The following is a 72,089-nucleotide window of genomic DNA, read 5'->3' as shown; positions in this document are numbered from 1 at the left end:
CCTGGTCAAGGGGAGCCTTACTCTGATCTTAAAAGATATCGAAGATTGGTTGGAAAACTCATCTATCTCACCATAACAATACCAGAAATTTCCTTTGCGGTTGGCGCAGTAAGTCAATTCATGCAGTCTCCTCATAATGATCACTGGGATGCAGTGACTCGAATTCTGAGGTACATTAAAAGAGCATCGGGACAAGGACTGCTCTATGAAGACAAAGGAAACACTCCGCTGGTTGGATATTATGATGCAGATTGGGCAGGTTAGCTTATTGATAGGTGTTCCACTTCAGGATATTGTGTTTCTGTTGGTGGAAATCTTATCTCTTGGAAGAGTAAATATCAAAATGTGGTGGCAAGCTCTAGTGCTGATGCTGAATATAGAGCTATGGCTACAACCACTTATGAACTCATTTGGATTAAACAACTTCTTCAGGAATTGAAGTTCGAAGATGCTCAAAAAATGAATTGAAGTTCCACGAGAGAACTAAGCATATTGAAATTGATTGTTATTTTGTCTATGAAAAAGTTCTTTCTGAAGAAGTGATCACTGAATTTGTTACAAGCTTTAAAATCCTTAAGGGGACCGCGAATTCAAAATATTTGTTCCAAGCTTGGAGCATTTGATCTATATACTCCATCTTGAGGGGGAGTGTTGGAATTATAAAACAATATATTAGGAATATGTACAGTAATTCATGTAGCTAGAAGATCAATAGTTAATCACATTTATGTAGGAACCAGAAAGTTGATTAATGTGCTTGTAACTTCCATATTGTATTTCATATCTAGAGTGTATATAAACAGATTAGTTGAATGGAATTTCACTAAAGTATTTCAGAAATACTTTATTGCATGTTACGAACTCGAGGGAATTGCATGTTGCAGTGATGAATCTTCAAACACATTTAAAAACAAAATATAAAGTTAATGAAATGTTAACAAAAAAAAATATATTTAAAAACACTATGATGATTCCAATTCATTATTGCTAGCATAAGCAACAAAATATAAAGTTGGTATCCAACTGGATAGAAACTGTGACAGGCAAACAACATTCGTAAGTCTCATGGAGAAGAATTCACAGTATATGTCTCATGACTTGATCATCCTAACTCTGTTGAGGTTACCGATCATGTCTCTTTTACGTTTCAAGTGTATTTGTAAGTTATGGTTTTCTCTTATCTCTCAAACCTACTTTGCAATTTCACATTTTGAAATTATTGCCTCACATAGTCCTAGAATTTTGTTCATATCAAATCCTGAGCATGAAATTCTATTGATCGATTTTGAAGCATCAATTATAGATTATAATACTTCTACTTTACTGAACCTTAAATTTACGCGTCCACGTCCTGATCCTCGTCGTGATCCCCAATATTGTTATTTTATTGAAACTAAATGTTCATTTAGAGGGTTTATATTTTTGCATCATGCTTTAAACATCTACTTATGAAATCCATCCACTAAAGTTCACAAACAAATACCTTTAACTTCTAATAGTTCCTATTTAGGTGTCAATTATTTATGTTATCTATATGCTTTTGGGTATGAACTGTCAACAAATGATTATTTGGTGGTTGTAATGTCATGTGACACAGACTTCCATAATTTTTCATCACATTTAGAGTTTTTCTTGCTGAGAGATGATAGGTGGAAAGAAATTGAGGGTACTCACTTCCCTTACATGAACTCTTCTGATTATTCTAAGGTCGGGACCCTTTTTAATGGGGTTATTCGTTGGTTGACTTTTCGTCGTGATTTATCGATGAATATTTTCATTGAAAATGGGCAGTTATTAGAGAATTCCTCCTATTAACTTTCCAATTTTTTTATATTGATAATTAAATTGTATTATCTACTCTTGGATGGGTGCATTTTGAGCTGATGTAATATGTCATGAAATGTTTATTGTCTACTATTTGTAGTACGTTTGTTTAAAACATTGTCAACTTTAATTGTTTGTGTGATTCAATGTAATTTATTCCTGTCTAATTGGATTTAGATCATATGTTGTGGTTGCTGCCTACAATTTTTTTATATTGTAATTTATTGGATGAGTTTATGCGTGTTACTAAAGATCAAAATCATAAATAGACGAGTCTGGTTTAAATCATTTCATTAGAAAATTTGTTCATGGCTACATATTTGAAGGAAATAAAAGGTTTTGTTCTCTAATTTTAGTGGACGCCAATAACACTACGACCGTTGTCGTTTATCTGTTTCAAACGAAAAAATATTTTATAACCAGGTAGATGCGGAACATTATTTGTTCATGGATAAGCTATTTCTTATGGCCCCTCAAGAGGATGTGGACGTAGATGCAGAACTTCAAAGGGAAATTCCTAACAAGACAGAGGACGTAGCTACTTTACGAACATTATTTTTTGGGTTAGGAGCATCCAACACAATACCTCCCTCTCACCAAGAGATTATAACCAGATAGCGCTTAAGTTGAGTGACATATCAGGGGATTATGTTGGTTTAATGGACCAATACGAGCATTATGTTCATGTCCTCAATCAGGTTGAAGCATTGCAGTCAGGAAGGTAGTCCTTAGACAAGTGTATTTAGAGCTTGATGAAGAAAGAAGGTAAGATATAAAAAGGAAAAAGGAAATTGAAGAAAATATAGGCTTCTTTAAGGAAAAATTTGAGAAGCTAACATCAAAGATTTCGAAAATTGACAAGAAGTTGAAGTCAGCTATAATTCTAATGGTAAGCCTCTGTACAGATTCAACATGTATTGATAGTCAATCAGGTTTAAAGCTCAAACACCATATTTGGGAACATTTCAAAGTCTATTTGGACGATGCTAGAGCACGACACCCTCTTACTTCAACTGCATCATATCCTTTTCTATAGATGAGGCAGCTGTTATCGATAAGGATTAAGGGATAACTACACCATTTATCCTTTATAACAACAATCGAAAAATGTTGCCAGAACTATGAAAAGCGTTGCCAAAAGGTATAGGGAACGTTTTCCAGGGGTCTCCTATATTAGCGTCGTGGGGACGTTTTTTCATGATCTTTGAGCACACTTTTTCAAAACGTTGCCTAAGCCTTAGGAATAGGGGACGATTTTTTGGGGATTCTGAGGGGACGTTTTTAAATGTTCCCATAGGTTGCTTCAATTAATAAATGTTGCCTTAAATGTGAATCTTTAAGAAAACCTAAAAACGTCCCCATAGCTTACAGGCAACGTTTTTAGATTGTCCTTATAAAATTTTAGAATTTTCCAATTATTTTAGAAATGTAACTATAGCTTAAAGGCAATATTAAAATTGTCAATTATAACTCAAACAAGATCGAATATAGCAATACAACCACAAAAGATGTAATATAATAAAATAGTTCAAATATTAATTCAAGACATAATAGTAATCAAAATATCAAACATTACTTGATAAGTTTAATGCTCCGAAGTATAAGCCTAGCAAAATAACAAAACTATAGTTCGGACAAGTTTAGTGGTTTAACTACAATCGAAAATGTGGTTTAACTACAATCCAAAATAAAACACCATTCAACTCGATCATTCAAGTTTATCTTGTAATTCATCACCCAAACCGTCCACTTCAAATTCATCACCGATGTCATCCTCTTGAATTTCATCATCTAGGTCATCCTCTTGAAATTCATCATCTGGGTCATCATCTTGAAATTCATCATCTATATCATCCTCCTGAAATTCATCACTTAAGTTGTCCTCAAGAAATTCGTCCTCAAGAAATTCATCATCTACGTCTTCCTCTTGAAATTCCTCATCTATGTCATCATGTACAACATCTTCATTCATAACTTGCTGCATAAGAACAACAAAATGCATCAACCATAGATATTGTTGGTTCAAAGGACAATCAAAGACATCAACAAGTGTTGTACCTCGCACAAATAAAAACCAAAACAACAAGTAAAACACAGTCAATATAGCTACAAATAGGAAACTTGTTTTACACATTTCCCTTCCTTATTCTATCATTACAAGCTCATTTTTAAGTTTCTGCAACTTATGTCATGTTATGCAACAGAGAAACAAACACAAAATGTAGAAAAATAAATCACAAGTTTGCACAAACACCACAAATTGCATAAACAAAATTTATGTATAAAATTCTGCAACACAATCAAAATCCGACTTTGGACAAGCATCTTAAACAATTCAGTCAAACAACATAATCATAAGTTCGCACAGCTCTAATTTAGACCCAACATATGCAAGTTAACAATTTCAGACACTTGCCTACATTCCAACTGATGCCATTACTAACAACTTTTAGCATATATAATAACAAGCAAAACAAAATATATGCATAAAATTCTACAACACAAACAGGATCCAACCCTGCACACACATCTTAAACAATTCAGCTAAACAACATAATCATAAATTCTCACAGCTCTAATTCAGACCCTACACACGAAACTTAACAGTTTCAGGCACTTGCCTACATTACAAGTGATGTCACTACTAACAACTTTTTGCATATATTAACCAGCAAAATATAACTAGTTTAACTCAATTACAGTAACATAATCAATAATATTTCTATATATGGTTACCTTTTCAGGAGATGGAGTATGAATTGAAGTAGAGGAATGCATTTGTGCTCTACTATCCTTTGGGGAACTGTTAGCATCTCCAGGAGATAATCCTAGCAAATGTTCTATTGACTCAATATTTAATTGAGGATTGCATTGTTGTATGACGGTCTTAAACGCATTTTGCAATCTATCAATCTGATCTTGAAATTCATGCCTTAAAGTGGATGCCTCTTGACTATGTGCTTGTTTCAAAGCATTAATCTCAATTTTTTAACTTTAATACAAGCTGCTGAGGCAAAATCAAATTGAAGCAAACATTTCTATTTTTAGTAAAATAATATCTTAAGCATGTATGAAACATATATAGCAGCACAGAAGTTAAAAAACTTGAAAATAATACCTGAACACACCAACACATAAGCAAGAACGCAATGGTGCCAAAAATGCCGCAAATGCAAAACGTGTTGAAGGCGGTGCTGCATCCATATGTTCAAAGATGTTAATAAACTTCAGCTATATTACTTGTGAAAAATGGTGCTGCTAGTCAATAGTATTTTACTTAAAATCATGATTGGACAAAACGATTATGTTGACCCATTTCAATTAAATCTTTTTTTTAAAGCACAAACTGAACTCAACATAAACTAAACACATAATCCATGAAGATAATGAAATTAAACGGAACCGATTGAAAAAATATCAAATTTATGAATCAATGTCTATAAAGATTAAATTTTTCATAGTAAAAAATACAATAAAAAATTGAATAGAATGAAGTTAAAAGGTACCCATTGAAAAATGATCAAGATTTACAAATCAATCTTGGTAAAGACTAAATTTTTCATAATAAAAAGTAAAATAAAAAACTGTTTTTTCATCAAGGAAACTAAAATAGAGGATGAAGAAGAGAGGAAAAGTTACATGGATCTATTGTTGTTTGAGATGAGCGATTTGGGGGTTGAAGATTTGGGTGATTCTGAAAATCACTACAAAAGTTAAACGTATAGCTTGGTTGCTCGATTGAGGTCACAAGGATTTTGGATTTGAAGGGATTTAGGCTAGCGATTTGTGGTCACCATGGCTCTGTTGATGAATTGAAGAACCATTGAAGGAATTTGGGATTAGAGGTCACAATTTGAAGGGGGTGGGATTTGGAGTGATTTCATGGGATTTAGTGTTGTTACGATAATGAGGGTTGAATGAATTTGGGAAAGACAATGAAAGTATAAACTAATGATAATTATCATAATATATATTATTATTATTATTATATTATATTATGTGTGTTAGCTAACCTTCTTTTTTTTAATTTTTTTAATAATGTTTGGAGGGTACGTGTATTTGTTTTGTGGTAGTGGAGGGAAAATTGCCGCCCCAAAATTTTGAGGAAAAATACTTTTTTTTTTTAACTTTCACAAACATATTAGTTTTTTTTAAATAAGTACTCTGAGTTTTTTTAAGTGTCAAATAAGTCCTTTAAGTTTTTTAAGTTTTAAATATGTCATTTAAGTTGCTAATTTAATGCATATATTTTAAAATTTTCAAATAATTAAGTTTGAAAATGAATCATTAAAAGGGTATAATAAGGACCTATTTCAAATTTAAAAGGATTAACATATTGTTTTTGTCAAACTTAAAGGACCAAACAAGATATTTGACCAAAATTTGATGTTGTTTGCCTTAAAACTAAAGTGACAATCTAAAATTGTTTCCTGAAGTATTTAAGGGGGCAATTATCAATTATTGCCAATGAAATAGTAAAGTAACACTCCAAAACCGTCACCAGAAGTACATTAGGGGACATTTTTCAGGGGTTGGGAATTTTCTTTTAGCATCAATCATAAATCGTCTCCAAAACTACTTTTAGGGGACAATTTTTACATGTCCCCTAAAAAAGTGTTGCCAGAGACAATAAATCACTACCCCATTTATGGTCTCTAACAACAGTTGAAAAATGTTGCCACAACCCTAAAAAACGTTGCCTAAAAGAATAGGGGACGTTTTCCAGGCATCTCCTATGCGAGCGTAGCCTATTGTCTAAGGCTACGTTTTTCTCACTTTTTTGGCACACTATTTATAATCGTCGCCTAAAGTATAAGGAATAGGGGACGTTTTTTCCTAAGCATCTAAGGCGACGTTTTCAAGTGTTGCCTTAATGTTATACTATGAGCACTAAAAAAACGTACCCATAGATTACTTGCAACAGTTCTAAAACGTAGCAATAGGTAATTTATTTTTTTTTAAAAAAAAGTCAGCTTCAGAATTAGTAGCAATAAATAATATTCTACTAAATTTCTGTATAAACAATTTCACAAGGAGTGTGAAGATTATATCAAATAACAATTACATTATTCCTTCAAAAAAAAATACATTATTAATCATTCTAATAATCTTAAACTCGGCCAATAATCATGGCTACTTTTTGTCGCCTAAAAATTGCTACCGCGAATTTTAAGTCAACAACAAAAAATGTAACTACAAAGATGAAATAATACACTACGGCACGCTAAAAAGAGGGATAATTGCATATTTGGAAATAAGTTAAAAATGTTGGGTTGCACACTTGAATTTTAGAGTGGATTACAGGAGTTCTTACCATTCATGCGAACCCCACCAAAAACTAATGCAGCTGAGACTTGAAATTGGTAGCTGGACATATTTTAAAGAGTAAAATTAGTGGTCAATAGAAGGAGCAAAATCAATTTAAATGAAAGTTCTGAAACACAAGTTGAAAGGGTGTCTCTTAACAAGCGTCGGTGCTATAACAACTCTTGATTCTCGACCAATATGGTGCAATAACAAGTTGTTAATAGATTCAACTACACTTGTTTACTAATAACCCTCTTTAAATTCAACTACACTTGTTTAACCGAAAGAGTTAACATAACAAGATACATAACATTTACCCAAATCGAAGGCATGAACTGAATGATAAATCAAAACCTAAGAGATAATAGTAATAAATCAAGAAATAATAGTATAACTTAATATTCATATTTTAAAAGAAAAATGGTAGTAAAAATGATTAAATTAAAGTCCTAAGAAACCCAAAACTACTAATATCATGTTTTCTAGAGACATTATCATACTCCACCAAGCTTCATGTCACTAAACTTCTAGAATGATGTTGTGTATAGTGGTGATGTATTCTCTTTCAATTTCAAAGATGTCAAACTTCTAACTTAGTAGTTTTGAGATTAATGACAACCCATCCATCTTTTACTTATTTATCACTTCATCCCATATTTGATATATATTTTTTATTTAATTTAATGGCAACTTGCCATAATCCTCAGCGAGTTGATTCCACTTAAGCAAAACTTCCTCCCTTTCGATCCTGCCATTTCTTGGTGAAGCAAAAACCTTCCAGACTCAAACTTTTATCACAGAAATTCCTAACATAACTTCTCCAAAAAAAATCAATACAAAGAATTGTGGACTCGGACATCAAGTTCAAATGAATACTCAATAACATCAGCAAATAAATAAATAAGTTAATTTACACTAAAAAAACTCACTTGATCTTAAAGGTGTCACTATCGTTTCTCCGTTCGTCACCGTGTTCAAATAAAGCTCATACACCGGGCTCACTTATTACCCGTGAGGCTTGGAGGGTGTCGGCCACAATATGTTTTGTCACAGTCTCTTTATGTCCATTGCAGACTTTCTAACCAACTCAAAACCAAAACAACAAATATACACAAATTTAGTTCAAAACTTCAATCAATTCAAAATTGAAAAAGTATCAATATAGTATTAAGTATATATGAAAATTGTTTGATAAATTAAATTCAAATTATTCAAAACCGATGAATCGGTGATAAAAATTAGGGAAAAATTGAACTGAATCATGCAACTCTAGACCCGGTGATATGTATATGAAATTGAATGAACGCCAACTATTTAGGTGAACCAAGAAAACAACCTTGTGAAAAAGTAAACTTAAAATTCAGATGCAAATGAACTTAAAACCGATGAACCATAACCTGGGTGAAAGACAGAAATAATTATCACACAATTCATTTAGCCATAAACAAAAATCATGAAATATACCATAAACAAAAACTTCCCAGGTTAAACAATTTAAGCAAAAATATATTAAATAAAAACTTCAATATCATGAAACTTCAATACAACAAATCATGAAGCAAGGAAAATCAGATTAAACAAAAAGAGATATTTACTTCGTACTATACAAAAGCAGTGAGAAAGTCTAAATCAATAATTAGTGAACTATAAATTGAAAGCATAGAAAATTAAAGCATACCATAAGACTGAAAAATCAAAATCGATTTGAGGAATGAAGATCCGAGGCACTCATGCTTCTGTCTCAATTTGAGCTACTGTGGAAAATCAACACGCAACATCGGTACGCCAAATCAATTGAGGAACGAAGATATGAAGTGTGAAGAGAGAACACAAACAATCTGAGGAACGCAAAATCAGTGTTACATTGAAGGATCTGATGAACACAAACAAACATGTGAGGTATTCATACGAGAACGAGATCTGGAGAACACGATATGAGGAACACGAATAGACTCGATATGAGAAACATGAACATCAAAATGATTATCAGGGTCGATCGATTTCGATGAGTATGAAGATTTATGGTTATAGCAATTTGGGGTCAAGGCAATTTAGGGTCAGATCGATTTGGGATTTTTTTTTTCTTTCTGGATGGTTTTTTTCTCTCGCGTTGATTTGGCTTTTTTTTAGGAAAGGGGTTATTTATGTGGCGATGGGATTTATGTATCCCTTTGATGAATAGCTGAATCACTATCACTATAATATAATATTATTATATTATATCATCATCATCATCATCACTATAATTTTTTTTTTTGGAAATTATCACTATAACTAATATTACCCATAAATATATATTATATCACTTTTATTTCATTTTAGTTTTGACGTTAATATCACTTTGATTATGATGATTTAAAAAATATATTATATTATACCTTGTAAAAATATATTTAAAATATATTATATTATATTCCCATAATTATTAATATATTATACCTTGTAAAAAAATATATTATATTATATTATATTATATTATATTATATTATATTTATTAATTATTATAATTATTATTATTATTATTATTATTATTATTATTATTATTATTATTGGATTAATTAAGTAATGTTCGCTATGAATGTAACACCCATACTAGACGTATCTAGAAAGTCTAGCATGTGTATTAGTTTAGTACTGGATACATTAAAAATTTACAACATAAAAACTTCGAATGAATATTATATACAACAAATGCGTTCGTACAATAAATTACAACTCAATTTTCTAAAATATGTCATATGCATCCTTGAACATCCATGCCATGCTGCAGCTGGTACGAACGAACACTTGCTGAAACATCCATCCGGCTACTAGCTTGCTAAACCATCCTGATATCTGAAACAAATAAGGATTGGGATGAGACATAATGTCTCAGTGAGTTCCACCTAACCCTAGGCTATAGGCAATCACGGGGGAAACCTACGGTCACCACGTGTCTACAATACAACCTGCCGGTTGATTATACGTGTGTGGGGACTTGCTTTCTTAGACGGTGGTGCTTGCTAGGGCCGTCTTAATATTCTTAACTTGGTATAGGCTTCTCTGCTATACGTGTCATGGCGGTGAAGGGGGAACTAAAACCGCATTGCCAAGAGTACACTCTAAGCATCAAGGCTCTCTTATCTCTATCATGACACGATTCTAAACCGGACGATTAGGGGTAACCTAAGATCGTCACGGCATATCTTTCTTTAATTGCTTCTACTTGCTTAATATGTTGTATCTACAACATATCATCTCTTATCACCTAAGTGATTCTTGCTAATTTACTACTTCTTGACAAACTACGCCAAGTCTCTACTTGTTCTTAACGATCTACGTCAAGGCTCTATGACATAACATAAACATGTATAATAGATATGCATAGTTAGCTTCATTGGTTATGTTAGCGTGTAACAAACAACTTATCTGAGTTCATTTTACGGATTAGTCCCGAGTGGAGTAACCCCGGAAGTTAATCCCTTACTACCGGTGATATGCTTAGCAAGAGCGCACCGGACTCCCTTAGTGAACGTGCGGGTCCCTTACGGCTTACCCCATTCCCCTTGGAGAACCTTTTGTACCCAACCTTGGAAGGAATACAAAAGACACAACACATTAACTTAGTGAAATGCGGCTCCCTTGCGGCTTAACCATTCCCCTTGGGGAACCCCTTGAATCCAATTTGGATAACAAGAGACATGACACTCTTTCTTTCTTAAAAGTCTTAGTCTTATGCATGAAAATTAACTTAAACATGCTAACTCCTTACCTCGGATCCCTAGACGATCCCACTAGAGGTAACTATATGCTTGCTCAACTTACTTTGTGAATGGATATAAAATCAATTCACGTCTTGCCATACTCGTATGGCACTTGTTTCTATGTGAAGATAATACTCTCATTACCTCGTGTCTATCAAGCATATTACTAATGCAAAGCATTCTATTCTTTCTAACTATTCTAGTTCTCGATAACTATACCGAGGCTCTAGTTTTCCCTTGCTTAATGAATATTTTGCTACCCGATTCATGACTTGTTTCTCTCGTATGCCATGCCTTACTAACATGCTTGATACTTGACTCATCTTATAAAAATCATGCTTTCTTTGATCATCATTTAGGACCTTGGTTTGAGGGGTTTACATTCGTAAAAAGACACCACGGAGAAAACCGCATCGCGAATCCCCATGCCTGCCTGAAGCGAGCAAAACAATGAGATTCCTCACTGTCTTACTTGCCTAGGCGAGTAGATTTGCTGGGGAGGCGAGTGGTAACTCGCCGTGGCGAGTTGGGGGCGAGTAAGACCCCCCTTTCGGAGTTCTAGCTCGCCGTGGCGAGTTAGGACAGTCCAGAACACTTAAAATGGTATTTTTGACCCAAAAACCTCAAACCAAGTGTCTCTATGTGTGTTGGAACATATTTGATCATTGGAAACTTATAAAACATTCATTTGGCAAGTATAAACATGTTTTGCATGCATGGCAAGAAAAGGGGCAACTATCACAATACATAATCCTAGACTTTTCATAGTTTTCATAATAAACTAATATGGCATAAACATGATCCCAAAGGGTAGGATAACTAGCTATGGAACTCACCTAAACAAGTTTCTTGTGATAGCTCCAAGCCTCAAGCTCAAGTAAACCAAAACCCTAGTTCTAGGTCAACCCACTTCCTTTGATCAAACCATTGAATCTTGATAATTTTTCTTGCAATTCAAAGCACCATGATCACTTGTTGATTACCAAACTTTGAGTCCATACTCCAACTCAAGGCTTCCTCCAAAACCCTAATTCTTGATCTTGATTCCAAGTTATCCTCAAGCTTCTATTCAAACCCATGATTAAACCTTGCTTGTTAAGTTCCTAACATCCATAATGATCCACCAAGTTTCAAACATAATCATCCCTCATAAAGAAACCCTAGCTTCTTGATTAAATCCAAAGAGGAGAAGAGTAGAGAGTAGAGAAAACAACAAAATCCAAGCTTCTAGTGACAAAAGATCTTGAAGGAGCCTCATATGACATGAGTCTTTGGTGGGAAGAAGTTTGAGAAAGATTGGAGAAGGAAGAGAGAAAGAGGCGTGAGGGAGAAGAGAGAAGGGAGAGAGAAAGTCTTTGCCAAAAACAAGAGAGAGAAAGGATAAGGAAATAATGAGATATTTTCCATCCAAAAACATATAAATATCATTTCCCATGAAATTACCATAATGCCCTTGCCTCAAGTGTGTTTAAAAACGACTCTGATACTTTTCCCGTAAAAAGCTGACATTTCGTAAAATATTTCCATTAACTTACTTTCCATGATTTTAATTCCTCTGACGTGATCGATTGGTAATACACCGATACTGACAGGCGGGATATTACATTCTACCCCCCTTAAAAAATTTCGTCCTCGAAATTTAGAGTCTGACTACCAATCATCAAGACATAAACTTATCATCTTCGGTCTAAGCCCTACATATTCGAATCACAGATTCTCAAGAAGTTCATCGTTGCTTGTGTTTCATCTTGTTCCTTGATTCATACTCATAAGCATATAGTTTTCTTGATCTTAATATCACTCAAAATTTAGAGTTAACTTGTCTTATAATGCATTCTTGTTAACTTCTATTACCAACCGAAAATTCTTTCATACTAAAAATCCACTTTTCGTGATTAAAGATTTGCTTCCATGGCGCTACTCTAATCTCCACCGGTTGTCTTAAACTAATACTCTAATCCGTTAAAGCGATTGAGATTTCACTTTTCTGCTTATCACTTGAACACTAACTTCTTGAACTGTTCTCAAGATTTCCTCATATTGCAACCAACGTCACAACCTTACACTTATCTTGTAAATTTTCAAAACTCATGATAACTTATCTTATATTCATAATACTTGACTTGGGGTAAACCTCACATTCTTGCTAGTTAGATTTACCAGCTGGGGTATATATGTCATACTTGAACTTATTTCCGAGTAAACTCAAATTCCTTTGACAAACTCATCTTGTACTTGAACATATCTTTCTTGAACATCAAATCCTTGTACCTTCGCATTCTCGCATACTATACTTTGCTTAATCATACCAATGCTTGCTCGTTGATTTTCCTTTTAAAGAAAACTTCGTAAACTAGCGCACGGGTCATTGACGTTGAAAATTTTTCTACTATATACAAATACTGAGTTTAGGCCCCGGTCGTTACTCTAAAATCATAGAATGAGCTGATAACACATATGTGCCACCAATCCTAGACTCTAATAAGTCTAGCCCGCTCTACGAATGTCGTAGCAAACCGGTTCCTAGAAATCTCTTGTGAATTTCCAAAATGTCAACTTCAATCACCTATACGCGTAATTCTTTTTAAAATCCTTTAAACCTGATAGTTCAATTTCATAATGAGCCTTAGCAAGTTAATTAAGCAAAACATAGGTTTGAGCGATACGTCATAATTCCACATAATCCATGAACCTTGCAATTTCTCATAACTTTGCATCCCTTTAGCTTCTTACTTCATACCTCATACATAAACATCGACGACTTTCCTTCTTAATGCCGAAACTTTTATACTCTTGATTTTGGCTTGTTCTTGACTCTTAATACATTAACCTCCAAAGCTACCTTAAACCGTATCGATTTCGTTGATGGTTGCCCATGTTTTTTTTTTCCTTTAAAAATCTTAGGGTATGATATGCATTCGTTACTTGATGTCATAAAAGATTTTCTTTACAAAAAAGTTTATTGTGTAGACATCTCACCAATAGTCATTGCAAACCATAGGAACGAAATGGTAGGTTTCATAAAAATGGAAAGTTTCGTCCCAGGCTTGCTATTGGTGAGCTTCTCCCACTCTATTTTTCAGAAACATTTTTTGCATGAAATTCTTATTCTCAAGTATCCAATGCACATCATTTGTTCCTACCTTATGAAATATTTTATAACATATGCATGGCAATCCTCACCCTTTTTCGATACAGTTCTTGGCACGTCGGAAATCAATCTCTTAATCCTGATAACATAAATCTTTCTCTTGAATCCTTAACTTTATTTACATATTGCTATTCCTGAGAACCTGTTGACTCCATCAACACATGTCGACTTCTCACTAACCTTGCTCTGACATTCCAGAATATCACAAACCTGTTCCAACAACAACTCTTACCGAATCTTCCGGTCATGATTTTATATATACATATATCCAATTTCTTCATTTGCGGGTACATGAAGGATCACTAACATCTCACCCGACATTGTCGGAACGTCCCTTCTTAACATGCCTTACATTCCCGGAGGATTCACACTTGTACCTGATTAGTTCACCGGCCACCTTTTGGCACGATAAAACTTCTTCATCACATATTTCGTTCCTCCTGGGTCCTATTCAGCACTCAGGCATCCATTCTAATCGTTGAATGCTAAATTGAGTTGATCAGGCTCAACTAACATCAACAACTAGAACATTTACCCGGAACCCAATGGTCCCACTTCCTTTGTTGTAATTTAATGACCCAAGGCACAGTCTGAATCAACCAGGCTCTGATACCAAATGTAACACCCATACTAGACGTATCTAGAAAGTCTAGCATGTGTATTAGTTTAGTACTGTATACATTAAAAATTTACAACATAAAAACTTCGAATGAATATTATATACAACAAATGCGTTCGTACAATAAATTACAACTCAATTTTCTAAAATATGTCATATGCATCCTTGAACATCCATGCCATGCTGCAGCTGGTACGAACGAACACTTGCTGAAACATCCATCCGGCTACTAGCTTGCTAAACCATCCTGATATCTGAAACAAATAAGGATTGGGATGAGACATAATGTCTCAGTGAGTTCCACCTAACCCTAGGCTATAGGCAACCACGGGGGAAACCTACGGTCACCACGTGTCTACAATACAACCTGGCGGTTGATTATACGTGTGTGGGGACTTGCTTTCTTAGACGGCGGTGCTTGCTAGGGCCGTCTTAATATTCTTAACTTGTTATAAGCTTCTCTGCTATACGTGTCATGGCGGTGAAGGGGGAACTAAAACCGCATTGCCAAGAGTACACTCTAAGCATCAAGGCTCTCTTATCTCTATCATGACACGATTCTAAACCGGACGATTAGGGGTAACCTAAGATCGTCACGGCATATCTTTCTTTAATTGCTTCTACTTGCTTAATATGTTGTATCTACAACATATCATCTCTTATCACCTAAGTGATTCTTGCTAATTTACTACTTCTTGACAAACTACGCCAAGTCTCTACTTGTTCTTAACGATCTACGTCAAGGCTCTATGACATAACATAAACATGTATAATAGATATGCATAGTTAGCTTCATTGGTTATGTTAGCGTGTAACAAACAACTTATCTGAGTTCATTTTACGGATTAGTCCCGAGTGGAGTAACCCCGGAAGTTAATCCCTTACTACCGGTGATATGCTTAGCAAGAGCGCACCGGACTCCCTTAGTGAACGTGCGGGTCCCTTACGGCTTACCCCATGCCCCTTGGAGAACCTTTTGTACCCAACCTTGGAAGGAATACAAAAGACACAACACATTAACTTAGTGAAATGCGGCTCCCTTGCGGCTTAACCATTCCCCTTGGGGAACCCCTTGAATCCAATTTGGATAACAAGATACATGACACTCTTTCTTTCTTAAAAGTCTTAGTATTATGCATGAAAATTAACTTAAACATGCTAACTCTTTACCTCGGATCCCTAGACGATCCCACTAGAGGTAACTATATGCTTGCTCAACTTACTTTGTGAATGGATATAAAATCAATTCACGTCTTGCCATACTCGTATGGCACTTGCTTCTATGTGAAGATAATACTCTCATTACCTCGTGTCTATCAAGCATATTACTAATGCAAAGCATTCTATTCTTTCTAACTATTCTAGTTCTCGATAACTATACCGAGGCTCTAGTTTTCCCTTGCTTAATGAATATTTTGCTACCTGATTCATGACTTGTTTCTCTCGTATGCCATGCCTTACTAACATGCTTGATACTTGCCTCATCTTATAAAAATCATGCTTTCTTTGATCATCATTTAGGACCTTGGTTTGAGGGGTTTACATTCGTAAAAAGACACCACGGAGAAAACCACATCGCGAATCCCCATGCATGCCTGAAGCGAGCAAAACACTGAGATTCCTCACTGTCTTACTCGCCTAGGCGAGTAGATTTGCTGGGGAGGCGAGTGGTAACTCGCCGTGGCGAGTTGGGGGCGAGTAAGACCCCCCTTTCGGAGTTCTAGCTCACCGTGGCGAGTTAGGACAGTCCAGAACACTTAAAAATGGTATTTTTGACCCAAAAACCTCAAACCAAGTGTCTCTATGTGTGTTGGAACATATTTGATCATTGGAAACTTATAAAACATTCATTTGGCAAGTAAAAACATGTTTTGTATGCATGGCAAGAAAAGGGGCGACTATCACAATACATAATCCTAGACTTTTCATAGTTTTCATAATAAACTAATATGGCATAAACATGATCCCAAAGGGTAGGATAACTAGCTATGGAACTCACCTAAACAAGTTTCTTGTGATAGCTCCAAGCCTCAAGCTCAAGTAAACCAAAACCCTAGTTCTAGGTCAACCCACTTCCTTTGATCAAACCATTGAATCTTGATAATTTTTCTTGCAATTCAAAGCACCATGATCACTTGTTGATTACCAAACTTTGAGTCCATACTCCAACTCAAGGCTTCCTCCAAAACCCTAATTCTTGATCTTGATTCCAAGTTATCCTCAAGCTTCCATTCAAACCCATGATTAAACCTTTGCTTGTTAAGTTCCTAACATCCATAATGATCCACCAAGTTTCAAACATAATCATCCCTCATAAAGAGACCCTAGCTTCTTGATTAAATCCAAAGAGGAGAAGAGTAGAGAGTAGAGAAAACAACAAAATCCAAGCTTCTAGTGACAAAAGATCTTGAAGGAGCCTCATATGACATGAGTCTTTGGTGGGAAGAAGTTTGAGAAAGATTGGAGAAGGAAGAGAGAAAGAGGCGTGAGGGAGAAGAGAGAAGGGAGAGAGAAAGTCTTTGCCAAAAACAAGAGAGAGAAAGGATAAGGAAATAATGAGATATTTTCCATCCAAAAACATATAAATATCATTTCCCATGAAATTACCATAATGCCCTTGCCTCAAGTGTGTTTAAAAACGACTCTGATACTTTTCCCGTAAAAAGCTGACATTTCGTAAAATATTTCCATTAACTTACTTTCCATGATTTTAATTCCTCTGACGTGATCGACTGGTAATACACCGATACTGACAGGCGGGATATTACAATGAATATTTAAAATTTTGTTTTTAGTCCAAACTAAAAAAAAATCACACCTTTTAGTCATGTGAAATTTTTCCTCAGCATTCTTGTCAATGTAAAATTTTCCATCATAATTTTTAGTCTTTGCAATAATTTTCCGTTGATTTTTTTAGTCTCTAAAATTTTAAAGGAAAATTTTACATGTATTAAAAAGTGTCAATTTTTTTGTTCGAACTAAAAATGATATTCTAAATATTTATTGGCACTATTTACTTAATTAACTTTTTAATAATGTTTCAACAAAGTGTGCTCTTCGTCAAGAAGTGGGTCATCTTCCTCAATGAAGTTATTTAGGTCCTGCAAGTCTCTCATGACCACAAAACAACTTCATTCAGGAAGATGACCCAACTCTTGACAAAGAGCAGCACTTCGTTGGGACGAGTTTGAGAATACTGATTTTCGGTTCAGGGATATTGATTTTCAGGGATATTAATTTTTAGTTCAGGGATCAAAGTGACAATTTTCTGCTTTCACTTTAGTCTTTGTGACACCTCATACTCCTTGTCAGCATAAAATCTTTGTCGTGTAAATGGAATAGTTTCAAGAAGTGGAATCGCTTATTATAGGATTTGAATCACAGGACGTGATTCCTGCACGATGGAGGAACGACTCACAACAGTTCTTCTACGAGTTCCAGCCATTTCTTTCAAAAGATGGAGCAATAAATGTCAACCATCGTGGTGGAGGAACTTGTCTAATAGAAAACGGGTACAACGGAGGAGCATGTAATAGAAAACTGAATGTGAGAAAAACACAAGAAGGGGGTTGAATTGTGTTTTGAAAAATTCTTCATTTCTCCTAAACTGAACACACTGGTCAGAAGCTAAGTGAGATAGCTTCTGAAATGATAATCAGAATCTGAACGCAGCGGATAAAAAACAGAGAAAGAGAAGAAGAAAGACACAAAGCAATTATAATGGTTCCTTTCACAATCCGGAAGTAGGCAGTCCCCCTTGCACTTCCAAGAAGATTTCACTAGAATGTAATATCTGATTACAATTGCTCAAGCACACAGCAATAGATTTCCTTTTCTCAAGCACACTTTGCAAGAGTCTTCCTATGCTCCAGAACACAATCAAGAGACTTCTATGCTCAAGCACAACTGCAAGAGACTTCTAAACAAATAAGATTACAAAGAAAAATGTTTGAGATTGAACACTTGATATACAATCAGAGGTGATCACAATACAAATTAGATACAGACTCTAAGACTTAAGAATTTCTAAGATGTGAACTTGAAAACGGAGTAGTGGGGAAGGTGGTTGTACAGTTCGTACACAGTACAATGTCAACGCTTTTGTTCCTTTTGCAAGCAAATGCCTTCAAACACTTTTGAAATGACCGTTGCAAAGTTCCACTAGTCTTCTGCAGTGTTTTCAAATCCAATAGACAGCTTTTGGAGTGTTGATCCTTGAATCTCCAGCTTGTGGTGATAATCAGCTTCTGATGAACTTCAGCTTCTGATGACGTCATCATTCTTCAGAAGCACTTTGTCTTCAGGAGAACTTTTAATCTTCAGGAGCACTTCTTTTCAGACGCCTTAAAGCTTCCTTTTCTTGATTCCTTAGCTCTCTTTTTGTTCTTCAGAACCTTTATATGATGTAAATCTTTAACTATGGTCCTGTACACTTTGAACAAATATTAGCTAGTCCAATTTACAATTTTTAATACCTTGTTATCATCAAAACTCTTTAAGGTTTATTGTTAAACACATTTTGTTCCAACAAAAACGATTACAGTGGAGGATAGGTAGTCCATGATGGTTAGCGAATGATCCCCTCCTTCTAACGTCAAATGATTTGTCCACGGTGAGGAGTCAATGTCGACAACAGCGGCAGAAAGTGCTCTGATACGGTGGCTATGAGTCTTTACGGTGGAACGAAAGGTGTCTACAGACAAGTTAGCACTTCAACGCTTAACTCAATATTGGAATTGAGAAAGAGTGTGAGAAAAGTGAATCATATCTTGGGGGTGAAGTTAAGTCACCATTATATAGGTCTGTGTGTGAATAACTGTTTCCGTGTTATGCAGCACGTTATAGGGAGACGGTTAAAGGACATGTGTATGGTGTTCGATGAACGGCGACGTGCTTTGGTGAGGTGACATGCACTGATATTAGCGTGTTCCTTCGGGCGATGCACATTAGTCTAGTGGAAGTTTCGTCCACGTGTCTTCGTTGAATTGACCTTTTGGTCGGTCAAGAACAATAGGAATATATATTTTGCACTATTATATTATAAATATTTATAATTGTTTTTTAATGATACCCACAATATAGCTAAAATATTATTTTTTTATTTTTTTTTTAATGTCACCAATAATATAACATTATTATAGGGAATATTTGTATAAAAGTTAGAATTGAAATAATGAAAACGATAGCTCAAAATCGCTTATTCCATTTTATATAGTATAGATGAACAAACATTTATTATTATTAAATCAAACAATCAAGCTCAAGTGATTAGTGAGATACACAAATGACAAATTGTTCAAAATAACTTAATTCCATTTTTAGATTGAACAATTTTTAGATTAAAAATTGTGAAAAAAAAAGATTAAAAAATTGGATTAAAAATTTTATTATTACTATTATTATTTTTGGTAAATAAAAAAATTATTATTATCCAAACAATTTATATTTGTAAATAAACAAAATTTGTTCACTGGAGACAAGACTATTAAGCTATTTCAAAATGTGATGTTAAATTTTGAAAGCAACAATTAATAAACGTTGCCTTTGATAGAAACATAGTGCATCACTCAAAAACTGTCCCCTAAAACATCTAATGGGACGATTTCAGATGTTGCCAACTGAATGATATTGTAACGCGCTGAAAGTGTTCCCTATTTGATTTTAGGGGACGATTATATGGTGTTGCTGAAACATAATAGGCTACGACCATTAAACGTTGCCAGAAACTAGTTTTAGGCAATGATTTACAAGTGTTGCATAAAAAAGTGTTGCCAGAAGCAATAAATGGTGTAGTGTGCTGCGGCGTAACACGCAACTATCATCAAATCAAAATTAGGAATAAAAATTAACAATCTATATATTATTATAGCACAATTGATATCAAAAATCAATTCGACTAAAAATCAATTAAGTGAGTGAGAATAACCTGAGTGAGTTGCGAGAACGAAGTCGATGATGGAAATCAATGCAAACGCAACGCCGAAAACGGATTCAGCAAACATGGTTGAAGGAATTAACGAGAACAATGAAGGAACAAGATTGATGAAATTAATTGAAGGAATCGATTTCGGATGCGTTTCAGAGATTTTGGGTTTGGATGAATGTGGGTTTGGATTCAGATTGACAGGATCTATGAAGTTATCGATTTTATTTTTATAATAATTTAAATTTAGGGGATGTATTGGATTAGGATTCTAAGGGATTTTAAAACACTTTTTAATTATGAAAAAGTCTTGTGGTATTCAATCAATATTATTTGCAATTTAAAAAAAGTCTTGTGGTATTCAATCAAGATTCTTTGTCATTTTAAAAAAGTCTTAAGGTATTCAATCAAGACATTTCATCATGGTATTCAAAATCATTCAAATTTTGAAGGATTGATTAATAAATTGGATTTTGATAGATTTTTGTGGGATTTTCTAGTGAAATTTTAACAAGAAAAATTCTTTCATGAAGACATGAGATTATTGTTTTTCTTTTAAAAGTTTACTATCTTTCTTATCCGTTCTCCCTTCTCTCCTCTCTCTTCTCTCTCTCTCCTCTCTTTTCTCCCTTCCCTCTCTCTATCTCTCTCTTCTCCCTTCTCTCTCTCTCTCTCTCTCTCTCTCTCTCTCTCTCTCTCTCTCCTCTCTTTTCTCCTCTCTTTCCCCCCCTCTCCCTCTCTATATCTCTCATAAAAAAAATAGGAGTCTGTATTGAGAATATTACGATAGAGAGTATGTTGTAATCATTTCTTTTCAATGAATACTTAAAATTCATAAAATCTTTTGAAATATTATAAATCCATAAAAATCCTTTAAAATCCTTTAAAATCTTATGATGTAAATCCATTGAAATCCAAATTGAAAATCCTGATAGTCTTTTGAAATCATGAAAGTCATTAAAATCCTACAAAATCTTTTAAAATCTTTGAGACTTTTTTAAGCAAAAATTGTCCTTTAAAATCCTAATCCAATACACTTAAATGGCTTATCTCAATTTTGTATATTGTCAAATTTATAAAATATCAATTTTAGATTATTTTTTTTGTGGTGACCTGGGTTTGAACCCTAGACCTTATATATATTATGCATAGTCGCTACCAACTGAGTTAAGCTCACGAGGACAATTTTCGATGATTATAAGAATGAAGGATTTTTTGTTAAAAATAAAAAATAAAGAATTTTATAAAAAAAAATAAGAATATTTTGAAAAGATATTTTATTTATATGATATATTTTATTTAAGGAAATTTATATGATATTGTATTGTTACATGTATTATAAAAAAAATAAGGATATTTTCAAAAGATATTTTATTTATATGATATTGTATTGTTACTTGTATAAATAAACGTTGAAATGAAAATTTATTGTTAATGCTCGTATTGGTCCATTAAACCAACATAATCCCTTGAGATGTCACTCATCTTAAGCGATATCTGGTTATAAATCTCTTGGTGAAAGGGAGGTATTGTGTTGGATGCTCCTAACCCGAACAATAATGCTCACCCTTTCTCTTGGTGAAAGGGTGATACATTTGAAGACTATTACACATTAAGAAATTTAGCACATTCCAACCATCAATATCTTAACCCGAACAATATGAAATTTATCAACCATCAATTATAAGTTATCTCCTTCAAAAAAAGTTATATATTTTTCTTTTCTATAATCTATCAACCATAAATTATAAGTTAACTCCTTCAAAAAAAGTTATAAACTATTAGTCATCAGCTATAAACTATAACTATATCAACTATCTTTTATAAACTATAAATGATCAGTCATTATGCATGGGAAAATGCCCACGAATGAAAACCTATAAAACTATCAACTATCTTTTATTCTTTGGCGCATTATGCATGGGAAAATGCCCACAGATGAAAACCTTCGATGTTGAGGTTATATTATTGTTTCTATCTGCAGTCTCTGATGTTCACGGATGAGTCCTCTTACCATTTATTTCTAAAATATCCCTTTGCAACGAATATTTGGCCTTGGCTAGGAGGTATTCTTCATATCACTTTTAATTTGGCCTCTTCTGAGGCCATTCTCAGCTCCTTCCCGCAAAACTGTTCCTCACAGGTTCGAGATATTTATGTGCTTGCGGTGGTGCACACTTTTCATGGTATTTGGCTGGTTCATAATTCTTTACAGTTCAATAACCAAATTACTTCTCTGCATTCGACAAAGGTGCGTATTCAGGATGCTATTAGCTTTAGGGGCAATATTTATGCTGGTAATTAAATGTATTGCTTCTGATCATTATATTCTGGATGCTTTTTCGGTCTCTCCTCACAACGCCATGTTAGTGATTTGTTGATGGTTTAATGGAAGACCCCATCGGCCCCTTGGATCAAAGTGAACACAGATGGCTCCCTTGTTGGTTCCCTTGCAGCTTGTGGAGGTCTGTTCCGTGATCACTGTGGTTCCCTTTTAGGCGCCTTTGCTTGTAACATTGGATTGTCTACAGTTTTTTATGCGGAGGTATATGGTTTTCTTCTTGTTTTGGAGTATGCAACTCAGCACGGTTGGAGGAATGTTTGGTTAGAGAGAGACTCAACAAGTGCTCTCTTGGTCTTTAAAAATCGATCCCTGTTTCCGGTTTTACTTCGTAATCATTGGCATAACGCTTGCAACCAAGGAATTCAGGTTATTATCTCTCACATCTTTAGGGAAGGAAATTGTTGTGCAGATTTGCTGGCTAATATGGGTCATTCGACACAAGGCAATGTTTGGTTCTCGGTGTTGCCTTAGACTCTTCAGACTGATTTCTTCTTGGACCGGAGTGGGTTCCCTCGCTCTAGGTTCCCGTAGACAGATGTTTCCTTTTACTTTCTTCTGTTTTTTTTTGCTTTGTTTCTTGTTTTATTTTGAGGGTTTTGGCCTAGTCCCCCTCTTGTAATCTTTTTCCCTTTTTTTAATAAAATTTCTCTCTGAGATTGGCGGCATAGGATGGGGGTTCTGCGGAGTGCCAACCTAGTTGGGATGTCGTTGCTTCACCTTGATGCCTGTCCATTCTACTGGCTTATCAAAAAAAAAAAGATCAGTCATAATTAAATTTATTGTCATGAATTGACTTTTTAAATATAAGCAAAATTGACTTTTTAGGTTCATTCATTTAATGATGATGTATGTGGTCCATATTATGAACTATATACATCATTAAATGAATGAACCTAAAAAGTCAATTTTGTTTATATTTAGAAATGGATGGAGTATTCTTGTGCCCAAGTTAGCATGGTCCATCATTAAAATAAAGCTAAAACATATCCTTAATGACTGACCTTTATTGCTATGTTCAGAAAAGTACAATTCTCTTTTTCCCCACTTGAAATTAGGTTTATCCTTCGCATCCATTTTGATATCCCCTTCCTCCGTCACTGAAGATCCAACGCTGCAGGTATGATTTATTGATTGGATGTTGCTGGGAACCTTAATTGTGGCATATAGTTTATAAACATCACCAACTTGCTCTGTTCTAGCATCCAAAAGGTATATGGATGCTAGAGTAGAGCAAACTCGCGATGTTTATATACTATATGCCACAATTAGGGTTCCCAATAACATCCGATCAATAAACCATACTTGGAGCGTTGGATCTTCGGTGATAGAGGAAGGGGATATCGAAATGAATGCGAAGGATAAACCTAATTTCAAGCTGGGCAATGGAGAATTGTACTTTACTGAAGCTTTCACATGTGTTATTAGAGACATAGCAATAAAGGTCAGTCGTTAAGGGTTAAGTTTTAGCTTTATTTTAATTATGGGTCATGCTAACTTGTGCGCTAAGGGCACAAGCTAAGGAGTTAAAAAAGGAAATAACAAATAAATTTTGTATTGGAAATATAAATTGTTAAACTTTTACAACATTAAATACACAAGTTCCAAGAAATTATAAGAAAGACATTTTTCATTTTTCAGCAAGAAAAATGTCCTTTTAGTTTAAGACAAACCTAAGGTGAAGTGTTTCAAATAATTGTTTTGTGCCTCCATTAAAAAAAGTCTATTCTTAAGATAGATAGATCTATTTGAATCATAATACATAAATCAAGAATCACTCAAGGATTTCAAAGAAATGCCCTGGCCATCATCATAATAATGAAAAAAAAAAGAGTATCGATCTCTTAACCTCTTAACTTTTCAATCATAATAATTGCATAAAATTTAATAAGTCAATCTAACAAAAGATACGAAGCTTGAGCAATATTGTAGATAAACAAAAAAACAAAAAAACCTTGTTCTAGTTCTATCTAAATTTAAGTAAAAAACATGTCCTATCTTACTTTAACAACATGAAAACAGCCTAAAGTGCTAACAGGTAGAAAACCTTATTGTTATTTATAGATGAGTTATTTTTTACATGGATTCCTGAGAATAATGAAATCATTGTTATTTTCTGATAGTTTACATATAAGTGATTCATAAAATGCCTTCATGAATGCAAAAAACAGTTCCAGCACCACAATATAATCAAAACATTAGGAAGTGTCCAAAGATCATATTACCTCTTGCTTGACCACGACCTTTTTCCAAGAACATTACGATTGGTTTGCACATTGGAAGCTATTGCACTCCAAAATCCAGCCCTATCAATATTCTACCAAAGCTTGTTAGAAATTACATGAACAAATATTTTCTTTCCAAATCATGCTACATCCCTTCTCAACTACCTGAAGAAGGAACAGAACACAGAGCAACACCCCGGCTTTTCTAAATTGATCCCCTTGAATTAAATCCCAAATTCAACACCAATAGAAAACCCAACTCCAGCAGTAGTCTCATTATTTGCATCAGCAGAGCCAAAAATGTTCCAACCACATTAAGAAATCCAGATGCTTTGATCTTTAGTTTCGCCCTTTCCTTCATATCTTCCTGCTTCTTCGATCTTTCACTAACTGAGCACCTGTCCACCTCATCAAGTAATGCGGACAGCTTGTATTTTATACATGTAAAATAATTTTAGCAGATTCAAATTCTATTATTGCAGACTGATTCACTATCCACATTACTACCAACAGTGGAACTGATAAAATCTAGACCTCTTTAATTTTACTCGATCATAGGTACATATGATGTATAGGTACATATTATTCTCATGCCATAAATCATAACTTTACCTATTTTGATATTTTATAATAGGTATTGGTTCTTATATGTGTTAATATAGTTAAAGTCTAATGTAAAATCATTGAATCTTTTCTGCATGTATTCTTTTTGTTGGCAAACAGCTTTTGAATGATCATTCGTCATACAAGAATCATACAAACATGAAATGAATGATAAACCAACAACTCCTCTTTTTTTTTACAAATCAACACTATGAAGAGATGTCAACAATTATATTTTAGCTAGTATAGACCTTCTGGCTCAGCACATATAAAAATATAATATCATAAAACTCGAATATCCCCTTAAAAACAAACATAAAACTCGAATGTTCTAAGTAGAATCCTTTAGCACAAAATAAAAATAAAAATAATAATAATAAAGAAGTCAAGAATTTTCAAAAAATATGACTCATTACTTGTACTTGAAGACTACCTGATGAATCATGAATTCCTAGAAACGTTATAGGTAGATACAGAGAAGACATAAAGAAACAGAAATGCAGAAACCATAAAAACAGATACACACACAATGCAAAATCACAAAAAACAATCAGATTTTTGAATGATTTGAAAAACTAAATTTAATTTTCAACTCTTCCTTATTACTTTCATCAGTTTTTTCCATTGGACTGGTCTAAAATATGTGAGTACTTCCAACACGAAAATTGGAAACAATACAGTAATCACTGTATGGTAATCCTATTGCCATTTTTCATCTTGGAAGTAATGACATATTTTAATAACCGGATCAGCTCACGTTTTTTCTCGAGGTATGAAAAGAGTAATGAAGAAATCCTGAAACGAAACAATGAGTTGGGAAGAGAGTATTGTGAAATGTAAAGCAGCAAGTAACGATTCATATAGATATATATTTGGTCTTTGGTCAGGTTCTGTTCTAAAATAATGGAGGAGTTTACTGAGGAATCAGTTTAAGGAAAAAAATAGTTGATTCATTCTTGGATGGATGCTAAAATAATGGATTTGATTTTTTTTACACAATAATTTGATAACGTGAATTTTATTTTTATTTTTTTTAACATGAGTTTTAGAGGGAGTTTGTTAGTTTTTTATCTTTCAAAATAAAAAAATAAAAAACCACATTTTAGAAATCTCTAACTTATTGAATGTCATACAGCTGCTCTTGTGTATATATGAGCTGCTATCCTGTGCTTTGGCATTTGAATTAATTGGGGTGCTCTAGAAGCAAACCGATGCTAGCTTAAATTTGTTAGTTTTTGTTGAACTTTGTTCTGTTATTTACAACTTGATCTAGTTTTCCTTGTGGGCTGTTTTGAGTTCAGAGGTATGTATAGTTAATCTCTTTTGGCTTTTTGGTTGTGACCTTTGTTACTCTTCACCGTGCTATTGCATTGGACTTGGGGTATCTCTTGTGCCTGTAATAGAAAGTACTCAATATAAGTTGCTGTTAATAAAAAAAAATAATAATATCAGGTAGCTTCCATCAGTTTGTGTTAAAAAAAAAGTGTAACACAGTTTTAGTTTTTTCCTAAAAAAAGATTTTGATTTTGGAACCATCTCAATAATAGAATCTATTTCTACTACACATGATAGTTCAAGTTAATTTTAGTATATTATATCTTTGTCTACGTTGTCAATAATCAAATAAATCTTGTAGCAAATTTCTATTTTTTCGTGGCTCAACATTCTCTAAAAAAACTTTATTAACTCTTATATCTATTATTGCATAGTGAAGAGATTAGTGATAGGAACCCTAGTTAGAGATAACTTGCTCTCCAAGTTATCTAGACATAGTTAGAATACAGCTTGTATATGATAGATATTATGGACCTGCACTTGTCTATATAAGTTGTAACCTTACTTCATTTACAAGTAATGAGAATCATTTCATTCATTTGTTTCACTCATAATATGGTATCAGAAGTTTTTCTCTCCTCTTTGAGGAGTTAGTTACGATCCAGCGTAACCGTTTTCCGCCATTGTTGCTTCTTCTTCAAGCTTCGTTTTGAATCTTTCTTCTCTCTTTTTCTTGTTGAAGATTCTTTATCTTCGTCTTCTTTCTTGTTTCTGCTTCGAATTGCATCTTTCTTTGTTCAATTTGTTTGCATTTCTCTTTTCTTTTCTCTTCTCCCCTTTTTCATACTCTGTTTTCATGGCTCGTGGAAACTCTGCACCTTCTAACTCTGATTCAGATTCTCCATACTATATCCATCCCAGTGATGGACCTAGTTCTTTGGTTATCACTCCCAAACTCAACGGTTCCAATTATCTTGCATGGCATCGTTCCATGCAACGAGCTTTGGGCGCGAAGAACAAACTTGTTTTCATTGATGGTTCCATCTCTGTTCCTGACATTGATGATCTCAATCGTCATGCTTGGGAACGTTGCAACCATTTGATTCACTCTTGGATCGTGAATTCTGTTATTGATTCCATAGCTCAAACTATTGTATTTCATGATACTGCTTTGTCTGCTTGGGATGATTTGAAAGAAAGATTCCAAAAGGTTGATCGTGTTCGTATTCTTTCTTTGAGATCCACCATTAACAATCTCAAGCAAGGTACTAGATCTGTTCTTGATTACTTCATTGAGCTTCGTACTCTATGGGATGAATTGAATTCACACAGACCTATTCTAAATTGCACTTGCGTTCATACTTGTAGATGTGATTCTATACGCCTTGCCAAATACTATAGAACTGAAGATCAAATCCTTCAGTTTCTTACTGGTTTGAATGAAAATTTCTCTGTTGTGAAGACTCAAATTCTTCTTATGGATCCTTTACCTCCTATCAACAAGGTTTATTCTTTGGTAGTTTAGGAAGAAAGCCAAAATGTTGTGTTTTCCACACCTCCTGTTATTGATGAATCCAGCATCTCTATTAATGCTTCAGATGCAAGAAAATTTAATCCTCGTGGTAAAGGTGCCTCTGGTTCTTCAACTAGCAAGGGTAAAGATAGGTTTTGCACCTTTTGCAATAGATATAATCACACTATAGAGTTTTGTTTTCAGAAACATGGTCACCCTAACTTCAATAAGGGTAATTCATCTGCCAATAATGCTAGTGCTGAGGTTTCTGATTCAACTAACCCTATTGGCTCCAATGATGTAGTAGCATCAGATTCCAAGTTTAGTTTGACTCAAGAGAAGTATGATCATCTTGTGGCTTTGCTTCAACAGGCTAATTTGTTTTCCTCAGTTTCCTCCCCTACTGGTCCTGTTTCCATTCACATTCATACTTCCCATCCATCTGCTTCTGATTCTCCTCAAGCAGGTATACTCAGTGTTGTTTCTTGTGCTATTGATTCTGCTCCTCATCATTGGATTTTAGATTCAGGTGCTAATGATCATATATGTTCATCATTGCATTGTTTTACTTCATTCTATAAAATCAAACCTACAAATGTTAACTTGCCTAACAAGTCTTCTGTTTTAATTAAATATGCTGGAAATGTTTCCTTTTCTCCTTCTTTATACCTTACCAATGTTTTATATTGCCCAACTTTCAGTTTTAATCTCATTTCAATTTCCAAAATGTGCAAATCATTATCTTGTTTTGTCAATTTTTCCACTGATAGTTGCATTATTCAGGATTTGAGTACCAAGAAGATGATTGGTTTGGGTGAAAATCTCAATGGCTTATACAGATTGGTGGTGTCTGCTGATTCCTTCAAGTCTTCTCCTCATAGTTTCAATAAAAATTTGTCTATTTCCTGTAATAATGATTCTTAATCTTTTTTCAGTGTAATTTCTACTTCAGGCTTACGGCATTATAGATTGGGACATCTCTCTCACCAGAGATTGTCTCATATGCAATCTATGTACCCTTCAATTTCTTACAATAATAAAGATGTCTGTGACATTTGTCATTTGGCAAAACAAAGAAAACTGCCTTTTACTCCTAGCATTTCTATTGCTTCTGCTAAATTTGAACTGCTTCACTTTGATATTTGGGGTCCTTTAGCTTTTCCTTCTGTTCATAATCATAAGTATTTTCTCACCATTGTTGATGATTTTAGTAGATTTGTTTGGATTATACTCCTTAAAAGTAAATCTGAGGTATCCATTCATGTTAAGAATTTCATTACCATGATTCATACTCAATATAACATCACCCCTAAAACTGTTAGATCAGACAATGGTCCTGAATTCCTCCTCCCTGAATTTTATGCCTCTAAAGGCATCATTCACCATAGATCTTGTGTTGAAACACCACAACAAAATTCCAGAGTTGAAAGAAAACATCAACATATCCTTAATGTGGCAAGAGCTTTATTATTTCAATCTAAAATCCCTAAACAATTTTGGTGTTATGCAGTCAGTCATGCTGTCTTTCTTATCAACCGAGTTTCTACTCCTTTACTTGATCATAAAACACCATATCAGCTCTTATATGATTCTTTACCTGACCTTAAACTCTTTGCAGTTTTTGGCTCACTGTGTTATGCTTCAACTCTTATGTCTCACAGATCCAAACTTGACCCTAGAGCTAGAAAATGTTGTTTCTTAGGTTACAAGTCAGGCTTCAAAGGTTATGTCCTCTTTGATCTGCATTCTAGGGAAATTTTCATTTCTAGACTTGTCATTTTTCATGACAACATTCTTCCCTATTCATCTTCCTCTCCTCAACCTTCAGACTATTTTTCTTCTTCTGACTTTCATCCTCCAGACTCTTCTCATGTTTCTCCTGAGTCCCCATTTGTTGATCTTCCCATTGAACCTCCACCAATAACTTCTTCTCCTCCTACTGTTGATACTCCTATTCAACCTTCACAAAGAGTCTCCTCTAGATGCAGACAGCCACCACCACATCTTAAAGACTACATTATTTCACATTATTTGTCTTATAATAAATTGTCTAATGATCATCTTCACTTTGCTTTGTCTCTTACCACTCACACTGAGCCCAAAACCTATACTGAGGCTAGTAAATTTGAATGTTGGAACAAAGCCATGGAGACTGAACTTTCTGCTCTTGAACAAACTGGTACTTGGAAACTGGTTGATTTACCACCAGGAGTCAAACCAATAGGCTGTAGATGGGTGTACAAGATCAAACATCATGCAGATGGCTCCATAGAAAGATTCAAAGCACGTTTAGTTGCTAAAGGGTACAATCAAATTAAGGGTTTGGATTATTTTGACACATACTCACCTGTTGCTAAACTTACCACTGTCAGGCTCATCATTGCTTTGCCTTCTATGCATCATTGGTTCATTCACCAACTTGATGTTAATAATGCCTTTCTTCATGGTGAGCTGCAAGAAAATGTGTACATGCAGCTTCCACCAGGTGTCAAATCCTCCAAACCAAATCAGGTGTGCAAACTGACTAAATCTCTCTATGGATTGAAGCAAGCAAGCAGAAAGTGGTATGAAAGACTGACCTCTTTACTTGTGGCTCAAGGTTTCAAGCAAGCCAATTCAGATCACTCTTTGTTCACCAAGTCTTCATCTGAATCATTCATTATTCTCCTTGTGTATGTGGATGATATTATTCTTGCTGGGAACTCACTTTCTGAATTTCAAACCATCAAAGACATACTCCACAATTCTTTCAAAATCAAGGATCTTGGCCAGTTAAAGTATTTCCTTGTTTTAGAAGTTGCTCATTCCAAACAAGGCATTTCATTGTGCCAGAGAAAGTACTGTTTGGACTTGCTTCCTGATTCAGGTCTCACAAACTCTAAACCAGTCTCTACTCCACCAGATCCCTCCATCAAACTGCATAGTAACTCCAGTCCTCTTTGTGAAGGCATCTCTTCTTACAGAAGATTGATTGGGAGATTGTTGTATTTGAATACAACTAGACCTGATATCACTTTCATCACACAACAATTGAGTCAATTCCTCACTAAGCCTACACATATACATCATGATGCTGCCATGAGAGTACTCAGTTACCTCAAGAGCTGTCCAGGAAAAGGCTTATTCTTTCCCAGAGATTCCACTCTTCAACTTCTGGGTTTCTCAGATGCTGATTGGGCAGGCTGTTTGGACTCTAGAAGATCAATATCAGGCCAATGTTTCTATCTGGGTAAATCACTTGTTTCTTGGCGCACTAAGAAGCAGTTAACTGTCTCAAGATCCTCTTCAGAGGCTGAATATAAAGCACTTGCAGCAGCTACCTGTGAACTGCAGTGACTTCTATATCTTATTCAGGATTTGCAGCTTTCTTGCATCAAGCCACCAGTCATCTATTGTGACAATCAAAGCTCCCTTCATATTGCAGCAAATCCTGTTTTCCATGAAAGAACCAAACATCTTGAGATAGATTGTCATTTGGTTAGAGAGAAACTACAAGCTGGTGTGATGAAACTGCTCCCTATCACTTCACAGAACCAGATTGCAGATTTCTTCACAAAGCCCTTGCTTCCTCAGCCATTTCACATTTTATTATCCAAGCTGGGATTGGTAGATATCTACCAACCTCCACCTTGTGGGGGGCTATTGCATAGTGAAGAGATTAGTGATAGGAACCCTAGTTAGAGATAACTTGCTCTCCAAGTTATCTAGACATAGTTAGAATACAGCTTGTATATGATAGATATTATGGACCTGCACTTGTCTATATAAGTTGTAACCTTGCTTCATTTACAAGCAATGAGAATCATTTCATTCATTTGTTTCACTCATAATATCTATGTTATTGAACTAGAGGAACTAGCCAGGAGGGAAAGAGAATCTGATTTCCTAATGGCTTATTTGCTCGATATGCTACTCTTTGAAGTCTAGGTTTAAGCACTGAGAATGTTACATTGTTCCGTTCATAGTAGCAAAAATAGTGAACTTGGTACAAAAAGGTGGAAATACTAAATATTAAGTAATATGATAACTTGTAACAAGTGATACAAACAAAAAGGTGGAAATACTAAATATTAAGTAATATGATAACTTGTAACAAGTGATACAATGACCAAATTAGTTATTGATTTCAAAGTAGCACTACAACTTGCTAGTTTATAAATATATGTCCAAACTCCCATTAAAATGTAATATTATGATATTTGGGTTCATGAATCATGTTGTATCAATTACTAGAATTAGTTGGTTTTACATATAACCTGTAGTTGATAGCTCTTTCAGGGTTATTCCTTTTTTACTTCTGACTTACACTTGGTACATATACAACATCTCATGTCAAGATTGGAGTTTCAATAGTAGCAAACTGCAGTAAGACAGCCACCAAGAATAGACTCGTCATACCATATTAGATTTTTTGCAATAGGTGAGTATTAGAGATACATAGTTTAGTTACAAGGAGTACTAGTCCTATTAGTATATATAGGTGTAACCTCCCCATAAGTGGGTTAACTTTCTCATTTGTAATATTGCATTTCACTATCAATAGAACAATTTTATAAGCTTTTCTCTCCTTCATCAATGGATGCCATGTTTCCTAACATGGTATCAGAGCAAATTTGGTATCCTCCTTGAAGGATTATTCCGCTGCATTTTCTCGAGAAAATATAATTTTCTCACTTTCCTTTTCTTCCTCATTCCAACTTTCTGATTTTTTTTCCTTCGTGTTCTCTCTGTTTTAGATTTCTTACATCAATTCATTCTTTGTGTTTTGATTCTCTCACGTAATTACATTTTGCAATTCCATTTCGCAATTCTTGTTCGATTCTGCCTCCATTTCTTGATTGCGATTCAACTTTCGATTCAATTTCATGCTCAATTTTATTTTTTGTTCGAATTCTTGCGATTGCGATTATGATTCTATTTTCGTCGCAAGTTTCTGTTCTTGATTTGTTAGATCAATTTCTCTTTTGATCTGCATCTCAGTTTCTCAGTTTCACATGAACAAATTTTTCTTTCGAGTTTGCGATTGCGTTTGATCGGGTTTCCTTTGTTTCCATCTTTGATTCTGTTACAATCTCAAAATTGAGATTCTGCTTATCTTCTCATTTGCAATCCGGTTCACTATTCATATTCATCTTGTTATCGCAATTTTCCCAAAATCCTAGGGTTCTGAAATCGATTTGCTTACTGCAATCGATCAAATTCAGTTTGAAGGTCAAGCCTCTGATTCGTTTATGCCGGTACAAATTGAAGAGTTTGTTTCTGCATCATTGTGCTCACTACCTGTTTGTTGAAAGTTTTCACTGGAAAACAACTTATTGCTGTGTTAAATTTGGAGGTGTTTGTTGTTATTAACACTGTAGTTGATTTGATGCATTGTGCTAGTGCTGATTGACGACTTTGCTTCTGCTTCATTGTGTTCACATATTGAGGTTGTTGGTGGAGCATTGAGATTCTTCGATGCATTTATGTGCATTTTTTGATCCTTCACTTTGCATTTTACCACTATTGTTCTGGTTTTAGAGGTTGGATTGATCCCTTTGGACATTTACACACTGCCTCGGTGCTTGGCTTTCTCTGCCTTATCTGGTTGGTGAGTACTTGTCATTCAATTGGTTGTGACTTGTTAGTACTGTGCACATTCAAGTTTTGGCTTACCTGGTTTTCCTAATTCATGGTTACATAATAATTGATTGTGCAATTGATATTTCACTACACATGGTTTGATGTTGCTCCCTATAACTGCTTTTGGCTTCTATGTTGATTTGTTGGCCTGTTCTTGGCTTTCCTTGAGGACAGTAATAGAAATGTCAAGTATTGGATTCATGCTTTAGTTACACCATTTGCTCACAGCGGGTATTCACAATTAGTTGCTTTGGGTTATTCTTCTTCTGGTGTCGTAAGCTATCCGTTTTGTCTATGGAATGGAGCATAAAAGGAATATTTAGATGGTTGAATTGATTCACGTTCTAGTCCATTGGTTTTCAACATATTGGTTTCTTTGTTGAGTTCTATCATAATGGAGCTTCCTTCCTCTTTCTACCACCAAATTCTGATTCATTGCCTCTTGATTGAAGACTATTTTGACATACCTCTTGATTGGCCTCTTTGTTGAGTGCATCCACATGGATGGTTTTCTATGGTTTGAAGACACATCATACGGCTATGCATCTCTATTGGCTTGCATTTGGTTTTTTTTTTCTTGTCTCAGCTCGGCGTCGGAGGGCATCACTTTTATCTTTGGAACCTTGGTCTTGTATATGACCTCCTTCCATTGTAGACTATGGCTCTTCCTTGCACTTCTTTTTGGGTATCATCATTGTTTTTTGGATATCCTTGTATTTCTTGTCTTGTGCTTCTATCTTGAGTGATTGAACACTCTTGATGGTTAAGCGTTGTGCCTTAATTGGCTTTGTTGATATTGGCTTCTACCGGATGTTGGTTAAGCGTTGCTTTGATGCTCCTTCCTTCAATTGGTTCAACCTTGAGTTGTGGTTGCTTCTTGTTGGATGAGCACTTGTTTGATATTTTTCTTAGCCGATGTATTTCCGGCATCTTTCCTTGTATTTTCTCATTTCAAGTTGGATGTGTTTTTGAACACCTTCCAACTTGAGGGGGACTATTAGAGATAAGTTGGATGTGTTTTTGAACACCTTCCAACTTGAGGGGGACTATTAGAGATACATAGTTTAGTTACAAGGAGTACTAGTCCTATTAGTATATATAGGTGTAACATCCCCATAAGTGGGTTAACTTTCTCATTTGTAATATTGCATTTCACTATCAATAGAACAATTCTATAAGCTTTTCTCTCCTTCATCAATGGATGCCATGTTTCCTAACAGTGAGAAAGTTTGAGCACATGTACACAAAAAATGAGATAAGCTGGTATAATCTGAATTGTTATTTCTGATATACGGGTTTATATACATACAATGAACTAGCATCATGTTATTACATCGTACATCAAAGTAACTACCAACTAATGTAACGGAAAAACAATTAGGTACTAAATATATAACAAATTTTAGAGAAACAGTTTGTGCAAAGGTTTGCACAGTGCACAGTTGACACAATATTGTAGAAGCTAAGAGAATTATCAACGGTAGAAACTAGAATCACGTGAACAAAAGAAATGCTTTCTCAATTGGTTTTGACAGATCTAAAGCTCCGTTTCACTATTGAGATCTCATAAGAGCCACAAATACTGAGCAAGCCATTATAAACGTCTTAAGAATCAGATCTATATCCCCATCAGATTCAGAATGTGCTGGAACATGTGTGGAAATTAAGTAAAAAGACGAAACACAAATTTCCGTGTTGGGTAGAATTAGTGTTGTGTGAATTGAAAAAAGTGGAAGTCCCACATCGGATGGAACACACACATTAGTAGTGCTTATATAGTGGGGGTGTACCTCTAATAGGGGTACATAATTATGTGAACGAAGTAATCACTAAAGAAATATATATATATTATATATATATATATATATAATATATATAATATATAATATAATATTAATATATATATATATTAATATAATGAGAATGAGAATTAAGTTATATGTATATATATATATATATATATATATGTGGACATATACTATGAGAATGAAAGTTATATATGAGAATGGTGAGAATGCTTATTAGCCTTTGGATTAAAATTTGATGGCTGGGATCAAAAAGTCTAGAAGTCAGTCACATCCACTTTTCCTCCTCTCTTTTCCAATTGCATCTTTTCATCTTCCATTTTCAAAACAACATATCTTCTCTCCACCGCTCTTCCTCCCTCCATCGTATCCACCCTTACAAGCCGCTCTTCCTCCCTCCATCGTATCCACCCTTACAAGATTTTATTTTTTGTTTGTTGAAAATCTCCTTTTGTTTAACAATTTTAAGGTGAATTTTTAAAAAGGTGCATCAGATTTGTTTTACGGGAATTAGTTTTTGTACAACAACAGGAACATGAAATAGCTTCTCTCCATTCATTTATGTCAAGCACAAGGAACATGAAGACTAACTGGTTTTTTGCCCAAAAGAATCAGTTAAATGAACCTGATTTAATAATCCTTAACAAACAAAATGAAACGGATTTTGATGGAACAATCAAAGTCGGAAACACCGACGACCGCGGCGGAGACAAAGCAAGTTAAAAACACCGGTGGCGACGGCGGAGGCGGTGGTTGCTGTCAGCCTTGAACCATGGTAGCCCCCAAGAGGGTCACCGGAAACACCCCATTCGTTGCCGTCGTGAAACCCCCAACCACCCCCTCATTGTTCTTGTTTACCTAAAAAAAAAGAAGGGATTGAAATTGAATGGGGTTCTGTATAATTTAATTTTAGGATTAGAACAACTTTAGATCAGGAAAATTTCAAAAGCATTTAAAAGTTAGATCTGGAAATTTTAAAGGTTGAGGAATTATTCACAGTGATGATGACAGTAGCAATCAAATGGTGGATGTTTACTTGTTTTTGTTTTTTTGGCAGATTCATTAAAAAAATTCAAACCATGATGAGACGAAAATAATTAAGTGTGTGAACCACTTATGTAGATAATTTAATCTCAGCCATATAATATTAATCCAAAGGCTAATAAGCATTCTCACCATTCTCATATATAACTTGCATTCTCATGGTATATGTCTATATATATATATATATATATATATATATATATATATATATATATATGAGGGTGTATCAAGTGAGAGGACATTTTATTTTGAGAGGTGAGAGGCTTCAATCATGACCTTTGGATTAATATTAACGGTCTGATGAGTTTTACTTGTCAGATAGACTTACGGTATGGTAGTCTCTTCTTTCTCACAATTGAGCATCCAGTTTCGGCCCTGTCAAATCCAATCCTCTCACCCCCTCCTTCACATGAAGATGTTTGTTATCCATATAATTAAAACTTTGACGAAAACCGATTTCATTAGATTGCATAAACCATTTCGTTTTTTTTTTTTTGCAACCGATTGAATTTCTTTGGTAACCGCTTCATCTACTTTCTTTGACTCTCAGAAATTTGTCTTTCTAATATTAAATCAATATGGTCTCTTTAATCTTAGTGGTGATTGTTTGTTTTTAAGAATCGATATACTTCTTTTCAAATTAAAGGCATGCTCTTTTATCTACTAAACTAAATTAGAAAAATAATGTCCGTGGAAATTACCATTTTGCCCTTCTGAGGGCATTTTGGTAATCCTGTAATTCAAGAGAAGGGCATTTTGGTAAAATCAACGGGCATGGCATATATATTTGGTTTTGCTCACACCATACATAGTTCTCTTCTTCCTTCAAAATTTCCACGCGTTCTCTTCTTCCTCACACCGCGACCTCGCCGTCTCCGCCGTCGACCTCGCCGTCGAACACACCGATTTCCACTGTTTTCTTCTTCCTCCAATTTTCTGTTTCGTCTGGACCAAAGGTTACTTCCTCTTCCTTTGATCAATTGAGAATCATGCCTTAGGTAATATTGAGGTAAGATTCAGTGGTTTTTGATATGCCTTTTCATGATCGGATTTTTTTTTTTGTGTTATTTGTTCAATCAGTGCTATGCATGTTCGATTGCATGTCTAATTTTTCTGATATTCTGAATTGGGTTATTGCAGTAGTAAAATGAGATTGAAGAGGGTTGTTAGGGCTCCTGCAATTAGCTTGAAGATGGCTGATATTCCACCAGATGATTATTCTTGGAGGAAATATGGTCAGAAAAATTTAATTGAATTTAATGCAAATATCTTCAGAAAATTGTATCTTTGATTTTAATTGAGGGTCTGGTCTTTTGATTTTGGGTTGTTGTTTAGTGATTGTAGTTTGTATATCATAAGTGAAAATTGCAACCACAAAGAAGTGAAAAAATTCGAGAGAGAAGAAATAATGGGTTTAGTCTGAGATAGAAATAATGGGTTTAGAAGTATCTTTTGATTTTTTTGGTTTAGAATGATTACTGAAAAATATGTATTTTGTACATTGATTAATTTTGAAATCTAATGTTTTGAATCCATTACTTATTTGTTATTTACACACACCCTTTTATTGAAAATTTAGATGGACAATGGATTTGAGGATGGACAAGCAGCTTCTGATATGATGGCAAGCAGTCAACAGAGGAAAAAAAGGGTTAATTTCTACTTTTTCATGTGTTGTTTTAGTTTTTCTTCATTATAGTTTTTCTACATATAATTCACTGAGACCTCCATCACCACTCTCACTTTCACAGTGATTTAGTTAGGAACTGAAAACTAAATTTGGCATCATACATCAATGTTGATTTGTGTCAGAATTGCTAGATGCTTCTGATCCTTTGATTTGGGAGTCCTTGATGAGCCCTCTTTTATTTAGGGTTTTATGGAATTGAGTAATAAGAATAGTGAGAGTAGAATTGGTCATTTAATTTTTTCCTACTTCTGTTCCAGGATTTCTACTAACATACCTTGTGTGTTCAAAATACAGGCACGTGAATTCCTTTCTACATTAGGTGATCTAATTTTTGCAAAGATTGAAAATGTTGAGGTGAATTGCATTTCTTCATTGTGTACTGGACAAAATTGAATTATTTCTTAGTTAGATCCTTATCAGCTATGCTGATTCAACTTGAATTTTGCCAATTTTATTCAATCTTTTCTATTTTGAAAAGTAAAAATCTTTACATGATGATTTTTTTTTTCCAGCTTATGTTGATGTTTTAATCTCAAATTGTTTGTTTTAGCTACATACATGCTTTGACTATAACTCTTTTTTTAGTCACAAGTTTTTTCATATTTTATTTGGATCTGAATCAATTTTAATTTTTAGATACAATAGATTTTTTATGTGATGTCTAAGAGTTTCATATACAATTGTTGCATGGATGGTTATTTTACTTTGTTTCATGAAAAATGCGCAGGTTCTTACCAATGGTATTGAAGCGAAGCTGCAGAGGAATGCTCTTAGTGTGATTGAACCACCAACCGGTCTCGAGGAAGATGATGACCTTGAATTTGAAAATACCATTTGGCATGGATCAGATATGGGTAAGTTTCAATTTGGGATGTTACTGTTTTTTTATGTTCCTATCTTTCCAAGTTTTTATTTTTCACTTCATTTTAGGAAATTATGATTGTATTTGCAAAGATTTTTATGAGTTTGTAGTTATATTTGATCAGTCTGTGTGATTGCTTCTCTTCCTTTTGATTTTCCCTATTGCTGATTTGTTTGTGCTTTGTTTGATTTCTCAGCATCAGATGACACACAAAAGTCCTACAGATCATTAGGATCATCTCACAGGAGCATGAGCAGATCCTTCTCTGTTGATTCACAGTCCAAGGGGTCAATTTCTATGCCTCAGGGGTGGACGGTATAAATACTTGACTATTTTTTTCTCTTCTCTAATGGATTTTTTGCTACTCTTTTGTATATCAGAAAATTAATTTGTTGATGATTGAGGGAATTTGAATCCTTTTTTTTTTTTTGCAAGATTGCGTATTCTTTATTGAAAGATGAGAATGAATTTTCCTTATGCAATTTCAATTTTTAATGAGTGGCTTTTGAAATCTGATAATGTTATTCTTTAAATTAGCTTTAAGAAATTCATCAACTATGATGTGTAGTTTTGAAGAATGGTGGAAATAGTTGATTCCGGACCATTCACTGTTATTGCATTTTGATTGAATTAGTTGTTGTGTTTTCAATTTATAGTACCCTTGTGTGTGGAAAAGTTAGTAATTGATGTTTCCAATGCAGGACTGAACACCGGGTTTGTATGCAGTCATCTCCTACTAAAGAAATTGTTGTTACCTGAAAATTATGCTCACAAAAATTACCTTCATATATAATTTACAATTTAATCTGTAAGAGCATTAGTTACTTTCTGTTAGTTTTTTTTTTTTTTGTGGACGTTGCTTTGCTTAGAGGCATTTTCGTAGTTGGTGTCAAGTGTTGCATTTACCAGTATTCCTTTTCTCTCTCTGCTGCTGACTTTAATTTGTGGTACAGGCTTTTGCACAACTGTTAAGAGCTCCACAAGATTATTCCCAGGCAATAATTAGAGATCAGTTTCCTGTTCCTAGATTGGTAGTGTGTGCTCAACACGGTTCCCAGGTCAGTATTGTTTCTTACCCAAAGTATTCATACCATGAGCAATACTGATGTGTGTTTTAAACTTTTCGCAATATTATCCGTGTTTTCCCCCATTTTGTTTGAGTCAAGATTTTTCATAATAGGAAACTTACCAGGGTTTCATTGATGTTTTTTTAACAGGCTAGATTTTGATTAGCAAAACTAAATCCGTCAGCAACAAATGCATACAAGTCATTAAGGACTGAAATAAAGAAACAAATGTCTACCATGGATAAAGTGTTTGCAAAGTTATTTATATTCACTCTATTCAATTACATTGTTGTTATTTGTTCTGATTGTGATTTCAAGTGGAAATTCTTATCACATATGAGGTATGTCAGCATAACATGGTTGTTTGAGAGAAAGGTAAGTCTTTTCTATCTTTGAAAGGGTCCATGCATTGGTTTATTTGCATAACAAATTTAAGTGCAAGTTATATGTATCTTGCAATAAATTACAAGTAAAAGTTTTGAGCATTAAATCTGGTTTAAGAATCAAGGACTAGGAGAATGAAGGAATCTTAGATTTAGATGATGATGTTTTAATATGACAATATGGAGCCTACAAGTATGAGAGTAAGTCTTTGATCGAATATTAATAAACTGTATATAACAGTTCTTTTAGGTCCATTATTTTTCTTATTCCTTTCTTACTTTTGCTTTCACTTTAATCTCTAATAATAATAAAATGTTAGGATCTGTTATTATACACTTTCACTCTTTTTTGTCACTACATACTGTATAGGAGAAGTCATTTAATGAGCGGGGATTTTAATCTCCACTCATTAAAGCAAAATTCCATGCTGCAGGCAGAAATTAAGATTGGTGATGGGCTTCCTGTCATTAGATTGACCACAAAGTGTCTTGAAGCTCTAAAGCAAGCAGGTTTTGAGGTGAACATTGATTTCTTATGAGTTATCACCTTTCACGAGTATTATAGATTTATTTTTTTGTTGAAGTTGTGGGATTTTATTATATAAAACAATGAGAGAAATAATAAGAACTTTGAATATTATTGATGTTCACTTGATGCTGATGTGATACAAAAGACTAAACACTAATCCCTATTTGTAGGGAAACATAGACTCAATCCTAAATAAATGTTGAATAATCTATGGTACACTAAGATTATAAACTGATCCTAAGAGATAATCTAAGGCACGCTAAGGCTGTAAACTTACCCTAGGGGATAAACCAAAATATTCTAGAATAATATCAAGATAATATCATATGCTGTTTTATTTTCTGACAAATTTTCTTTGAATATTTAAGAGATCAGCCTAATTGGCTAAATGGGAATTTCTTTTCTTTTTGTATGTGAAGGTGATATGGGAGAAAGATCTAGCATCGGACTCTCCTCTTCCTTGGTACTTGCCTAGAGACAAGAGTCACTTCTCACTTAGCAGCTTCTGTCTAACGGGCTCTGTTGGACGCCTTTTCACCAGAAATATGGTATTGCTTCTGAATATAACAGCTAATGTATATTTCACTTTACGCACTTTAGGTACAATTTCCCTATTAAGAATTACTTGCAACACCAGAAACATGGCTCCTTGACTTAATCATACAGGCTTAGTGAAGACTATATTTTGTTAATGTGGATTTTGTTTGAGTTTGCTACTAACTATTAATTACCAAAAGAAATTAAATGACACAAAGGAAACATGAAAGCCTGCTTTTACAATTGTTGATCTTAATAGAAGAAGAGGCTTAAGTTCAACTGTCTTCCTTTTTTTTTTTTCCTTCTTCTTCTTCCTTTAAGTATTGAAAGCTTCTCACCATTTTTTTTCAGGTTTAAAATGACACGTCTATTTCCTATACTACAAACAAAAATAAAATTCCAATTATGAAGCAGACAACCAAACTCAGGAGCTTTGCAAACAAGTGCCATGAAGAAGTTTTGGGGTTAAAGTCTTTAAAAGCATTTGTGAGATATATAGTATACAGCAGGAACTGGGAGCTGTTGTGAGATAAATGTACATGACTGCTACAGCTATATGCATAATTATTTTTTATTCATCTCAGCCAACCATTAGATGTTGAAATTTTGGATTATTTTATTAGTTTAGTCTATATAGACTGAGTTATTTTTTATTGGTTACTTGCCTATTTTTTGTTTTTAAAATTGTTTGTCGTTGTCTAATTCAATTGCATTGTTTTCTTTGTTGGAGATGGAAAACTCATTTGACGAAAGAATGAGAAATGGGAAACCGCCCATGGAGTTTCTGGTCAGTTTTAATTTCAGGCGTTCTGTTCTTCTATTCCTTTTTTATGGTGTTGTGTATTTGGCATTAGTTCTTTTTACTAAAGTAATGCATTTGTATTTTTGTTCTTTAAAATCATTCCACTAAAGTAATCCATAGACTCATGTGAATGATTGTTTTCAAAGACAACCACAAACAGTGGTAGGGCTGGCCTCATGTCTATAATAGATACTAGAGTTGAAGTTCTTAAATTCCTAATGTTTCACAAGCATTTAAGCACCTGCTTGCCTTAAAATCTTTTCAACAGTTTTAGCTCAAACACATATGCACAAATGACTAACTACATTATTCCTTTAATATCTTGCTATGCAAAATACATATACATACTATGATTTGGTAGATCAAATTGAATGATTTCTGGTTCTGCTATTTATAGTTCTACTACATGACAGATTCTTCAAACTTATCTATACTTTGAAACAATGTTGCCAAAGATAATTTAAGTGTAGTGGTAGTTCTGATGTTGCTGCTATATTCATCACTCATCAATAGCTTAATTATTATCCCATGATAAACATCATTTTGAATATTTCTCTGTAATTTTGTAACAAAATGAGTCTATTAAAGGGTGTTGTTGGCCTTGGTTTAGTAGTTTTTTGTGTTTCTTTATTCTTCAAATGAATGGTGGAATGATGGGTTTCACGTGTCTACTATCTTTAGAAAATATTGAATCTACTTACTGTCATGTATTTAATCATTTACATGTTTTGATAGTTGACTTTTTTTTATCACTTATGTGGTTTGCAAGAAACATTGAGTTTTGCAATTTATCTTTATACTTCATTTTTTTTTTTGGATATACCATTATTGTGATGAACATTGTTTACAAAACCACTTAAGCATCTTAGTTAATAATTTTTACTTTTATACTCCAAAGCCTATATTTGACACTTCCAAGAGATTATTAATGTTTTGTGAGTTGGTGAAAACAGAATTGTATTGTGACCACTTCTTTTTTGCTCATTAGTAACATTTTTAATTGGTGATAGCTAAAAAATGCAGGTTTTGATTAGTATAAGCATTTGTGTTTCAAACCTGATAGCTAAAACCAATAGACAAGTAATGATGGACTCTTCTTTTAATTTATGTGCCAATCAGTTTATCCTAGAGGACTATGTAATGAACTTTGTTTTATTGTTTTCTCATATATTCTCGGATGAAATGGCTATCTTCTTTGCAACTACTAGGGGTTGACTTGAGAGTATGACATTGGGGGCTTTTTTAATTCAATTGCAATTGCTACCAACGGCCAATTCCATTTTCGTGTGCATCCGACAATGTAAAATATTAGGTAGATTCAAAGTGTATGATGAGAACTTTCATTCCTTAGATCCAAAAGCTATAATGGGTGCTTGAGAATGATAATGACATTGAGGGAATGAAGGCAATGCAGATGAAGACAATAGCCAAATCGAAGTATATATATGTTTAGCACAAGTTTTGGGGTTGGTTTAAATGGTCAAAGTAGTGAGAAGTTGATGTATTTTGTATGATAAAGTTTTGAGAGTTACTATTTTTTTTTTTTTTGAACTGTGGAAACATCTGTGTTTTGTCATAATATGTAGTGTATTATAATTAACCATAGAAATTGTGACCGAAAATATATGTAGTGTACTATAATTAACCCTGTATTTAATATTTATTTGATATTATGTGGTGAAAAACACCCAATGAAATAAGAGGCATTTTTTTTTTGAGATATTTTCCTCATTATTCAAGGGTAATAAACAATAAAAGTATAATCAACTGTAACGAACAGTAGAATTAATCTATTACGAGTTAACCAACACTAATGAATAGCAAAAAAATTTATTTATTTATTTATTTTATAAATATTTCATAATCATTAAATAACAGTAGTGAACGGTAGAATCAACGGTAACAATAACGGACACTTTACAAAATCAACTCTATAAATATCTCAATTTCATTTATAATTTTCACATTATTCTCATAATATTTATCCATATATATGGATAAATATATATCCACATTATTTACAATAACGTCGTCTAATTTTTTTTTTAAAGTCCTCTATTTTTTAATGAATTTTTAGTTGTGCACTTTTATTTTTGGTTTTATTTATGTTGTCCAAATAATTTGGGCCTGGCTATTTCAAAATTGAAATTGGACTTTATATAATTTCTTATATATTTTCTTCTCATTTATCCCCAACCACATATTTATTGTATAATTGACTACAATCCGAGAAAATGGGGGAAAATGTAGTCGCAATTACGGTTGCAATGTTGTTTGTGGACTCTTATAGCACTAGCTTGCTGACTCATTTTTAAAGATGGTTTCTCTAGATATATGTTATAGAAAAAAGCTCTTTTGAATTGAGATAAAATTATGATGCATTTTGAACTAAATCAATGATAGACATAACCTAGATTGCCAAATTTAGAATCAATTCATTTTAAAAGTTCCATGTAATGTTATAACTGCAATATTCACTAGGTAGTTGGCATGTTCTGCTCTTAGACTAATTGTTGTTTTATGATGAATCCATTTTCTTTTTTCATAGGATGGATGTTGTGAAGATTTTGAAGAAACTGTGAGTGTAGAGTGGGCTGAAAAATGCTTAAGCCTTACTTTCAAGTGTCCATGTTTGATTCCTTTTAATTTGGGAATCACTTCTGTTTTATTCTTTTTAGTTTGGTGATTTTTCTTCTGTTTTCATATGTAGAATCAATATATAGTTGTATGTCCCTTACATTTGTATTGTAAATAAATTCCTCCAAGGAAATCAATACTTCATTACTGGCTCCTTCATTCGTTCCAATTATTTTAATCTTAAGTATTGTGTTGAATTCCTAATCTCATAAACAATATATATATATATATATATTTTAAATGGTTTGATAAATATTTTACAAAGACACAAATAACAACCTATTATAAAAATGCAACTACCTCCCTTAATTTGTGCATTTTTCCTTTGGAACATTTTTTTTTGGCCGAATACGTAATTTAACCCGTGCGAAGCACGATTTTTGCCATTATTGCTATTTAAATCAATATTGTTACTCATGCACAAGAAGCTAAGAACATAAAATGAAGAGGGAAGAAGGATCGACTCTTCTTCCAGCACCACATCTACCATGTTTTCCTATGAACTTACTTCTGTCATAACATTACCTTATTCAGTAATGATGGTAAAGTCGCAAAGAGCTTGTGCTGAATCTTTGACAGCCAAAACCAAGAGATTGTGGAATCAATGCTTCTCCTATTGGCAAGATGATATCAATTTCTAATCCTCGATGTGAAATTAAAGTTGAATCATCTCCCACTCACAGTAGTGGCAGAAGCTCGATTGTGGGAGACACATATTGTACTAATAATTAAGTTATTCAATGTTTGTCACAATCTGACCTACTTCCCGAATATGTTACACCCTCATAATGGCTACTGTAACTGGAGTAAATTGTAGTGAAATAGTTCCAATGGAAACCAAACTTTCATTAATATTTTGATAAAGATTTATAATATTTGTGCAATATTCGTTCATTTGCTCATTTTTTCTTTGAAACAATTTTTTTGCAATGGTTTCGTTTATGATAGACCTATCTAAGATTTGATATGTTATGGATCATGATTTTTTATATTTATATGCATCTAATATCTAAATTTCGAATCAATTTACTTTTAAGCGTATTAACAAATATGTGTTTGCCAACAAAATTATCCGAAAAAAAACAATCCACCCCGTGCGAAGCACGGGTTTGTAACTAGTTAAAAGAAAAAAAAAACCCACAAAGCTTATATATACAACAAATTACAATGGAAAGTATGCAGGTGAGTTTCAACTTTCACATAGTTGGTCGTTTCATTTTCTTTCATAGTTTCATGATTTCACTAAGTTAAGATCTGAAATGACTTTCCCTTTATGCCATTTCTCTTATAATTAAGTGATTCTTTCGTAATAAAAAGAATTAAACAAATAACTAAGAGTTGATTCATCTAACAAACCTTGCCCAAGAACCGAAAAGTCAAAATTGTAAAAAGCTGTAATAGTAGCACACCAGAGATAAAATGCATAAGTGGATTCTTAATTTTTTTTTCTCTTCATGTTGATGAAAGGAAGAGACCTAGAAGACGAAGGAGATGGGAAGGAGATGAGAATGACTGAAAACATTATTATCATGCGGTCATTAAAATTTAAGACCACAGCACAGATTAATCCAAGGGTCTTGATTGAAGCCTCTCATCTCTCACAATAAAAGTCCTCTCACTCGATACACCCTCTTAACATAAACACTTTTTTATTTGCATAAGTTATTTTCATAAGTTAAAAAATAAGTCAATCCAAGAGTTGAGGAAAGTGGACCTCTAAAATTGATAAGAATTGGTATAATCAAAATTTGTGTATCTTCACCATAGCATTCATGTGAATTGAAAATAATTTTTGAGTTGTTGCTTATTTCTCATATGAACGAAGATGAAGTGAACTATTGAAGTGAAGTTCTACTCAATTTACAGTGTACATTGACCATAAAACGGATTGCATTTACTCAAGAATCAATATCATGGAAAGCCAATGTAGACCGGATATGACATTTATTATTCGAGACTTTATTTGATTTTTTCTTTAATTAATTATTACAGAGTGATTTTAATTTGTTGATAGTGTAAAGTTTCTTTACACTGTTAAAATATTATAATTATGTACATAAAAAAATTGCATATAACACACAACGAATATGTAATAAAAAATTTCACAGCCAAAGTGAATGTAACTGCATATATCACAAATATTTAGTGCAGAAAGAAGCTGACATTAGACACTACATGCATCCGTTCCTGATTGGCTGTATAGTTGCTGCATAAATGCATGGTGCCGAGGATCCGAACACTTTTAGCTCATGATGAGCAAAGAAAAACACAAAAATAAGATTCAAATCTAACGGCATGACAAAGAAAAATGTAAGTAAAGATTATAAACCAAAGTGTACATCAAGAAAAATTAGCAACTTCAAATGACTAGATCCTGGTGATGCAATTCCTCTCGATAGTCTTCACTGGTAAGAATGTCGGAAATGGGGCTTGGACATATTGAGAACTCCAAAGTTCCTTTTTTATCCATTGTGCCTCCTTGTCATCATAGTATGGGTTACACTTTGTCTCTCTTTCTCACACAATCGGAAGAAATCCCTCCTTCCATGTCAGCACCTTCCCAATTCTTTTCATGATCACTTTCCCAATTCTTTTCACTGCCAAGTTCATTTTCCTCACCCTCTTCCGAACCGTAAACTGTCTTTTTTCTTTTTCTACCAGCACTCTTCTTCTCGTTCATGATGTTTTCCTCACCCTCTTGTGCAGCATTGTTTTCATCAGAATCCTTAGCTGTCATGTCATCAGCTTCAGCGGAACCTTCATCGTCCGACGACAACAACACCATCGTTTTAGGGCCAACATCCATATCTTGTTTTTCTCGACCAGTAACAGATTCTTTAGTTGTTGCAGCCAAGTCAACACCTTCACTTTCGTTCAACAACGTTGATTCAGCGCTAACATCGATAGCTTGTGCCACGTCATCACCCTCCGGCGATACCGTTTGGGCACCATCATTCAAAGTAGTTTGTGTTTCTCGGTCATCCTCTGGGTACGGGACAGTGAGTGTGACTTTGATTTTCACTATATATGTGACTATGTTGTTCTCTTCTCCCACCATAGAAATTTGAAATGCAAGTGAACCTAAACTATCTATGCTGCACTGCACAAACCGAGATATTAGAACCCTATTTGGTAATCAAATTTTTCTAAAAACTTGTTATTTTTTCTTTAAAGCAATTTTATAAAAAACTTTCAAGTAATATAGTCATATTACTTACAATATTATTCTTAGCTACCAATCAAATTGAATTTCAAGTACTATAGTTAAATGTAATATTTAGTCACAAACTAAATAACTTTTCAGATATGAAGACAAAATTTGTTCAAGCGATACAATATTGAAAAATGTGAAACACGCCAAAATATTATAGCATATTAATGTCGATAACATAAACATTCAAATAACAAGACAAAAACAACCATCCGCAAAATAACTAGCAAAAAACTCCAATATTGCATATAAGAAAATCTCAAAAAAAAAAAAATGTAATTCATAAACTCGTTTTCGATATAAGAAATTGTCAAAGTCGAACATGGAATCCTCGCATTCATAAGGGAAACGTGGAATCCTGCACTTTTTGCCCCCTAAATTTCAAAATGTTGCGATTTTGGCCCCCTATTAAAAAAATGACAAAAGTGACCCCCCATGTTTAGGGAAATATGTGCTTTTGACCCCCTAACATAAGGGAAATATGATCTTTTAACCCCTTATCTACTAAAAAAGTTGCGATTATGGCCCCTTTTTTGGGACATGTGGCGTCTTCTCAGCAATTTCGGGACGAAAGGGGCCAAAATTGCTATTTTTTTAATAGGGGGCCAAAATCGCAACATTTTGAAACTTAGGGGGAGAAAAGTGAAGTTTAGCCAATCCTATAACATAAGTTTTGCGATACTCTATGGCAGAACTTACGAAACCAGCTTATGACAATTTTCATGAGTTGTTTTCAACTTATATTCATAAGTTCTTAGTTCTCTAATATAACTTATAAAAACAACTTATAGCAATTAGAAAAACAATTTAACCTTATTTTCTCTTTTGCTATAAAAATAACTCATGCAAGCTTATACATAAGTGCTTATTACGATAAGTGCTTGTGTTATAAGCTGCAAATAAGTTTTTTTTTACCTAAGCAGTCACTTAATCGAGATCTACTTAACCAAAACAACAACATCAAAATCATAAACAACAACATCAAAATTATAATCAAAAGTCATAACTACACACATGACAAGGAAGAAATCCGTTGAAAAACGCAATAAATCTAAGTAGTAAAATCTAGATCGAAGAAGATTACAAACGAAATTAAAAAATTAAAAACCAAATCTGGTATGAGATGTAACCTGACAAGGAAAGGCGAATTAGAGAGGAAGAAATTGTGGAATGGATGAAGAATCGACGAGCCGACGAAGAAGAAGAGCATCAAGCCCTAGATCGCCATTTTCGCCATTTCAGGAGCTCTAGTTCACGTTCTCTGCGTTTATTCAAAAATGAGACAAAAAAATTAACTCTAGGTTTTTAATATATGAGAATGCCCTCGAAGTTGTAACATATTTACTTAATAAAAGTTGGGTTAATACGGCTTTACCCCCTTGTAATATTGGTCATTTCCGGTTTTACACCCTGTAAAAAAATTGATTTACCGCCTGTAATTTATTTTTTTATTTACCACCTTTATAGGTCATAAAAATACGAAAATTTCTGTAAAAAAAAATGGTTTGACTTACTTTTCTTACACTATGAGTTTCTCATGCGCTTTATTCAAATTATATAATCTGAATTATTTTAGCGTCTTTTGGTGGTTTTTATGGAGTGTTTACGTCGTTCAGATTCTATAATTTGACTACATAGGGCGCTGATGTGTGGATTAGGCAAGTGTACCAAATCGTTTACCATGTAATAAAGTGATAAGTAGAGTATTGTATCCACATAGATTGTCGTTTTGTCAAAAAAATTCGCGTTACTTATTTCTAGTTGACAATAAAATAAAAGAGTTAAAGGTTAGAGATTTGCAATTCTTATATGTTTGCAACGGAACAAGTTACCTGTTTTGGTTGCTGAAAAGTAAGTAGCGGTTGGGCTTCTTCGAATCCCCCCTATTTATTATGTTGGATTTTCAATAACAGTAATGTCGCGTTTATTTATCTTAGGTATACTACACAAGTGATGAGGTCGTCTGAACGTTACTAACCTAATCGGTCATCAAGCTGCACCTGCTGATCACACGGTGATCCCTACGTTTAGGGTCTATACTATCTCAGTTGACTATGTATATCCCTCAAATGTTTGGTAGCACCTGCTGGTCACACGGTGATCCTTACGTGTGGGGTCTTACCACCTCGAAGGTAAATGAAAGCATAGACTTAAATTGGCTTTCGAAGATATCCAAAGGCAATGAAGGCGAGTGTTCTAGTAGGTCTACCCATCTATGAATCTTATGACACTCATAGCGCACATACACACACTCTCTCTCCCTCCCTCTGTCTCACTAGGCTATTATATGGTGCAGCCAATCAAACCAATAAAAAACCAGTAGAAAGTGGGCGATGAAGCGGTTTTAATTTTTGGGTAATAAAGGAGAGGCTGTTTTAGAAAGATGAAGCGGTTCTCTGATGTTTTGGTAAAGCAAATCATTCATCACTGCCATGTGATCTTTACATTTTTTTTCTGATAACTACAAGTTGCTGCTAATGCACGTGATTTTACATTGGTTAATGTGGAAGAAAATAGTCCATCCGTCCCTCAATATATGACCTAGTTGACAATATACATTATTGACTTGACATACTTTGACTATATTTTTCTACTAATTCACAAAGATAAATAATATCATATAACATGTTGTTGGATTCGTCTCGATGGATATTTTTAAATATTAAATTTTCATAAATTTTTTTAGTATAGAATTGAAGATATCAAAGATAAAACATATGCATTGGTACGTGTGTTGGAGTCAACTAGATCATCTATTGAGGGACGGAGGGAGTAGTAATTTTTGTAGGGGTGACGGAAATTAAATTAGTCAGCCCTCTATTTTGACCTTTTATCTTCCTTTTCATTATTTTGTTATAAATAAATCGATATGTAATTTAATTTTTTTAATTTAACAAAAATTTGTTGATAGTATAATTATTAGTATTGGTATGTTGAGACGTATAATACGAACCCAAACGTACTGACTCTCTATACCCTCTCACGTACCGAATTTTTGGTAAATAGCGAACCGCGTACCACGTACTCGTAACGCATACCCAACGAATTGCGAATCTGATAACTATGATGCAGATTTCATACTAAGCTCCCATAGACTATAGAAATTTAAAATTCCTAATTAACATGCAGTTGCATTATATGTATTGAACCTGATTCACTTTCTAAGAGCATTATCAAAATTGTCTCAAATAATAACACCTAAAAGAAAGTTGACATTAAGATCCAATGATAGTTCAACTATACAACAGATCATGACAGTATATAGCCTCAACTCTTGGATGGAACGAAGTCTAGCTTCAATAGTTATCGTATCCCTGCATATGTCTTGCATTATATTAATATTAATACTAAGCTCATTACTAGTTATCGTAAAATGAATGGAAGCATATACCTCTATGTACATTCATGTAAAAGGAGAAAATAAAAACAGATCGAAGAAGTTTGACTTGAACATACATCCATGTTCATGTTCGGTAACTTGAACGTACATTCATGTTCACTGCACAATGGTTACCCATTCGTCACTTGTTGCAATAATGTACATTCATGTTCGGTAACTTGAACGTGAAAAATTAAAATAAAATACAAACAGATCGGTCATTCTATCAAATTTATCAAATTTATAAGGAGAAAACACAGAACCATGTTAGAAAAATACCTATAAATGACAGGAATGGGTTGTTGAAAGTAGAAACAATTGCTTCAATATACTGTGCCTCCAAAGCACCGCCAGCATTGGCTATCGAGAATGGTGCTCAAGTTGTGACAACATAGGAAAATTCATTGCTTGCAGGTTATTACTTTTATTGATTGATTTTGCTTTAAATATCTTTTCTTCATTTCTCTTATTCTTGCTTTACAAAATTAATTTTAGCTCATTTGGTTCGAACCTAAATGAAGGAAATAAACTAATCTAACAATTAATTATTAACACTTGTCAATCAAAAAACAATCAAATTCAAAATTATAGCAACATTATCACACAGCAGTTTGAATGATAGTGTGGATATGAATAATATCAGAGAAACAAACCAAAGAGAATATAGAAATTAATGTAAGTTAAATTGTCTAAGTTTACAATGCCTCCAAGCCAAAAGTACAGTATGCTAAGAAATATGTTCGAGTTTGAAGATTCGGTACGACAAAAACATTAAATGATGTACAAGGTAATGATGTATATATATGTCAACTGTGTAAAACCTTCATCTCCTAGCCACCAAAATAAGTGAAACAATAAAACCAAATAAAAGATGCATCTGTCAAAATAATGAAAGATAACTTAAAAGATGCACCAAATAAAAGATGCATCTGTGTAAAATTGCTGCCAACTGTTTCGTAGCTTCTTAGTCATACAAATTAACATTATTTTAAAAATGAAATTAGGATAGTAAGATGATGGAAATAAAGAAACACTTTTGAGAGACCTTAATCAATTCAACCCATTAAACAATTGAAAAGTGATTCAATCAAATTCATGATTTGAAAGGTTATTTTGTACATGAAATTAGAACTCAACTCAGAACTCTTTCATAAAAGGTTTATCATTTGGAATTTAGTGTGGTAAAGATGGCTCAGTTTACAAAATTAAGTGGTAAAATCAAATTAATTAAAGGTTTTTTAAACCTTCTAACAGGAAAGATTGTCAAAACACGTAAACTAGCATAAAAGGTAGCAAGCACAAATAAACTAAATAGGTGTGTAGTTCATGAACCTTCATCTCAACCTTGCTCAATGGTTATAGTACCTCTAAGCTTGTTCGTAACCATTCTAGCTCAACGGCTATATCGCATTTCAGTGAGTAAGCCTTTTTGTCACTCTCACCTGCATTAACCAGCTACAATTGTTGTACCACATCTTTCAAAGGCTTCCTTAACTTCTTCACTTAAAAGGTATATCTAGCTCATAAAAAATCAAAGTTTTACTGCTGGAGGCCCATAATAGAAGCAACTAATAAATACCAAATAAATGTATACAAAGATTTTAAGGGAAGAATTTTATTTTTATTCTAGATAAAAATACCGGAATCAAAGAAACTAGTAAATATATCAAATAAACGTATCTACAAAAAGAAATTCTAATTTAGGGTCAGCCTAAATCAATCCTAATCCTATTAGCAAATCTGGAGCCCTAACTAAATATTTTTTGTTAGAAATTGAACTAATTTCTGAACAGCCAGATTGTCATATTACCGAAAACCAGAAAACCTGTCAAACGTTCCTACTTTCTTTTGCAGCAAGGCAGTGGCTGCAGAACCAGAATGTTGATGTTAAGAGTACAAGCCCCTAAAGAAAGCCATTCCCTTGGAACGATCTTTAGGTAAGCCAATGACACTAGAACCAAGGGATAACTAGAACCAAGGCTTAATGTTCCAGAAACAAACCACAGGCCATCGTAGGTAAGTCAGACCATTTCTTTACATTATCAGTGTTGTCGATAGCGGATTGTGAAAACTAGCATTTTGTTCAAATTCTGCTACACTACAATGCTCTAGAACCACTAAAGCCACTATTTGACAACACTTTATACCAAATAGCGTTTACGGAACAATAGGGATTTTTTCAAATTATGCTACACTATAGCGCCACAATAATTGTTGTTTAACAACACTGATTACCGATCTCTTAATATCGCAGTGTAAAAATAGATTCAGGCCCTGCCAACTTTAGTGCATCGGCTGAATCAATCACATAAACTAAGATCAAGACATTCTTAAAATTTCAAAGAAAAAAAAATTGACTTTTAACGAGATACTTCTCACCTCAATTTTTATATTTAGGGACATAAAATATTCTAAAGTGACATACATCATTACACAATTTCAGTGAATGTGATGGAATTAATGGAAGAAATAGATCAGTAATAGAAAACAAAGAGTATATCATTTCCGAAAATCAAATAAAAATACAGAAGAATAAATATCCTACTGTACACAGAAGTAAGCTCCCTGAGAGAATCGATGCTCTTTGTATGTTAACAATACTAATTTTTTCAATAGATAAAAGGTAACAAAGTAATTAATAAAGCCATGTTTATTTAATTAGAAATTGTAAACTTTTTTTCCTCCTGGATATGGCAACATCAGCATGAAGCAATTAAAACCTTGAAAACAATAGATTGAATAGTCGGACCAAAAGAGTTCTAAGGGTTGAGACAGAAAAACCAGAGAATGAAAAAGTGAAATCTGAATAAGCATTCATGTAGTTACTTCACATCTATTTATGGTAGAGTTGTTACATAGCTAACTGTAACCGACAGCCGCAACGAATGATGGAAAATAGTTAGTTAAAGATGTTACAACTAAGTGACTGAAGCTGATTTGTTTGCAGTAATAAAATATACATAGAAATAAAATTTAGGCTTAATTGTTGTTTTGGTCAAAGGCAAACTAGCTTTTAACTTTATTAATATAAAAATACACATAAAACATGTATTGAACAAAGTATGATTGCAATCAATTTCAATTTTATGAGATTTTTAATATTGTGCCAAATTATTTATGTAAAAACATCTATCTTAAAGTCTTTATCTTGTTTGTTTTAATTAACTAATATGTAATAGAACATACCTTTTCCCTTTATGAATAACCAATCACTATGAAGCGATCGATGTGTTCAACCGGTGGCAGATGATGTACATACCAATTCTACACATCCGAAAATTGCATTAGAATTACAAGCATTCTCTTCAACCAACAACAATTTTGAAATAAAAAATCAATCATGAACCAATACAATTTAGGTGAACATCGGCATTTTGAGTCTTAAAGAGAACATCTGCCAACATGTACAAAAGCTTTGAAGCTGGTGTCGTTGTTTCTAGGGTAAAATCAGAAGTTGAAAAGCTTTATAGTAAAGAAGGGAAGAAATTTGAAAGTGCTTTTGGTGATACAAATTTTCAAGTTTTGAAAAAAAATGATAGCAATTTGGTTGAACGAGCAGAGAAGCTTGACCCTGTTATTGGACGTGATCAAGAGATTGAAAGGCTTGTCGTGATTTTATCAAAAAGGAATAAGAACAATCCTATTCTTGTAGGAGAGCCAGTGTTCGAAAAACTGCTTTTGAAAATGAAGGGTTTGCTAAAAGGATAGGTAGAGGTAAAAAAGATCTTGAAAATGGTAAAATAGATCTTGAAAATCTTGCTAATGCAATTTGCTTTAGATATGGGCGCAGTTGCTAGTGCTAAGAATAGGGGATATTTTGAAGAGAGGTTGAAGGAAGTTTTGAAAAAAGTGGAAGAAACTGAAGGAAGAGTAATTTCTTTCATCAATGAAATCCATCTTCTTCTTAGTGCTGGTAGAATTGAAGGATCGATGGATACTGCTAATCTTCTCAAACCAATGCTTGATTGTGGTGGATATCTTAGATGCATTGGCACAACAACAATTGAAGAAAACAGGAAGTATGTTGAAAAAAGATGCAGTATTTGAGAGGAGGTTTGTACATATTGATGTGGCCTGAACCTAGTGTTTCAAATACCATTAGTATGCTTCATACAATAAAAGAGATACATGATGATCACCATGACGTTATAATTCAAGACAATGCTATTGTTGCTGCAACTCAATTGTCTAGTCGATATATAGATGGTATGTTCTTTTGTCAATAGAGTACAAAAGAACATACCAGCTATGTATCGACTAGACAATTGAGCTGCAACAACAATAACACTGTCTTGAGTTATAATACCATGGTGATCCTCGTATATCTCTTTTATTCCATGAAGCAAACTAATGGTATTTGGAACACTAGGTTCAGCCACATCAACCTGTACAAACCTCCTCTCAAATGCTGCATCTTTTTTAACATACTTCCTGTTATTTGCAATTGTTGTTGTGTCAATGCATCTAAGATATCCACCACGATCAAGCATTGGTTTGAGAAGATTAGCAGCATCCATGGATCCTTCAATCCTACCAGCACCATGAACAAGATGATTAAGAATTACGTACCCTTCCTTCAGCTTCTTCCACTTCTTTCAAAACTTCCTTCAACCTCTCTTAAAAATCTCCCCTGCCACCAGCAACTAATGCGCCCATATCTAAAGCAAATATCCTTGCATTAGCAAGATTTCCAAGATCTATTTTACCATTTTCAAGATATTTTTTACCTATATCTATCCTACAAGAATATGATTGTTCTTGTAATGCCCCGGATTTTGCTCCAAGGCATTACACCTAATATTATTTTCTTATTAGAAAATCACTACTATTTTTTTTCTTTTAATCATCAATAGTAAATTCTTGATAAAAATCTATACAAAACTATGATCCAGGTATAATCAATCCGCCACTAAGGCACCACACAGAATATAATTGTAACCCGCCACTAGGGCACCACACAGATGCATATGCCATGTCGTGATAATGAAAATAAATGCAGTCCCCGCCATTTAGGCAACCACACAGAAAGTAATGACACATTATCATGCACATGACAAAAGAATTCTTCCACAAAAGTCTTATTTCTCTTCTCATTATTTTAGTTCCATAATAGTCTCAAATTTATGTTCAACAGCCCGAATCATATACCCTCACATAGAAAGGAAATCAAAATTTTATCCAGAGTCCATATAATAAGTTTTACCCACACATATATTTTCATGAATAATAAGCAAATTTCATTGTTCATCTACATAATTCATCCTAACTGTGTTAGCTACAATAATCAATTAACTATACCTATACTACCAATTTAGCTTGTTACAAATCTTTTTAACCGTATTGGAAAATAAAATAAGACTTAAGAATTTTGCTCCAAGAAATATAGTCACATATATATGCTCCACATTGAACTTACATGAATCTATTCACCGTAAAAGCATTGTTCTCCAGGAAGTAATATATTCACGTATATACTAAAACAATAAGAATTTTATTAATTTATTCAAGGATTTCAGGTACTATATTATTATTTTTAAAATTAATATATTTCTCTTTTTAGCATACAAAGCATATAAATACTTTACAGACTTCTAATCCAATGTCTAATTTTGAGTTGTATAGGGAAGTGCCCTTACCTTGTGTGTTTTCCGTTCTAAGCCGCAATTCTAAACCGTCTCAAAGCCACTCTCACATGAAGAAGGATCGAGAGTCTCGAGATAAACCAAAATTGACAGAAACAGATACAATGAATTGCCCGATAAATTGAGAAAATTGTTCTGAGTTGGATATTGAGGAGAGGGAGCCGTGAATACTTTTGAAAAGTGAGAGGCTGGTTTATGAGAATTCTATAGGATTTCCACGCTAATAATAATGAAATAAAAGAGAGGGTGCTTGGAAAGGATGGAGGAAATCATTCAAAAATTGGTAGTTGGTATCCAAGATACAAGGATCAATAAGCCTAATTTGCAACTCAGGCTACTACGGTTAGAGAGAAAGAGAAAGAACTATAAACTTGGTAAACCACTTGGACTTTGCCACTCTCCCCACAACTAATGATCATATATTAAGTTTTCCTTAGTTTATTTGAAACGTGGAAGGTGAATTCCTATTTCCTTATATTTAGCAAGGCATACTAGGTCAACAAAAGTGAACATGATTAATCAGAAAGATGTGTCCTTGACTACGCAAACAAAAGGGAAACTCACGGTTAAATAAGTAACAATAGTTTGAGCGAAAATAGGCATTCACTAAGCACAAAATAGCCACGTACAAAACAATTGGAAATTTTTTTGGATAACCTTTAAAGCATCTAAAGATACACATGATTTACTATAGTTTTTCCTCATGCTACTACCCCTTGTCAATATTATATATATTTATACATATGAGAAATTCCCATTACAGTAAGTTTATTTACTAACACTTTAGATAGAAATCTAACTCGTATTTTGGTTTAAATAAAAGTAGATAGATTCAATAATTAGTAAAATTTAAATTGATTTACTATGTTGGAGACAAATATACAGAAGATTATCTTATTATACTCACACACAATTGATCAATCAAAAGCAGATAACTAAGTAAATAATTAAATTACATAAAACTAGAGGTTGTGATTAATTAATTAATTAATTGAAAATAGAGGGTGTACAAATTTATGAAATTCTTTACACATAAATAAGTTGTTGAATAAATCATATATCAAGAAAATCACGACAAAGTACATTTTTAATGTATATATAAAATATCAGGATCTTACAGTTCTTATTCCTTTTTGATAAAATCACGACAAGCCTTTCTATCTCTTGATCAAATCCAATAACAGGGTCAAGCTTCCCTGCTCGTTCAACCAAATCGCTACCATATTTTTTCAAAACTTGAAAATTTGTATCACCAAAAGCACTTTCAACTTTCTTCCGTTAATTACAATATAGCTTTTCAACTTCTGATTTTACCCTAGAAACAGTGTCAAAAAAAAAAACTCATTGCAGTAAAAAATATTCTACGTCATTGAAGTGAGAACATGAAGCTTGAAGAGCACAATGTTGTCATTCACCGATTGCGGAAAATAGCGGTTTGGTCAAATTCCTCTATGCCATATCGGAGCTATAGCATATAGAATCATTTTTTTTTTGTAAAAAAAGGACTTTATATCGATACTATATAGATAAAATATTTTATTCAAAATATACCATAAGTTATTTAAATATAAATATTATTTTAAATATAAAATATTTTAAATTTTGACTAAGGAAACTTATAATATAGAAAAAAATATATTACATGTTTTTGGATATGTGTAAAATATTAATTTTTATTCCACCAAAAAATGTATACTACTATATTTTTGTTAATCTTGACCAAAAAAGTATTTATGTTTTTATCTAAAAATAAATCAAGTTTTGTTAAATATAAATGTCCTCGTAGTTCCCTTAAAAAAATGTTCTCATAATTAGTCCAAGTTTTGTCAAAATCTGTGCGGGGCTACGAAATAAAAAAATAGGATAAACTATGGGCCAAACTTGCACGATTGAAATCAGGTGGTTTAAAATCACACAATTGAGAAACTAGGGGTCAACATGCTCAATTGAAACTAGAGGGTTCAAAACCGCAAAATTGAGAAATAAAAACTAAAAGTGCAATTAACAAAAACATATAACTATTGAAAAGAAATCACAAGTTTCATTCAATTTCCTTTTTTTTTTTGAAGGAAGTTTCATTCAATTTTCTTCTTCCCGCCAATTGATAATATGACAGCTGGCCCATTCAATATTGCAATGATGAAGTTAGTTACATTCCGTTAGGATTCTGTTGAGACTGTTTTCAGTTTGTTGAGTCTATTATACCCTTCATTTCACATATATATAAATACATAGAATATTCATTCATTCATTCACATTTTCATACCTTAAATCATTACTCTTCCACTTACAATCAAAATCACTCTTTTTTCTCACATTTCCTTCTCCTTCAAAGATGCATCCTTGGCTTGAAAATATAGTCAATCTATGCAGGAACAGGAAGAATGACAACATGGCTTTATTGGACGAAGACACTCGTGCAAGTTCGATTAATCTCAAAAGCCATTGCTATGGAGAATTTTCCAGTGCTTTTGTTCAGGCAAATGAAGCTATGGAAGATCATAGCCAAGTTGAAGTTGCCTCTAGAAAAGCACTCTTTCTTAGAGTTTACGACGGCCATAGTGTCTTAGAGGCTTCTCACTACATCACTCAACACCTCTTCGACAATCTACTGAGTTAGTATCTTTCTTTAATCAAAAAGTTTATTTCTTTTTATTAATCTTTGAATTTTGTTCTTGGTTTGAGAATTACTGGAATTTTTAAGTGTAATCGCACATAGAATCATTTTTATGGCGTATTTGTTTAAACTCGTACAAACCCGCATAGACTCGCGATTCTCTGACGAGTTTATGAGTTTTTGAAAAACTTTTTTTTTTAAAAAAAAAAACCCAAAAAATGGCAAGAGCTAAACAAAATTTGAAGAAAAAAAAAACTAAAATCCTCTTTTCTCTTGCATTCTCACTCTTAAATTAGAAATGAAACTATCACTCTCATCACTGACGAAATAACTCATGTTACGCTCACCTTGATCGACAATGTTTTCCTCTCCCTTCATCGACAACATTCTCTTAGGTGAGTCGCGCACGTCTCCCTTTATTTTTCATTAGTTGTTTCTTTGTTCGTTGTCTTATAATTGTTGCTTTGTTTGTTGTCATTGTTCATGTAATTTTTGTTGCTGTGTTTGTTTTCATGTAACTATTCTTCGTTTTCACCAACAACATTCTCTTTCTTCCCTTTAGTATTTTTTTTTTCTAGTTATTAAGCATGTCATGTAATTCCTGGTTTAAAGTTGTTATAGATTTTCAATAAATTCTTTCCAAAAAAAAAGATTTTAAATAAATGTGTGCAATAAAAAAAAGAATGATAATCAGTCCAGAAACATATTTGTGTGTGTGATCTGATTAAGATTGCAATTATCTTTTCTTTAATACTGGGTGTTTATATCAACATTATGTGTGTTTATGTAAACATATGAGAAACTTGCATGTTTTTTAAAGTCATTTTTAATTTTCCATATACTCGCGAGTTTACGAGTCAAGTCCAGGGATCCTTTTCGAGTGTATATAGACTCGTGAGTCTGACAATTGTTTAATAATCACATGAAAAAGTTACATAAAGACAAAAAACCTACACATACATCCATGTCTATTATTAAAATAGTCTTAATAGGATATATGACAAGAAGACATTGAGATTTGTAGAAACAACTATTCTTTAACGGAGTGCATGTATGACTACCAGATCAATAAATAAATATATTCTACATATTAAAGAAACATTAGTTCATATGATTCTTTCCCTTATATAAAATTCATAGAAGCTAATGACAACCACGGTAATTGGTGGTGCAGCTGGCATTGGAAAACAAAGTCAAACTGATCACAGATTGTATTCCTTACTAGGGGCAGAAATGACAACCTTCTTGGGACCGACCACCCTAATCACCAACAAAGTCTAAATTATACATATTTCAAATTATTAAATAATCTTCACAAACATATAAATAGAACTATGTTTTCAATAGGATAGGAACTAAAGGTGAAACTAAAAGGGAACTCAAGTTGACTCGACAACATAACTCACACCATTGATTCTGTGGATTATACTTCTTTTACTAAAAATACATCATGAATCAGCTGCAGAATAGATTTAGCAGACCCAAATGACATTATACTAGTACTTCTGTTATGGGAGATGCTGCAATATGAATGCACAACTTGGCCATTCCAAGTTCACTTTCTAGTCCATGAGATGTATAATCATCCTCTTGTACAATTAGATTCCACATTTTTATGTAAGTGTATCTTCTGATCATCAGGTCCACCGGCTGCATATTCACACTGCCGAGCATCATATCACAATCACATATGTGTATCATCCTAACACTGACACTTCAGATTGAAGACGTGTCTGTCTAGTGTCCAACATAACACTAAAACATATAACTACATACATTCAATTATTCTATTTTCTCAAATTATTACTTCTGACATCATAGGTTATCTCATGTCAGGCTTGGCAGCCATCAAAAAAATGTTGCACATGAATCAAGGAACCTAACCAGATAAATTCTAAACTTTATAGCTTTAAGGGAAAACCAGTGATTGGGAGAATGAGTTGTAGAACAGAATTGAGCTGATAAATGATCAGACATCTCTATTCATACTTCCAGAAGATAACTATCAATTTTTCTTATCATTGATAAATGATCATAATTGAGCTGAAGTCTATGCAGGTAACTCACATTAACATAATGTAATCAAGTCAACTACAAGATTATTATCATAAAAAATCTAGACACACGGTTGAGAACAAAGAAATATTTCAAGTGTAAAGCACACAATAAAACATCAATCAGGTAAGAAGACCAAACATTAAGGAAGTAATATGATAGCTTGGGTTCATGAATTAAGTTATGTCAATTCCTTGAATTAGTTGGTCACCAATTACCATTCTTGGTGTGACAGATCCTTTTTCATGAATTGTTCACCTGAAGGTTTGTGCTGCCAGATCCTTTCTATATTTGCTTCTCACTTACACTGTTTTTTTTTTTAACCTGCCAAAATATTCATTAATAACGTTGCCGCAAGAACCAGACGTACAAGCGAGCAAAAAGAGCAACACGATACAATAGAGGCTGTAAAAACAGCCCACACAACAGGGACCACAACACACACAAAAATGCACAAAACTGAGAAACAGAGACCAAAAAAACAGCCAAAACCCCGCACACACACCAAGCACCAATAACACCCGGCACACCCACCCAGCAAAGCAGCAAGAACTGCACACAGAAGCCAAACGCAGCAGACCCTAAAACCAAACAGCTGCAGCACCAAATAGCTGCAGCAGAAACTACACTCCATGTGGATACATGAAGGACGTCTGTGCCATACATTTTCTATATTATAGGGTACCTGAAGGTTAGTCCATTCACACACATGAATAGTGCACTTTTGCCGATTCTCATGAATATGATCAAAAGATTTTATCCTTTACCTCAGTTTGTCATTATTAATAGTTATACAACATATGTGACCCCAACTTCAGTTTCTCATCCTAAAGGGGACCAATCTATGATCTATTTCTACATCATCTTTAAAAATAGTAGCATCGACCTTGCTAGCCAAGCATTGTTTCAATTTCACATGAGATAAAAAAGCAACTAACAGAATAAATAAAATAGGGGTGTAATCCATGAGAAGACAATACTATCATATAGGCATAATTTGGAATAATCCAATTATAGTCATGTATGTGATTGCATCAAGAAACCAGATTTATCACAATATACTTTGAACCAATCCCAATAATTAGATAGATGATCGAGCTCTTTCTGCACGATCATATTAGCGAACTTTAATCAATTAAAATGCTCAAATTGCAGGTGTAGGTTACTTGGAGGAAAATGTGATACATATTTGTTCAATGATAGCATTGAGAGAAAGAAAAGAACTTTGGATTACAAATATAACAGACTATGATGATATAACCATGACAATGTTTGATTCATACAACTGACATAGCCAAACATAGAAAAATGTCGAGGTCTTGGTTTTTCACTCCATATCATTTTGTGGACAGCCAGACTGTCATATTACCGAAAACCAGAAAACATGTTAAATCTTCCTACTTTCTCTTTTGTAGCAAGGCAGTGACGGCAGAACTAGAGACAAACCCCTAACGGAAGCCATTCCCTTGAATAGATCTTTAGATAAGCCAATTATAACAGAACTAAGGGCCAATCATCATATACTTCAAGACATGAAGTTCCAGAAACAAACCACGGGCCAACGTAGGTAATCAGGCCATTTCATTACATGATCGGTGTTAGTGATCGCGGATCATGAAAAATAGAATTTTGTTCGAATTCTGCTACGCTACAATGCTCTATAACCACTAAAGCCACTATTTGACAACAATTTATACCAAATAGCGATCACGGAACAATAAGGATTTGTTGAAATTTCGCTACACTATAGGCCACTATAATCGCTATTTAAAAACACTGCATCACCGATCTCATAATTATGCAGTGTAAAAATAGATTCAGGCCATGCCAAATTTAGTGCATCAGCTGAATCAATCACATAAATTAAGATCAAGACATTCAATATTTGAAAAAAGATAAAAATTGACTTTTAACTGATTCTCACTTCATTTTTTATATTTAGGGACAGAAAATATTCTAAAGTAATATACATCATTACACACTTTCAGTGAATGTGATGAAAATAATGGATCAGAAATAGAAAACAAAGAGTATATCTGATAGGACAATTAAATATGGATACAAGAAAAAGGGTAAAGCAGGAAAAATGAATGAAGGTGCAAAAGTTCAAAGAGGACAGCTGGCAGTGAAAGAAGTGGATGAATGTGTTGCTGAAGCATAAATAACAGAATGTCGACGTGTCAATAGTGTATTGGAGGATCGTGATGGGAGAATGATTTCAGAATGTCGACGTGTCAATAGTGTATTGGAGGATCGTGTGAAGCAAGCAATACGTGAGTAGGGAAAAGGGGACGGAATGTGAGCTCTCTCGCATCAATAGGGTGCTCCGTCCATCGTATTGCAACTCATTATCTATATTAATACATCCCAATTTTACTCTTTCACTAAACATATTGTTACTACAAATAAAAAATACAGAAGGATAAATATCCTACTGTACACAGAGGTAAAGCTCCGTGAGAGAATCGACGCTCTCTGCCGTTAACAATACATTAGACTAATACTAAATTTTAATAGATAAATTAAAAAGTAACTAAGTAACAAAACCTTGTTTATTTAAATAGCAACAGTAAACTCTTTTTTCCTCCTGGATACGGCAACATCAGCATGAAGCAATTAAAACCTTGAAATCAGAGAGTTTGATTCCTATCATAGAGCCTAAACATGGACTACACTAGGAGCTTTCCCTACCCCTGTAAATGCTAAACATTAGATTGACTAGTCAGACTACAAGAGTTCTAAGGTTTGAGACAGAAAAACTAGAGAATAAAAAGGTGAAATATGAATAAGCAATCATGTAATTACTTCACATCTCTTTAGGGTAGAGTCAACATAATTGTCAGTTCCAGATGCAATTAATATTGAAAAGGAAGGATGTTTGTGACAAATCAAACAAAAAGCTTTTGTGTCTGAACTTTCATTGACAAGAGCTCTTGCACCACACAAATAACATGAAATTCAATGGAGCCATAAATACATGTCCAACAGTCTCGTCATTAGTGCATGCATACTAATCAATCAGAACTAAATACATATAATCATTCAACTGACCCAGCAGGTCTCCAAGAACATATCTCAATCACACTGCGAAGCATATGATTCACACTGCGAAGCATCATATCACAATCACATATATGCAGTATCCGAACAACTGACACTTCAGATTGAAGACGTGTTTGTCTAGTTTCCAACAAAACACTAAAATAGGATTGGCAGCCATCCAAAAAATCTTGCACATTAATCAAGGTAGCCAACCGTACAAATCCGAAACTTTATAAGCTTTAAGGGACAAACAGTGATTGGGAGAATGAGTTGTAGAACAGAATTTAGATGATAAATGATCAGACTTCTCTATTCATACTTCCAGAATATAACTATCAATTTTTCATATCAATTGATTCATTCTAGATACAAGAAGTCTATGCAGGTAACTTATATTAACATTATGCAATCAAGCTAGACACGCGGTTGAGAACAACGAAATATTTCAAGTGTAAAGAACACAATAAAACATCAATCAGGTAGCTTACACCAGTTAGTGGTGTAAAAAAAAAAGTGTAACACATTTTTGGTTTTTTCAATATTAGAACCTATTTCTGCTATTTACAAGATAGTTCAAGTTACTTGCAGCTATCTAATTAACAAAGGTGTTATATTATTTCTCTGTCATCATAGTATTTGGAATTCAATAATTACATGAAACTTTTAACAAATGTCTAGTTTCTTGTGTCTCATATTCTCTTTTTTTTTTTTTTTTGGTTCCTTCAAACTTTTGATTCTCTTTAATGTTATTGAACTAGAGAAACTGATTTGCTGCTCTTTGAAATCTAATTTTAAGGATTGAATCAGTGCTTAATATATATCTGCAGAGTAATATATATCTACAGATGAAATGTTTGGCGTTGCTAGTGATATTTTTTATACATTTTGGAGCATATCATGCATGTTTTTGCATATATAAGAATAGACCCACACTTTTCTTGTTAACATGTCACAACCCATCCTTATCCTTCGCCTTGTATATTTTTCAATGTAAGATTACAAGTATTACAAGTACTAAACTATCAAGTATATTTCTCATATATTCATCGAATTGAAAAACTGAACTGTAGGGTTCAGATTACAAGTATTTTTACAATGTTTATCCTGAACTCTAATTGATGTTAACCTACACTCACTCTTACTAACTCTAAGAGAATTTGCAACTATCAAGTAGAAAAATAGTCACAAAATTTGCTTCATGAAGTAGTAAGAATTACTAAGGTTGAAAATTAAAGAACAACGTTATAGGAAAGAATGGAAGTGATGTCACCATCGAAACCTTGTCAGTTGCTGTTCTATAAAACCATTTAGCAATGCAAAACAGAAAGATGGTCATTCCATCATCTAGAAATCTTGTGAAGCAATAATTTCACACAATTTAGTCTGAAACGTTAACTTGGTGTTAAGTCTGATGATGTGTCCATATTTTTTTGCCACATCAAATGCTTGCTGGAATGTACACATAGACGGGGGACCAAAATGAACCCTAGAACTCTATCATCTTATGGAAAAAGATGAACAAAGTTCAATCTTCATCTTCTTCCTCATCCCTCTCTAAAACCTCCATCAAGCATCAACATACCCAACAATAACAAAATCCCAAATTTCACATCCAAACACTCAAAATCAGTACTTTTATATTTCTTTCTTTTCAAAATCATCAACTAATTAATCCAAAACTAAAGTATATAATAATCAAAATTCAAAAGTTCCAAATAAAAAACTCTACAAAATCAAGAAGCTGAGAGAACAACAACAACAAAATTTTAAATCAATTTTCATCACCTTCATTTGTTTATTTTTTTAATCAGCAAAGATTTATTAACAGGCAGCCACGCAAAACAACATCATCCAAAAACAAACTCCCATAAAACAATAAGCCAATTGCTCACGCCCCACCTAAAACAAACAGTATCACAGTTTATAAAGAAAACTAGCTACTCTAAAAGTCCTACCCATTCATTTATCAATCAAACGAAGATCAACAACAACAACATAGATTGAAACTTCATCACCACCAACAATTTCAGCAACAATTTTCAATTAAATATTTTCTTCTTTTTTAAATAACCCAAATTTTTTTCTTGGTGTATTAGAAATGAGACTGAATGAATGCTTTTGAATATTTATGTGTGATAAGAATTTTGGGGTGAGAATCTACGACAAATTTGGGATTGATACAAATTATTGGTGAATAAAGCTTTCTGGGTTTAGATGAACATGGTATGGGAGATGAAGGAAGATGAACGGGGAAGGGGAAAAGGAAGAAAGAATAGACCAAATTAATCCCCAAATCATGTTCCTGATCTCCATCATACTCCAAGATCCAGAAGGTGATTTGTTGTTGTCCATGGTGTTCCTGTGCATCTCCCAACCTCCCTCAATAATCAAACTGAATTCAATTTTGGTATTAACTTTGAAAATAAGAGAGGAGAAATTGGGATTGAAAATGGGGTTTTAGGGTTTGGAACTGAGGTTGTAGATTGTTTGTTTGATGAGGAGAGAAGAAGAAGAAGAGTGAGAATAAAGGAGGGACTCAAATGAGTGGTGCAATGTTTGCTATCCCATGCAATTACGTCCCTGCCTGCTTGGAAGGCCAACAATGTGGTTGAAGTGGCAAGGGTAACAGACACATCAGCACCGTTAACATCAAGTTAACGTTTTGGATGCATTTGACGAGCATAACATACATTGGGGAGTTTTTTATTCATTAAATTGATCCAAGGACTGGTCTGACAGCGAGGGACACTTTCAGGGATCCAAATGAGGGTTTACTCTATAATTCTCTCTAACACGCATTCCTCTCCAACATGGAAAAAATGGTGTGAAACTAGAGAGAGAAATGACAAAAAGATGAATAGAGCTAAAGTTTAGAGAGGTAGAGATAAGTAAAACGGTGGAGAGAAATAGAGAGAAGTTTTGTTGAACCTAATCAAATAATAACTCTAATCTTGAACGTAAACTCCCACCAACTTCTATATAATCCAATATCTAGGATTTTTAAAGTTTATGTTGTTTTTGGATTTCCAAACGGTTGTATTTGGATTTCCAAATTCTATTATCTACCGGAGTTGTTACTAGGTTGAGTCACGATCAGGTCGCTCTCTTTAAAATGTTTCGTGGCACTGTCCAAAATTGTGCAAGGCATACTATCAACCACGCCGCCTGCAGGATAAAACAAGCTCAGATACAACTATGCGGTTAACTACTGCACTGTAGAAAACCGTTCAAGATTTACACCCTTAAATATGGTACTAAGACCACTCTTTAATACTGAAACCATTTTATTATGGTATTGTTACCACACTGTTATGGTGCTGAGACCACTCAAATATGCTGTTGCCACCATTCTAACTTTAATTTCTCCAAAATATTAATATGGCACTACGACCACTCAAATATGGTGATACCACCATTTCCACTTTTTTATTTCTCCTCAATTATAAAAATATTGAAAGAATATTTATATACCGTTAAGATCATTCTTAATTCCGACAGGACATTATTATTCCAAAAGGGACTATGATCTTAATAATACTCATTATTCTGAAGAGACTTATATTATCGAAGGGACTATGTGTTTAAGACCATTCTTAATTCCGAAGAGACATTAAACCGAAAAGGGACTATGGTCTTAAGAACATTTTTAATTCCGAAAGGGACCGAAAAAGGAGATGAAGAGAAGAAAGACTTGTCAACACAAGTCAAGAAAGGGAGAAGAGAGAAAGAGTTCCCGACAACTCAATGAAACTTTTTGGTGTCTTTTTTGAACTGAGTGGAGTCCTCTATTTATATAGAGATTATGTAACTGTTTTACCGAAAATTGCGACAACAGTTACTCTAATGGATAAGATTAAAAGGGAGTTTATCTATTAATCTGTGTTCGTGCCTTAATTATCGTCTCTCACCATTGTGGTAACGATTCTCAATTTTGTAATAGCTGCAGACTATCACAATAAATTAACACTTCAGACAACGGTTTCACCCACTAAGGGTTCTCAGCTAGCAAGTATCTTATCAACTTGCTTCTTAACTAGTTTTCTCTAGTGTTCTCATCCCTGGTACATTCCATAGTGGATTGAGTCAATATCGTTTGTTTCAACAAACAACTCCTATAGTGATGCTCAATGTGCAGTCACTGGTCGCTTTAAGACTCATATGAAGGATGTTCTATTTTGTATCTTGTACCATTCAAGTACAATAGGTTACTCCTAATAATGTAATCCTAGATTCATAGTTTTCTTAAGGCACCTCATGACTCTTTCAATAGCATAGCAATGCTTCTCATCTGTATACTAGTAAACTTGCAAAAGAGTTTCGCGACATCAGCAATGTCGGATCTAATACATTCAGTGTCTTACCTAAGGACCGTCAATGATGCTCACATATTCTGTTTGTTTAACTCCATCTCAAATGTTCTTACACTTGGATCATAATATATGCTTGCAAGTTTACGCTCAAATAATAACATTTCCTTAAGATCTTCTCAACTTTCTGAGTTTCATCAAAAAGGTTCTCTTTTTTGATCTAGTAATCTTGAAACCAAGAATTACTTCACCTTTGTCTAGGTCTTTCTTATGAATGTTGTTGATAAACAATGATTTCACATAATTCATAACATGAATCCTTAAACCAAATATGAGCAAGTTGTCTTCATAGAGACATATGATCGCGTAAATATTATTTGTCACTTTCATTCACTTTATACTCATTCGATAGCATTAGAATGTCAAGTTTTTCATGTCATTCCTTAAGAGTTTAATTTAGACCTCACAAAGAATTATCTAACTTACATACCTTGTTTTCTTGTCCATGAAGAGAAAAATTTTTCAAGTTGTTCCATATAGATTTCTTCTTCTAGTTCACCATAAAAAAGACAACTTTAACATCCATTTGGAGTACTATCGAGTTATGAACGACGGCTAAAGGGACTAGTAATCTTATGGATATGATTCTAGTGACTGGTGAATGAGTATCGAAGAGGTCTATATTTTTCTCTTTTTCTAAAACCTTTGACCACAAGGAGAGGCTTTGACTACAGGTTTTAGTTTCCTTTTCCAGAATCCAAATACAGCCGATTGGTTTTGCAACTATAAGGCAAATCAATCAAGTGTCATGTTTTGTTAGACTCTAGAAAATCCATTTCATCGTTTATTGCTTCTTGCAATAATTCAGCATGCATTAAGGATGTAGCTTTTTAAGGCTTAATGGATCTTTTTTCAATGTATAAACCAAGTTCATACTCTTTAGCTATTCTAGCTTTCTTACCTCCTCGAGGTTCTATAACATCTGGTACGATATTTTCATAACTATTTCTGATTACATGAATGTGATCAGATATAGTGACCCACTAGTTCATAGTTTTTAAAAAGGGAATTTATTTTACACCTACTAATATCGTGCTCCCACTAGCGCCCCCACTAGAGCTGTCAAAACGGGCCGACCCGTTTAGCCCGATTAATAATAGGGCTTGGGCGTTAAATATTAAGCCTGAATTTTAATAGGGTTTTTTAGCCCGGTACCCGAACGGGCTAGCCTGAACGGGCCGCGGGTAGCCCGTTAACCCGCAAAGTAAAAAAAACTTATAAATTATATATATTTTTCAAATAATTCTTTACTCAGTTGATTACACTAGCACAAAAAACACTTTTTAGTGTGAGTCCTTAAGTCGGTTTACTAATCACATGACTTAACAAAGGCCGCGGTGGCAGTCCTATAAATATTTCTAATTTTGTTAGGTCAATTGTTTGGTTACCCGAGTTAGCAATTATAAAAAATATAGTACTTCTCGTTAAACTTTAAGTCTCTCAGTTGACCATTAGACTTAAAAAATGCATTTTGTAGCCTTCCATTAGGGGCTTGTGCTCTTGACATCAACATTCTGGTTATGCTGTCACTGCCTTGCTGCAAAAGAGAAACTAGGAAGATTTGTCATTTTTTCTAGTTTTCGGTAATATGACAATCTAGCTGTCCAGAAACTAGTGCAATTTCAAACAAAAAATATATAGTTAGGGCTCTAGATTTGCTAATAGGATTAGGAATGATTTAGGCTGACTCTAAATTAGAATTTCTTTTGTATATATGTTTATTTGGTATTTACTTGTTGCTTTGATTATGGGCCTTATGTCTAGTAAACGTTTTGGCAAATCTGGGACTATATTAATCAACATTTATTTATTAAAGTTAAAACTTGTTGTGAATTCGATGAAAAACTCATACCAATAACAAACTTGATGTGTGGAGCAAGGGATAATCAAGCAACCAAAACAAAGTGTATGGAACAATTATAAATACAAGCCAAAAGTAGAAAACAGCGAGAGAGAAAGGAAGAGAGAACACAAAAGAATTTGTTGACCCAGTTCGGTGCAAATTGACCTAGTCTGGGGGAGAGAGCAGCCCTCCGTTTCACTATAATGATGAGTAACTTTACAAAAGAGATATGTATCACCCATACTAGACGTATCTAGAAATTCTAGCATGTGTATTAGTTTAGTACTGGATACATTAAAAATTTACAACATAAAAACTTCGAATGAATATCGTATACAATAAATGCGTTCGTACAATTAGATTACAACTCAACTTTTCTAAAATATGATAAATACATCCTTGAACATCCATATCATGCTGCAGCTGGTACG

The 72,089-nt window shown here is 33.7% G+C and overlaps 2 protein-coding genes, 1 long non-coding RNA gene and 2 pseudogenes across 10 annotated transcripts; 3 read left to right on the top strand and 2 right to left on the bottom strand.

The window, feature by feature from the left end:
• Nucleotides 1-468, top strand: part of LOC146915698 (secreted RxLR effector protein 161 pseudogene) — a 591-nt pseudogene extending 123 nt beyond the window's left edge.
• A 2,887-nt stretch (nucleotides 469-3,355) lies between these two features.
• On the bottom strand, nucleotides 3,356-4,809 carry LOC146915697 (uncharacterized; the record flags this gene model as incomplete). The annotated part of the gene is made up of 2 exons (XM_085716526.1): nucleotides 3,356-3,802; nucleotides 4,561-4,809. Coding segments are annotated over 2 exons (519 nt in total), but the record flags the coding sequence as incomplete, so codon positions are not given.
• A 32,844-nt stretch (nucleotides 4,810-37,653) lies between these two features.
• On the top strand, nucleotides 37,654-44,468 carry LOC146915696 (uncharacterized). Of its 8 annotated transcripts, none has more exons than XM_085718044.1 (13): nucleotides 37,654-38,004; nucleotides 38,136-38,230; nucleotides 38,575-38,646; nucleotides 38,980-39,039; nucleotides 39,413-39,539; nucleotides 39,744-39,862; nucleotides 40,501-40,605; nucleotides 40,765-41,515; nucleotides 41,946-42,074; nucleotides 42,415-42,598; nucleotides 42,794-42,850; nucleotides 43,889-43,945; nucleotides 44,074-44,468. In XM_085718044.1, exons 2-8 carry the CDS (start codon nucleotides 38,207-38,209, stop codon nucleotides 40,774-40,776), a joined length of 519 nt encoding a protein of 172 aa, XP_085574170.1. In that variant the 5' UTR covers nucleotides 37,654-38,004; nucleotides 38,136-38,206; the 3' UTR covers nucleotides 40,777-41,515; nucleotides 41,946-42,074; nucleotides 42,415-42,598; nucleotides 42,794-42,850; nucleotides 43,889-43,945; nucleotides 44,074-44,468. The 8 variants fall into 8 exon arrangements, with proteins under 8 accessions (XP_085574170.1, XP_085574173.1, XP_085574174.1 ...); XM_085718047.1 differs by lacking the exon at nucleotides 43,889-43,945 and adding an exon at nucleotides 40,249-40,355; XM_085718048.1 differs by lacking the exon at nucleotides 43,889-43,945 and adding an exon at nucleotides 40,249-40,355 and having other exon boundaries at nucleotides 42,794-42,867.
• A 7,634-nt stretch (nucleotides 44,469-52,102) lies between these two features.
• On the bottom strand, nucleotides 52,103-52,612 carry LOC146915695 (uncharacterized). The gene is made up of 2 exons (XR_015013416.1): nucleotides 52,372-52,612; nucleotides 52,103-52,212 (listed from the first exon to the last, which is right to left on the bottom strand). It is a non-coding gene; the product is annotated as an uncharacterized LOC146915695 (long non-coding RNA).
• A 2,882-nt stretch (nucleotides 52,613-55,494) lies between these two features.
• Nucleotides 55,495-56,139, top strand: LOC146915694 (chaperone protein ClpB1 pseudogene; annotated as a pseudogene).
• The last annotated feature ends 15,950 nt before the right edge of the window (nucleotides 56,140-72,089 follow it).

Source organism: Medicago sativa, chromosome 6 (assembly GCF_051527215.1).
Source record: "Medicago sativa cultivar Bolivia chromosome 6, Bolivia_mono, whole genome shotgun sequence".
NCBI classification, from domain to species: Eukaryota; Viridiplantae; Streptophyta; class Magnoliopsida; order Fabales; family Fabaceae; genus Medicago; species Medicago sativa.
Note: the sequence above shows the minus strand (reverse complement) of the source record. Positions and strands in the feature narration are given on the sequence as shown.

What these genes read in the sequence shown, in the direction of transcription:
- LOC146915696 (XM_085718042.1), top strand. Translation starts at nt 38,207, where the DNA reads ATGATTATTCTTGGAGGAAATATG. An exon ending in TTATTCTTGGAGGAAATATG is followed by an intron (nt 38,231 to 38,574) that starts GTCAGAAAAATT and finishes TTGAAAATTTAG; the next exon opens with ATGGACAATGGATTTGAGGA. An exon ending in CAAAGATTGAAAATGTTGAG is followed by an intron (nt 39,040 to 39,412) that starts GTGAATTGCATT and finishes AAAAATGCGCAG; the next exon opens with GTTCTTACCAATGGTATTGA.